Raw genomic sequence first — 72089 nt, forward strand, 5'->3', positions numbered from 1 at the left:
AGTTTATTTGCTTTTGTAATATTTTCCATGCCTTTAATGTTGAATTTTGTATTTAAATTTAAATAACTATGTAATGCGTTGTTTTTTTTATCAAGTATTTACTTTTTATGTTATAGAAAAAGTTTAAATTCTTTTGTAATATTTTTCTATGTCTTGAATGTTGAATTTTGTATTTGAATTAAAATAACTATGTAATGTGTTAAAGTACAAGTAAATTATCCTTTTTTTTAATAAATATGACATTTCCATTTTTTTCCAACCGTGTGTAACACAGGTCATTATCCTAGTATATAATAATATTAAGCAAAACGATAACCGTTGAAACTTGAAAGTTATTAAGAGGCATCTTAACATTAAATAAGTATATATTGTGATAGTTGAAAACAAAAAAGACTTCCGGTTTGTCACTAAACAACAAAGTCATTTTGGGGATCCGATTCCAATAAAACACTATTTTGCAAAATTACTCGAAAAACTTAATTATTTAACTGCATCCCAAGATCAATCATGAAAAGATATATACGCAACATAAACAACCGAATTTAAAATTTTACGAGGTATAAACTAACTCCAAGAAACCCTTTGTTTTCAAAAACCAAGAAATCAATTTCCAAGAAATCCTAAATTTCAAAAACCAGGTCAAAACTGTAAATTTTGACTGTGAAGCATGATCCTTAACGAGAAACTACCTGTGAAGTAAGAGATTTGATGACATCTTTTGCAGCTGCAAATTTTGCGGACTCCTCAGCAGCCAAATCCATTGCTTCCTGAGCTTGTTTTCGTGATTTAAAAAGTTCTGCTTCTTGAATTTCATATTTATTTCTCAAACTGTCAATCTGAAACAAAGATCCACATAAAAACTTAATAGCTTCCCAAAACAAAACAAAACATCACAGCTACATGTAGAGATGCACAAATCGTGTTTTATGCTTAAAGTGGTTCGGGTTCAAACCCGGTCGAGTTGGGTCAAAGAAGGTCAAAGCCAGTTTTTGGTAAACCCGGTTCGGCCAGGCCTGTAAAGGAACATAGCATAGCATTCGGTGAACAGTTCACCAAGATGTTCGTTTATTAAATAAACGGAAATTTATTAAGTAAACGAACAAACATGAAAACAGGTCTCCCGGTTACAGGTTCAAAACCGGGTGACATATTGTTCACATCTATTTAAAAATTATATACAAAACGTGTCAAAAGTCATATAAAGCGTATTTTTAAAGCATACCAATTCGGTAATCAAATGCAAGCAAGTTATTCTTGAAAAGTCAAAATAACTAGACAAAAACTGTTCAGGGTCAACCCGACCCGTTTATGTTTTCCACATCTAAAAGACTTTGAGATTTACCTGCCCACGTAATTTATAAACTTCTTGATTCAACAGATCATTCGTTTTCTTCAAACTATCAGCCACATTTTTGGAGAAAGAAAGCCCGGATGTTGTAGGAATGGGTGTAGCTGAACGTGGCGGGCTCGATCTTCTAGAATAAGGTGAAACTGGTCGGGACCCAGCAACAGACTGAGTCACAATCGGTCTCGGGACCATATAACGAAAATCACCACCAGTAGCCATCGCAATATCTTTAAGCTGCAGTAAAGTATTCGTTTGCGAAGAACGAGTTACAGGAAACACGTCGGCTTTTTTCCCTTGCCGGGCTGCTTTATTATCCAACAGCTTAATTAAATCTTGATTTGATGGTAATCCAGATTTTGCTAATCTAATTTCCATTTTATCTAATCTATCTTTGTTTTCGCCTGAAAGCCGAGGCAAAGCGTTTCGTCTGTTGATAACACCAGTTTCAGCCAATTTGTTTAATTTAACAAAACATGAATCGCACACGCGGTGTGGTTTGTTTGGATTAGGGGCTAAAGCTGCTCTTAATGCTTTTCTTGAACTACAAGAATGACAATGAACGAGCCCGCAGTTATAACAGTTGTGTCGTTTTCTAGTGAACCCAAAAGCTTGTCTACACGATGCACATTGAGATTGTTCGGTTCCCAAAACCCATTTGTGTAGACATATTGCTGATGTGTAGTTTGACCCGCAAGCGATGAATTTCACATGTCGATCTTTTAACGATTCGACTAAAGTTGGTGTTTTTCGGTCTTCGATGTCCCCGTGCCCTAATCGACCGTTAGCACCTTTTCCCCACGTGTAAACATCGTTTCGTGATGTTAAAACCGCCACGTGGTAGTCCCCGCATGCGATTTCTTCAACAGGCTCGTTGGATAATTTGTCTTCTACTAAACATGGTAATTTCCCGTCACATTGCGGGTTTCCGAGTTGACCATAGACCGTACTTCCCATGGTGAAAACGTGTCGTGATGTGGTCAACCCTACAGTCAAACTATGCCCACACGCAACTTTGTGGAAATTGTACTCAATTAACGACGGGACGCATGTCGGTTTGAGCCGCGGCTCGCGGTCTCCATGACCTAAACGGTTTTTATCACCATCACCCCACGTGAATAGCTTTCCAGACGAAACACCCGAACTCGACCGCGTTACGATTACTTCCACTACAGCAGCGGTGTGCCATACCCCACACGCAACCGCATACGTTCTTAATCCTGATAAAGATTCCACTTCTCTTGGAAAGGCGGCGCTTTCCCGGTCACCATGACCTAAAACACCAAACGTCCCATCACCAAACGTAAAAAGCTGCCCGGTCGATGTTATTAAAGCCGTATGCCATGGCCCGCAACTGACCGAAGCGACTTTAAGCCCCTCGAGCTGTTTCGTAATCCGTTTTGGAACCCAGTGACTCACGTTTTTACCATTCCCGAGAAGCCCGGCGTTGTGGGTTCCGTCACCCCACGTGTAAAGCTCCCCTGCCATCGTGACTGCACACGTGTGAAACTCGCCACACGCAACGAAATCCACGTTGCAAGCAGATAATGACTCGACTAGACAAGGAGTAATTACATCCTTTTCAAAACCGTGACCAAGCCGACCGCCCAATTCTTCACCCCATGTGAATACTTCACCTTGCCTGGTCACTAATGCTGTGTGTCGCACGCCGCATGATATGTAATTCACATCCAAAACGATGTTTGTTTCGATTGGTTTTGGTAGAAGTACATCTGTTCTTGTGGTTAAAGTATTAGTGGTTCTATCAGGACCCACTTTGATAATACTATCGGATATTACTTCACCCCATATATACACGTCTCCTAATGCATCATAATCATCTTGGGCTGACCCGTGACTAGATGTACTTGGTTGACTAGAAACACTAACCCTAGAAACATCTGGACCGAACCCTTTGACTTGCATAGTTGTTTGATCAAAAGGTGTATTTGACTTTTCAAAATTGGAAGGGTTTTCTAGACGGTAATTCATCGGGGATGTGTTTGAGTTTGAGCTAACAGATGCGTCTGGTGAACTTAAATCTCGTGATGCAGAAATCGAACCGTCACTTGTGCTGTTTGGTGTTATATCTTTATTGTTATTATCCTGATATTAATTGGTCGCATTAAAAATGAGAACAAAAAACAGATCAAGTTTATTAATTTATGAAAACTTACATCAAAATAGAGGCCACCTTCACTCCATCCATCAATTTTGGAACGACCTCCTTGTTTAGATGAAATTAGTGCTTTGAGGCCTGCAATCCACACTTCAGCCTCAACTTTGTCCTTGCAAATCTAGCAAATGATGAAACGTTTAAAAGAACAAAATTTATAAAAAGTTAAATCTGCTGTATTTTAGGAAAAATGATATAAAAAGCATTTACTTACCAAGTCAAGAGATCGTTTCCCGTTGTTATATATGAGAGAAAATGAAAGATAGTCCTTGTCGGGACGTAAATAACGCCTAAAGACAACCTGGAAACACGTTTAAAAATGAAACATTAAGTGAGATATTTATTAATAAAAGCAGGCACGCATGTGACGCGCGGTTATAGTTACATACAGTTCTTTGTCCAGGAATAATTCTAGAGACGAGGGCTAACTTAATGCTCTTTTCACCACTGCTAGAAATCCAAATTAAAGATGATTCATCCTGTGTATGATATATACTCAGTTAAAAATCATTAGCCATAATCAAATGACACTAAACAACATAAGGTTATATTTTGCAGAAATTAGTATTCGCGTCATATATACATATTGGCAGTGTAGTTGTTTGTTATAACTTATATATAGATACAAAAGAGGAACCTTTATGCAAGATTCAGTTTGATAACTATAACTCACATGAGAGAGTCTAAACGGGCAAAACTTGGGCTTCCCTTTGCGACCGTATTTAAGTAAATGTGTGCCTTTCTTCAGAGCAATTAATGCCTGCAAAATATAAGAAAGTACGTATGAACAACAGATAGAAACGTGCATCAAACTACAACATCCATTTAAATTCTAGGGAAATTTTGACAATACATATAAATTTTTAATGTACCACAGATGCGCGTGACAAATTTTAGTATAGAGTTCCTATGCAACATAGTTGTCAACAACAATAAAGTTGTAGAAATTTTTAGAATCAACAAAAATGCTATTTAGCGATTATAATCAACAAACTATGCAGTTAATGCGGAAAAATATCGGATATCAGTCAAGGACCGAATCCTGAGATATCAGTTATCGCGGTGGGACATCGGTAATTTTAAATTTCATGTAAAATTCATATATATAGCAATTTAACACTAATAATTCAGTATACTCTTCTACCTTTAACAAATTAACCATTTGCAACTTGCAAAACACTAACAATCAAAGCAAGTAGGAACCGATTAAGACCTAAAACACTAACATTGACCCTAAAAATAAATATTTAAGACTTAAAACACTGATACGGGAATATTGGTCAAATATCGGTCAATATGGCTGATATTATCGGTACCGATATTCTGGCCACTATTTTACCAATGGACCGATATGTCGGCGATATCGACTGCATAGTCAACAAAAAACATCTCACCACCAAAATAGCTAAAATACGACATCACTAATCACCTACATAAGAGGGCTTCACTGCATAGTGTGCTATAGCGGTCGCTACAGCCGCTATCGACAACTATGATATGCAAACATTTGTGTGCACACATCATGAAGTGAAAATAAGTATTTGTCCTGAAGAACTGCCCTAATAGGCTAATATAATTTGCACTAGTTCTTGTGTTGCATTCAAACATGTAACCTTTTCGACTAAATAACCAAATCATCAATACATATGTATATGTTAAACGGTAACTACTTATTAATGATATAAAACACAACTCATACGCCAAACATATTAGGTATGCAATCTACTTCATGATCAGCCACTAGCATATTCAATTGATAATCTAATATATCATCCACACATATTCTATTAACTATATTACACAATGAAATCCCCAAATTGTCTGCCCTAATTTGCTAGTACAACAAACAACATACTACAAATTTAATCAATTTCAAACCTAATAAGATCACATCATACTTTCACAGCATATAGTAATAATAATAATAATAATAATAATATACCTTCATTTCATGTATTCGTAAGCAAAAATTTCAACCCAACTTCAATTTTGGTTATTAACCAAAATCAACCGAACTGAAAACCAACAAACTAACCGAATAAACCGAATTAGCCAAAACTGATTGGTTAACAAAATAGATTAACCACTGACTTCGGTTTCAGTTTAGGCTAAATGGCTAATAACCGAACCGACATGAACTGTGCACAATACTAGTATACGTTATATGATAACATTTTAACAATATAGTACCTAACTCCAACGCCAAATATATTAAGTCCTTAATCTACTACATGATCAACTACTGTATCAGAAACTATACTATATATATCCAGTTGATTATTCGCGCTAATTTGCTAGTATTACATATAACATACAACAAATTTAATCCATTCAAACCTAATAAGTACTCATCATATTATCAAACTACAAAATAATAATAATAATAATAATAATAATATATACCTGGTCAGTGACATGGCGTTACCGTAACTAACAAGATCTGCCATTCTATGTGACAGATTCACCGGACCATATGCCAAATAAATTATGTCCATAATCTATATCATGATCAACTACTATCATATTCAACTACTATATCAAAAACTACTCAACTAGAGGCGAACAATAATTGAACCATTAACCTAAAAAACTAACCGAATAAACCGAACCGATTAACCTAAAACCAATTAGTTAACAAAATAGATTAACCGCTCCTGTTTCAGTAAGTCTAATAACCGAACCGAACGAAATAAATTAACCGCTCCTGTTTCGGTTATAATTTGCTAGAATTATAAACAACATACAACAAATTTCATCAATTCAAACCTAATAACATGTCAATAATAATAATAATAATAATAATAATAATAATAATAATAATATACCTGATCAGTGTCACTTACGGCGTTACCGTAACTAACAGGATCTGCCATTCCATGTGACAGATTCACCGGACCACCACCACCACCGCCAGCCGTTGTAATCTCCGGTCATCATCAATCACAAGCATCACATCTAACAACTTCAAACCCTAGAGAACTAATATACTCTTCACAATTAATATACTGTAACTGAAACGAATTGATTGACGGACTCCGTTAGTTAGATCTGTGTAAGTAAGTTGACGGTGACGGAATCGGAGATAATAAGAAGAAGAATGTGGTGTTGCCGGAGTGAGCAGAGTCAAAGTCAAATATATATGGCAGCACAAATGGAATTTTGATAACTGGTTTGGCAGAGTAAATTATTATTATTCATGTTATGTTATTAATACTATGCTAGTTTTATTTTAAACAGACAATAAATATTCAGGAGAGGACGAGGACATGGGTAGCTCAATGAAAGAAGATCGGGATCTTTGTGATCTCCGGTTCGATCCTGATAGCATCCGGTTTTTATCACCAGAGGGTCTTCGGGCGAGTGGATTTTCCTCTGAACTTGACACAACTTGGAGACCCTTTAAGGGCTCCGTACGGCTGGGTTGGACCAGTTGACGGTGACCTTTTGTCATTGGGTCATCCCGTATGGAGTGCCTATGCAATTCTATGTTTGTTGGCCGATAAACGGCCAACAAACACAGAATTGTGCAGGGACTCTGTATCCAATGGTAAAAAGGTCACTGCCAGCTGGCCGGCCTAGTCGTACGGAGCTCTTAAAAGTCTCCAAGTTATCTCCAGTTTAGGGGAAAATCCACCCACCCGAAGACCCTTAAAACCCAGACGTCCTCACGATCGAACCAAAGATCACAAAGATCCCGGTATTTTTTCATTAAATCATCCATGCCATCTCAAAGCGTTATATGTAGGGATTGAACATAAGTCTCAATTAATATTATGCTATTAATAATATTATAATTTAAGTTATGACTTAATTAAAATAGTTTAGTTGTAATTATATTCTTTGACTTGTATTATTGATTCAAGGTCTAAATCTGTGGTGTATTATGCAAATACATTTGATTACAGGTGTGTAAACGTGAAGATGGGTAAATTTAATAAGAATAAAATGTTTATGATATTATAGACATGTTTTAGTTGGTATTTATTTAGAGCGTGTATAACGAGCAACACACTAGATTAGATAGGATTAGAAAGGAGGTCTTTAGGGAAAGGTTAGGAATAGTTAGCATATCAGAGAAAATAAAGGAATGGAGATTGAGATGGTTTGGGCATGTGAAGAGGAGACCGACAACAGCGGCAGTTAGAGTAGTGGAAACCTTCATTGTGGAAGGAAAGAGGAGTAGAGGTAGTCTTAAATTGACTTGGGATGAGAGAATTAGACATGACTTGACAGAATTGCACCTCTCTGAGGACATGGTCCAGGATAGAGATTCGTGGAGACGTAGGATTAAGGTTAGCGAAGGTACCTAGTTAGCTTAGCTTTGTATTTAGGGTCTAGTTGGCTAGCTCGGCTCCCTGTTGTTTATGTATATTTTTTGTTGGATGCTGCTTTTTGATTCTTATACCCTATTCTTAGTAGGTTACATATTCTTGCTTTTTTGGTGGTTTGCTATCTATGTATTGTTAAGTGTCTTTGCTTGCAGGACGTATGTTTACTCTGTTTACCTGTATGTTGCTTTATGAGCCGGGGGTCTCTCTGGAAGTGGTCTCTTTATTCTCACGGATAGAGGAAAGACTTGCCTACATCTCACCCTCCCCTGACCCTACCGATAGCGTGCTATGCGGTGGGATATACAGGGCTTGATTGATATAACGAGCAACACTACACGAGGCCCAAATCTACATGTCGGATGAACTTACAAGGTGTTTGCGGACTTTATAGTTGTGGAGTAAGTTTGTGGCTGCAAACTTGCATTCGGACAAGTTGTGTGGCTCCTCTCTCACATACATGTATATGTATTACATATACACAAATTTAATATTTTTAATAGGGTTTGTGAAGTTTTGTTATAAAAAAAACCCTAAAGTTTTTGAGAAATGTTTGGAGTATGTTGTAAGGGTTTACGAATGTTTGTTGCTGTGGGTGCTCATTATACTTAATTTGGATCGACACAGATTTGACTATCCCTATAACAGTGATGTTATGTTGTTTAAAGTATTGGAGTTTATGTAATGTCTATTTTGATTATTTGTTTCTCTTTTTGTATTGGATTCTTCTTGAAGCACTAAACTAAATTAGACTCGTATTTATAATACATAGAGTTGTTCTTAACTTTGTTTTGACTTCTACATGTATTCTCTTGACATCATAAGTTAAATGTTTATGTCGACATCACATGTATAAAAGGTGATAATTAATGCTGATACGGACATCGCATATACATATTTTATTATGTCGATTATACATAAATCATGTTAGTTTTTCACAATGATGTTACTCGTTATTATCATCGAATACTTTAGTTTAGCAAACCTAAATCACAACACAAGCACTTCAAACATTAAAACAAACGCCTCTACAAAGTACAAACTAAAGGAAATTCTCAAAACTATGTATGTTAGTCCGACTTCAAGTGGTTAATCACAAATTATTAATGTGACCGTGTTTATACACGGTTGATAGGTGCGTGGGGATTAGACGAGTATGATGCGTATACATCAGGGCCCGCTCCGAGAAGACGAGATACTTTTTTGGGCCAAAGGCGAATTTTTTTGGGCCTTAAGTAAAAAAGAAACATTTTGTTGGGTTTAAACAATTTAATCTTAAGTGTGCTTACTTGGTTATGATTTGAGTTATGTAAAAACTTTTGTATAAAAATAAACATAAAAATATCTCAAATAAGACTAGATACCATAACCTCTTTGTTAGATGTCATCCCTCTACGCCACTAGACCAAGCTAGTGATTATATAATTGTGTTAAAACATTGATTATACATATTTTTTTCATAAAAATACATATACTTAAAAAAAAATTCGGGCCTAGCGGGGTGTCGGACATGTGGCCGTCGACTACCCCGTCACACCCTTTGGCCGGCCCTGGTCCACATTCACGTCTAATAACCGAAAAATAGAATAATTAAAGTAAAAATAACATATAGGGATGTCAAACAAACCAATACTTAACCAGTAAACCTAAAACGTTCGAAACATGTATTCAGGTAGTATTATTTACTATGTATCATATAATTTTCTAAAATTTTCAAAGTTATAAAACGTGTATGGTATTCAAATAGTATATTTATTTATTTATTTAATTTGTTATCATCGTGTAATAGATTAATCTACTAATTCACGATATTAATTATAAGTTGGTTGTGGCTCAATGGTAGAGCACTCACTTTACAAGTGAGAGGTAGGGGGATCAAACCTCACTACCACCAACTTATATGGGAAATTTGAGGGATGACCCTGGCTTGCCAGAGTTCGAGTCTTGATCTCACATGGTTTTACCGGCTCCTTGTTGTCGTGCCGTTTGACGGGCGTTCAAGAAAAAATTCACGATATTAATTATGTGTTTAGAATAACGTCACAATCAAGTTAAAAAAAAACATTAACTAATGAAACGAGGATCTTTCATGGATTTTGATGTAGTTTACCTCGAAGCACACGTCACTATAAAGAAAACAAAAGTTGTCTCCTCGTTATCGGTAATACCTCAGAATTTTGGGACATTGAGCTTTGGTGAGTGACCATGGTATGTATGGTGAACCTGCAGGGACCCATTTGTAATTAACCAAACTACATGAACAAGCTCACCAAACACTATTCAATGCATCCTGCCTTGTTTATTATTGTTTTCTTAATAAATAAAAAGTAATGATAAGTGCAATTTTAGGTCATGTTTAATAAAAATTGTACCTCAAAATGTATTATAAGTTTCTAACCACTTTATATTATTATTATTAGGTATGTAGGTTTTTATTAATTTCAACTATTATTTTTTAGTTGTTTTTGGTCCTAATTAATGAATTGGTCTCTGGTGGTTCCAATTTTTAACGTATTTGTTTATAACGAACAGGTTCGTGACTAACAAAATCCTAACACTGTTAGTTGCAGGTCGCTGGAAAAATGTTTTTGATCAGAAAACTCGTATTTTTCCCCATAAAACTCAACATTTTCGTCCCAAACATATTTTGTAACTTTGTATCGGACCTTTAGGAACTCTTTTCTAGTAATAGCCCCAATTATTTAGATCTCCGGAACCCTAGAACCATCGTCGGAATTGGTTGGTGGTGCTAGAGTGGTGGTGGTGGTGGTGGTGGTGGTGGTGTTCATGTGGTGTTTTTCGGGAAAAAAATGTAACTTTTCGGGCTAAAAACGTTTTTCCGGCGACCTGCAACTAACGTCGTTAGGATTCTGTTAGTCGTGGACCGATGAGAACAAATATGTTAAAAGTTGGGACAATCAGAAGCCAATTCATTTGTTGAGACCGATAACGACCAAAAGACGATAGTTAGGATTAATAAAAAAAATATATCTTATTATTATCGGTATTAATTTTGTTATAGTGAATGTTAATAGTTATGCTAATTGTTTTGAGGTTGTCTTATGTTTTATGATAAGAAACGAAATACTCTTTGAGTAGTCAGTTTTAAAAATGAAATATTAAAACGAAATGCTATTTATAATCTAATAGTTAACCCGATTAGTTCATTTGATGATCAAATGTTCGATAGTCGAAATGGTCTTTGAGTGTTGTGTAACTAGTTAGCCTTATGTAAAACAATAAAATAAACGTTGGTATAGGATGTTCGGTTCGGTTAATGTCTATAAGCGAATCATAACTGAATACGCCAGTTATCAAAAAACATAACCGATTAGTTTATGTTAAATCGAGTTAATTTAGTTATCGGTTATTTAGATGTGGGTTGGTTTTGTGGTTTAGTTAATTTGGTTAACTGAATCAATGAAAAAAGACATAATCATTGACGAAAAAAATACAAAACGCAATGATAAACAAAAAGACATAACGACTTTTTTCATTTACCATTGTGTTTTTTTAATGAGAACGAAAAAGACGGTGAAAACATTTTTGTATTTTTACTTTTTCGTTTTTTTATTAAATTTTGAGTTATGATTTTTTTACTTATTTTTTTAAAAAAAAATTATAGATATTTTTGTGTAGCTACGAATTCTTCTCATCTTTTCCATTTTTGTTTTCTTTTATAGAATAACTTTGTATTCTACATTTTTGTGCTTGGCATGAGATATTTCACTAATAAGAGAAAATAATTAGAAACAAAAAACTTAGGTGAAATAAACAATAATTGATTCATGAGAAGTGATTAGATACTTGGTATGTTATGGACTTATGGTAATAATGATTGCATGGGTTCTCTTGCACTCATGACATATGTGATTGATTAGTGGGACTCCATCACATTATACAATAGGGTTTACATTCTAGTCTATTTTATATTTATAGAGGCCAAGGTCTACATAGTTGTCAATTGTCTTCATACACCCATGGTTTACTCGCACTTGCTTTGGTATTCTTGAAACAAGTGTCATCATGATCCGTGTCACACCCCGACTAAAGGCGGCAGAACATGCTGGGGTGCAACGTGATTGGACAAATACACAAGACACTATTAAAGTGACAATATTTAATCAACTCATTAATTTCATTCAATCACCAAAGTAACACATATTGTTCATACAAATAACATCAAAACATAAGAAATAGATATTGTTCATTCTTCTAATAACCTAGCGGTATCAAAATAGAATGACGTCTTCAAACTCCAACTCAAGTAATAATCAAACCTGTAACATGCATAAAATAACATTTGTCAACACGCATGTTGGTGAGCAATTTCATAGTTTTGAGTATATATAATATGAGTGAAATCTACAAACGTATATGAGACTATAAATAAAAGCATCAATCATGGTATATAAAACATATGTAAATGAGGATCCTTTCTAATCGGTAAGAATACCGACATACTTGGATAATGAGGCCCTATTCTACTAGCACTAGGCTAAGTAGTTAGGGGAGCGTATGATCATACTTAATGAGGCTCAACAACAACATAAAAATAAACACTCGCTCACGTAAAGCATATGACACATATCACACAATAGAGCAAGTATTCTAGCATCATATACCCTAAAGTTTGTGGTTTGAGAAATGAGTATAATATAAATCATTTTTGTTTGAAAAAGTATGCATGTTACCCCCAAAAGATAAAAGTGAATACGGGGGATGAAATGTACTCACGTTAACTAAGTAACTTGAAAGATTGATTCGTGAATAATCGGAGATCGGGTTTAACGAGCAAGACCTAGATTAAACGGGTCTTAAGTTAGTAGGTAGTCTTGGAAGGGTTTAAAATAAAATATGACAAGTAAAGTAAATAATTGAAGTTTATGGTTTAAAAATGTAAATACTTGGGAAATTAAAGACATGTTCTAAAAAGTAAGTTTACTTGAACCGGGTCTTGGTATTTTATTCATAATTATTACTCAACCTATGTTAAGTAACTTATGTGGGTTATAATGCACTAATGCAAGACCCTTTGGGTATATGAACACCAAAACAAGGTTTTAATCGAGTGTTCGGATTTGTTAACTTGGGTCTAGATAATTAACTAAACTCAAAGTTAACTTTCCAAAATGTTTTGAGATAACTCAATAAAATCGAAAGACTTAACCAAGTATATAGTTCTATTATGAAGAACCTTAACGTCCGTTAAGTGGGTATTTGGTATCACCGGTCCAAGCTTTTTATAAGATCAAGTTGGATACCGACACACCAAGTAAGTTGATAAAATACTTAAAATTAGTTTAAAATACATTCTTGAAGAAAAGATGAGTTTCGATGGCCAAAAACACACTTGTGTGTCTTAGGCAAGTGAACTCGGTTTAGTTCGGTTTTGGTTCGGTCCTTGACTCGGAATGATACCGAGGATGGTTGCCACATACCCAAATACCATAGAACTATCAAAATGGTTTTAGAAGTTACAAGGTTCAAATCTTTCATAAACATGTTTATTTAACTATTTTAAACAAAACTAGTAAACAAAACTATTTAAAACAAAAGCTAGTAAACAAGAGTTCGGTCTTGGTTCGGTCTTGATTCGGGTCAAATCTCGGGATGAAACCGAGACTAGTGACTTCATACCCAACACCATGGAACTCTTTAAACATGAATTAAAACTAAACTACTTACAATATAAACAAAAGCATTAAAGGGAAATAGTATAAACAAGACTAGTAAACACGAGTTTGGTCTTGATTCGGATCTAATCTCGGGATAAAATCGAGACTAGTGACTTCATAACCAATACCATGAAACTCTTTAAACATGAATTAAAAGCTAAACTACTTACAATATGAACAAGACTAGGAAAGCATTAAAGGAAAATAGTATAAACAAGAACTACAAAGAGTTCTCCATGTAACCTTGCCTTGTAGCATATCACCTCCCGAAGAAGATGAAAGCCGAAGGAAACAGGGGGTGCATATTATATATATATATGTTGTTCCATAAGATATGAATTAATAAGTAACAAACAAGAATTAAAGAAGGTTATTGCTTGATTATTAAGAACCTTAGAGGTTAGAGATATGAACTTTATTTGGGAGAGAAAGAAGATGAATGAGCAAAGAATAATGAAGAGGATGGGGTTGTTTATATAGGGAAGGAGTCAAACTTGTTTTCCTTGTTTTATATCAATACTTGCATGTGTTTTTTTTAAAAAAGGTTTAAATAATACAATCTAGTAACAAAATCCAAAAGGTAAGAGATGATTATGAAACATAAAAATCCAACATTTTATATTAGTGAAAGATTTGGTTTAAAATCGGGTCGGGTTTTGATACAAATACAAATACAAAAAAGATCGAAAATGACGAATGTTACAGTCTTCCCTACTTTAGGAATTTCGTCCCGAAATTAAGAAGAATCCGTAATAAATAAGTGCGGGTACTTTTCCTTCATCTCGTCTTCTCGTTCCCAAGTAAATTCAGCGCCACGCCGTGATTCCCAACGGGCGTTAACTAAACGGATGCGGCTACGTTTGGTTCGTTTCTCATTGCGGTCCACGATTTCAACGGGTTTTTCGATCATTTGCAAGGTTTCATCGATACGTACTTTGTCGAGAGGTATATGGAGGTTACCTTCGGCTAAGCACTTTTTGAGGTTTGAGACATGAAAGGTGGGATGAACACCGGCAAGTTCTTGCGGTAAATCGAGTTTATAAGCCACTTTTCCAATCCTTTCGAGGATTTTGAATGGGTCTACAAAACGGGGTGCTAGTTTTCCTTTCTTTCCAAAACGGACTACCCCCTTCCAAGGGGATACTTTGAGAAGAACAAAGTCGCCAACATTAAACTCGATAGGTTTTCGCCGTTTGTCGGCATAGCTTTTTTGGCGACTTCTAGCAGCAAGGAGATTTTTGCGGATTTGATCGATACGATCAGTAGTGTCTTGAACCATCTCGGGACCGGTGATTTGGGCTTCATCAATCTCGTTCCAACAAATCGGAGAACGACACTTACGACCATAAAGAGCTTGGAAAAGAGCCATCTCAATGCTAGAATGATAGCTATTATTGTATGAGAATTCAATAAGTGGGAGATGAGAATCCCAATTTCCACCAAAATCAAGAACACAAGATCGAAGCATATCCTCGAGAGTTTGGATTGTGTGTTCGGATTGGCCATCGGTTTGAGGATAGTAAGCGTTGCTAAGATCGAGGCGAGTGCCTAAGGCTTCTTGAAGCGATTTCCAAAAACGGGATGTGAAACGAGCGTCACGATCAGAAATGATGGTCAATGGAATACCATGGCGGCATACAATCTCACGAACATAGATTTGAGCGAGTTGTTCAACTGAGTACTTCTCGCGGATCGGGATGAAGTGAGCCGATTTGGTTAATCGATCAAAATGACCCAAATGCTATCATTTTTGCTTTTGAGTGGGAGGCAATTTGGTGATAAAGTCCATAGCGATGCCTTCCCATTTCCAAACGGGGATAGGAGGTTGCTCGAGTAAACCAAAAGGTTTTTGATGTTCGGCTTTAACCTTTGAGAAAGTAAAACATTTCGATACATAAAGTGCTACGTCCTTTTTCATACCCGACCACCAATAAATTGATCGAAGATCGAAGTACATTTTATCCGCACCGGGATGTACGGAATATCGTGACATATGAGCTTCATCGAGAATGAAAGTACGAAGTTCATCACGATCGGGAACCCACAAACGGTTGAGGAAATAAAGCAAGCCATCGGGTTTGGTTTCAAGTTGAAGTTCGGCTCCACATGACATTTCATAATACATATTGCCTTCATCAATGGAGGTGCATTGGGCTCGATATATGCGGTCTTGGAGATCGGTTTGAATGATGATGCTATTAAGCAGAACGGATTTGATATTAACTTTACGACTAAGGGCGTCGGCTACAACATTCGCCTTACCGGGGTGGTAGCGAATTTCGCAATTGTAATCACTAAGTAATTCGGCCCATCGACGTTGTCTCATGTTGAGATCTTTTTGGTCAAAGATGTGTTGTAGACTTTTGTGATCGGTGAATACAACACACTTTGTGCCATAAAGATAATGTCTCCAGATTTTGAGAGCGAAAACGACGGCACCAAGTTCGAGATCATGAGTCGTATAATTCTTTTCGTGATCCTTGAGTTGCCTTGAGGCATATGCGATAACTTGACCTTGTTGCATGAGAACGCAACCGAGACCTTGGTTGGATGCATCGCAAAATACCACAAAGTCGTATCCATCGGGAAGGGTTAGGACGGGAGCGTTGAAAAGCATATGCTTTAGAGTTTGGAAAGCTTCTTCTTGTTTCGGTCCCCATTTGTAAGGTTCTCCTTTATGAGTTAGTGTGGTGAGGGGTAACGCGATTTTAGAGAAGTTTAGAATGAATCGCCGATAATACCCGGCCATACCAAGGAAAGATCGGATTTCCGTGGGTGTGGATGGAGTCTTCCAATCTTTTACGACCTCGATTTTGGCGGGATCAACATGAATACCTTTATCGTCGACGACATGACCCAAAAATTGAACCTCTTTTAACCAAAATTCACATTTGGAGAACTTGGCATAAATTTGTTCTTTTCTTAGGAGATCGAGAATGGAACGTAAATGATGTTCATGTTCGGCTCGGGTTTTGGAGAAGATAAGAATGTCATCGATAAAAACAATCACGAATTTGTCCAAGAATGGTTTGCAAACACGGTTCATGAGGTCCATGAATACCGCGGGTGCATTGGTTAATCCAAAAGGCATAACCAAAAATTCGTAATGTCCATACCGAGTACGAAAAGCGGTTTTTGGAATGTCGTCTTCATGAACACGCAATTGATGATAACCCGATAGAAGATCGATTTTGGAAAAGCAAGTTGCGCCTTGAAGTTGATCGAAGAGGTCGTTGATGCGAGGCAAGGGGTAACGATTTTTAATGGTGAGTTTATTGAGTTCACGGTAATTGATACACATGCGAAACGAGCCATCTTTCTTTTTCACGAAGAGGACGGGAGCACCCCAAGGAGAAGACCTTGGACGGATAAAGCCCTTATCGGAGAGTTCTTGGAGTTGATTCGATAACTCTTGCAATTCCGAAGGGGCTAAGCGGTAAGGAGCCTTGGCTACGGGAGTCGCGCCGGGCACAAGGTCGATTCGAAATTCAACAGGACGAACGGGTGGAAGACCAGAGACGTCTTTGGGAAAAACGCCGGGAAATTCACAAACAACGGGAATGTCTTGAATCTTCTTTTCTTTTGGATCTTTCACCACCGCTTGGTCTAGGAATGGAACGTACTTTTGGCGCAAGTACTTACGAGATTGAGAGCAAGACATAAGGTTGAGTTTCTTGGGGATCGTTTTGCCAAAGACTTTGAGAATTTTGCGATTGACGAGCGGGATACGAATGAATTTGTTATAACAAACGACTTCGGCACGGTGCAAAGCTAACCAATCTATGCCTACTATGATGTCGAAGCTTCCCATTTGCATCGGGATGAGGTCGATCGAGAACTCGTGCTTGCAAAGAGTGAGGATACAATCGCGAATGACCGAATCGATGATGATGGAATTTCCATTGGCGACTTCGACAGAAAAGGGGCGAGAAATTTTAGTGCGAGATACGCCAAGAATAGATTCGAAATTAAAAGAAACAAAACTCCTATCAGCTCCGGTATCAAATAAAATTGAAGCTAAATGCTCATTTACTAAAAACGTACCGTTCACCTCATCGTTGTCAACTTGAGCTTGGTTGGCGTTCATCATAAATGCACGCCCTTGGTTGTCGTGGTTTACTTGTTGAGCTGGAAGAGGTGGGAGAGCTTGCATGGCTTGCAGATGTGGTGGAGGAGGAAGGGCTTGCATGGCTTGGATCGGTTGAGCGGGAGGAGCCAAGAGTTGCGGGATTTGGGGTTGATAAGTTTGAACTTGGTAGGCTTGGGTATGGTAGTAGGGTGTGGGTATGATTTGGGCTTGGTTAACAAGAGCAAGTCGAGGACAAGAATTGCGGAAGTGATTCGGGCCTCCACAATTGAAACAAGCCCTAGGTTGGGATGGAGGGTTTTGAGCAAAACGAGTGGGACGATTTTGGTTGGATGGGGCAAACCTCGGTGGAGCGGGTTACCCACGAGAGGCTTCTCGACACACGTTGTTAGTGTGACCATAGCGGTTACACTTGGTGCAGTGGCGACAAGCAGAGTAGGAGGGATGATGACGTTGACAAGTGTTACATAATGGGTGCGGGCCGGAATACGGTTTTCGGTTTTGGAGTGCGTGGGATTGAGATTGAAGTTGTGATGGGTGGGTGACAGCATAGTTTCGGTAGTTTGGTTTGATTTTCTTTTTGGTGTGGTGGGTGGAATTGGAGTAGTTGATGGCTTGAGGTTGTGGGTCGACTTTAGCTTAAGGGGTTGGTTCGGGCTTACTCTTGTCACTCGTTTTCTTGATGGAGAGGGTACCGTCTTTGACATGGTTTTCAGAAAGAGCACCGGCGAAGGTAATAGCATCATGAAGGGTTTGAGGGTTGCGACTCATCACCGAGTCGCGGATTTGCATAGACAAACCACCGACATACTTGTCAATAGCCCTTTCGAGGGGAGTGACCAAGTGAGGAACCAAGAGACTAAGCTCGTGAAAGCGGTTGGAGTGGGTGGAGTTGTCACCACTCTCTTGCCTGAGTTCCCAAAATTCGGATTCGAGTTTTTGAAGTTCATGTTTTGGGCAAAACTTTTTCATCATGACTTCTTTGAGCTTGGTCCATGAGTAGGCCATAGCTACTTCCGCTCCATGGGTGGAAATCTCGCTATTCCACCAAGTGCGGGCGGTATTCTCAAACATGCTAAAGGCATACGTGGTCTTTTTGAGTTCGGGGCACTCACAAAGAGTAAACACACTTTCCATTTTCTCGAACCATTGTAACAAAGTGGTGGCACAGTTCGTACCAAAGAATTGGGATGGGTTGGCACTAGTGAAGTTTTTCAAAGCGAAAGGTATGGGGTTGGGTATGGTTTGAGTAACGGTGGGTTGGGTGGCTTGGATTTGAGTTATGAGTCCGGGAATCACAACGGCGATTTCTTTTGCTACCATTGCGGCCATCCGACGACCGGAGCTCGGCTTGAGTAGTTGGCGACGGATTGGAGGCATTCTAAAATAATAAAAGAGAAATGGTATAAGTTTGGGGTAATTGATATAAGTATGAGGGAAAAAGAGTAAATGTAGGGTTTAATGATTGTGAATCCTAGAGTTATGAGAATGAGAATGTTAGTAAAAACTATTTTATACTTACATCAAAAGATAAAAATGTATATATATTTATAAGTTTCAAACTTTTGCCATTCAAAAATTGGAGGTTTTGAGATTTTGAAATTTATATATATAGTCGGGAAAATCGTACATGAAATCACCAGGGTTTGATATCTTGACAAATAAAGTTGTATAAAATAATAGGTGGAGTCGAACATGTGCACGTACCACCGCGTCTTAATTATGTTGTTGTGACTCAAATAACGATAATAACATATAATAAAAACGGAGATACAACGAGATGTTAAAAATAACTTGTATTTTTAACACCAAAAAATATAAGGAGGCAACCGGAACGCTTGCATTCGACAACTTAAAGTATTGACATATATAACACGATTTGTAAGCCTAGAAAACGCACACTATAATTCAACCATCCCAGGTAAGTATATCACCTTCGATTCTTGGAATCTTTTTGTCAAATGGTCGTTTCATAGTGTTTCGCTTTCCATGATGGCTACAAACCCGATATAAATGCAACCTTTAAGGAGATCTTAAATAACGGGATCCAAATTAAGTTTGTGATCCATAAAACACATTATGAAAACTAATGTTTTTGCGTTTTAAGGTAAGGATACCTTGGAATATTATGAGAGTGTGTGCATGTGTATATTTTTGAAGATTAAATGAAATAAATATGCAATTAAATGTATAAGTGTAATGAACAATCAAGTAGGGTAACACGTATAAGCAACACGTATAAGGACCCTAAAGCAAAACTATATTAGGCCGTTACGTCTAGCCACCTATCTTATAGTCTTGGCTCTGATACCAATCTGTCACACCCCAACCAAAGGCGGCGGAACATGTCGGGGTGCAACGTGATTGGACAAATACACAAGACACTATTAAAGTGATAATATTTAATCAACTCATTAATTTCATTCAATCACCAAAGTAACACATATTGTTCATACAAATAACATCAAAACATAAGAAATAGATATTGTTCATTCTTCTAATAACATAGCGGTATCAAAATCGAATGACGTCTTCAAACTCCAACTCAAGTAATAATCAAACTTGTAACATGCATAAAATAACATTTGTCAACACGTATGTTGGTGAGCAATTTCATATTTTGAGTATATATAATATGAGTGAAATCCACAAACGTATATGAGACTATAAATAAAAGCATCAATCATGGTATATAAAACATATGTAAATGAGGATCCTTTCTAATCGGTAAGAATACCGACATACTTGGATAATGAGGCCCTATTCTACTAGCACAAGGCTAAGTAGTTAGGGGAGCGTATGATCATACTTAATGAGGCTCAACAACAACATAAAAATAAACACTCGCGCACGTAAAGCATATGAGACATATAACACACAATAGAGCAAGTATTCTAGCATCATATACCCTAAAGTTTGTAGTTTGAGAAATGAGTATAATATAAATCATTTTTGTTTGAATAAGTATGCATGTTACCCCCAAAAGATAAAAGTGAATACGAGGAATGAAATGTACTCACGTTAACTAAGTAACTTGAAAGATTGATTCGTGAATAATCGGAGATCAGGTTTAACGAGCAAGACCTAGATTAAACGGGTCTTAAGTTAGTAGGTAGTCTTGGAAGGGTTTAAAATAAAATATGACAAGTAAAGTAAATAAATGAAGTTTATGGTTTAAAAATGTAAATACTTGGGAAATTAAAGACATGTTCTAAAAAATAAGTTTACTCGAAACCCGGTATTGGTATTTCATTCATAATTATTACTCAACATATGTTAAGTAACTTATGTGGGTTATAATGCACTAATGCAAGACCCTTTGGGTATATGAACACCAAAACAAGGTTTTAATCGAGTGTTCGGATTTGTTAACTTGGCTCTAGATAATTAACTAAACTCAAAGTTAACTTTCCAAAATATTTTGAGATAACTCAATAAAATCGAAAGACTTAACCAAGTATATAGTTCTATTATGAAGAACCTTAACGTCCGTTAAGTGAGTATTTGGTATCACCGGTCCAAGCTTTTTATAAGATCAAGTTGGATACCGACACACCAAGTAAGTTGATAAAATACTTAAAATTAGTTTAAAATACATTCTTGAAGAAAAGATGAGTTTCGATGGCCAAAAACACACTTGTGTGTCTTAGGCAAGTGAACTCGATTTAGTTCGGTTTTGGTTCGGTCCTTTACTCGGAATGATACCGAGGATGGTTGTCACATACCCAAATACCATAGAACTATCAAAATGGTTTTAGAAGTTACAAGGTTCAAATCTTTCATAAACATGTTTATTTAACTATTTTAAACAAAACTAGTAAACAAAACTATTTAAAACAAAAGCTAGTAAACAAGAGTTCGGTATTGGTTCGGTCTTGATTCGGGTCTAATCTCGGGATGAAAACGAGAGTAGTGACTTCATACCCAACATCATGGAACTCTTTAAACATGAATTAAAACTAAACTACTTACAATATAAACAAAAGCATTAAAGGGAAATAGTATAAACAAGACTAGTAAACACAAGTTTGGTCTTGGTTCGGTCTTGATTCGGGTCTAATCTCGGGATAAAACCGAGACTAGTGACTTCATAACAAATACCATGAAACTCTTTAAACATGAATTAAAAGCTAAACTACTTACAATATGAACAAGACTAGGAAAGCATTAAAGGAAAATAGTATAAACAAGAACTACAAAGAGTTCTCCATGTAGCCTTACCTTGTAGCATATCACCTCCCGAAGAAGATGAAAGCCGAAGGAAACAAGGGGTGCATATTATATATATGTTGTGCCACAAGATATGAATTAATAAGTAACAAACAAGAATTAAAGAAGGTTATTGCTTGATTATTAAGAACCTTAGAGGTTAGAGATATGAACTTTATTTGGGAGAGAAAGAAGATGAATGAGCAAAGAATATTGAAGAGGATGTGGTTGTTTATATAGGGAATGAGTCAAACTTGTTTTCCTTGTTTTATATCAATACTTGCATGTGTTTTTTTTTTAAAAAAAAAGGTTTAATAATACAATCTAGTAACAAAATCCAAAAGGTAAGAGATGATTATGAAACATAAAAATCCAACATTTTTTATTAGTGAAAGATTTGGTTTACAAATCGGGTCGGGTTTTGATACAAATACAAATACAAAAAAGATCGAAAATGACGAATGTTACAATCCCTCATGGTCATTTATCGGTTATGACCATGAATACGTTGTTGTAACCTGATTACCTATAAAGTTTTGTATAATTTTGATTATCCAACACATCATGGTGAAGCTGTCACTTTTGTATAATTTTGATATTGTAAAGTGCGAAAACTTAGTCGTTCAAAACGAAAATGATAACTTTTATGTTAAGTATTTCAAAGTCACATAAAGTTACATTTTGTTTAACAAGTTTTTATCCATTTAGTGTTTCATATGGTCAATTTAATCTCTTGTTACGTTGAAAAGGATGCTACCCACATGATGTAACTTACTTTCTCTTGTACAATATGATAACTCTAGTTTTATGGTACTATGGACTGAATCAACTATTTTAAGACAGCATTCACATTATATCCTATTGTGACAATGTCATTTCATAGGGTTGTGCAAAAAACATGACACCTATAAGTCAAGCTAGATGTACCAATACAAATATGTAAACTAGGGTATTTGGTATCAATTACCGAAAAATACGGTTTCCAGTATGCTACCAATACGGTTCGCTTTGAACCATATACCATGTACCATACTTAACGAAGTATGGACTTCATTTTATATAAATATATAGGCTAATGGGTTGTTTGGAGTCTCTAAAGAGGTTACCTCTAAAACAGTTAGAGGTAGAGTGTGTTTGGTTACATTTCTTATGGGTCGTGAAGCCTTTTAATGGTTAAGTTTCAAAGACATGCTGAATGATTCATATGCACGACCTCTTATTGATTCAACACTAGATTGCTAAACAACCCCTAAAACTAGTAGCTCAATATTTGAGCTCAGTCAACGACACCATATCGATGGTGAACTGATATATGCTACTCATTCTCAAATTTTTAATACCACTATAGTAAGAAAAATATCGACACAATCTCATTATACAGACACTTATGCGTGAACAACATCAGAAGAAAGCACTCGATTTCTTTGGCCTGGTACTCCAACAAGTCTCTTGATTTCGTAAGGTACATCTTAAAATACCATTATGGTATGTTTATTCAGTTTTTAATAATTTACGATATCAACTTGATTACAACCCAGTTACAACATATTCGAGGTTTGATTTTCGATAAACTTGTTACACGGGCCTGTTTAGGTTACGCAATTTGAAGTGTTTCCGGGTCAAATACGGGTACTTTCCAAATTTAAAACTTCGATCAACTCGAATTATTAAAGATTTATTTAAAATGGAAATACACACATTATTTTCCATGTTTCCTTCATCCTTCATGTTATTGCACCAATGTTAAATTGGGCTAAGATTGACCCATAGATTTCGACCCATTTATGAGTTCTAAATCTCATAACCACAACCACACACGAAAACTTTGGGCTTTAGTTTAGATTGACCCTTGGGCCCATTTATTTACATGTTCACTTTCTTCTATACTTCCATTTGCATACATTAATTACACACATCAAAAAGGTTTGAATTTTAAAGTGTACAGTACAGCCAATAGGTTGTGTATTATGATATCCGATTGTAAAATCATGTCTTATACAGTTATACTCATTGGGTATCTGTTACTCCATACCTGTCGGGTTTGATGGTTTACCCTTTAAGGTATTTGTTGGTTAAGATTATTTGTTATGGTCCGATCTAGAACTCACTCAAGCACTTAATTGAAATATAAAACATTCGACGACAATTATGAACAATCTCTAAGTATGATAACTTAAACTTGCTAACAACTTCAACGTACAACTTATTATAATTTTAAGAATTAAAGATATACAATATAATAATGTAATGGTATATATCTAGTTTTGATTGGAGTAAATGGGTACGTGTAATGGATGGATATCATATGATAACCCTTAACCACACATGTCTCAAACCTGCATATTTTTAAAACAAATTCAATTCCCAGTCGAATACTCAGATACTCGTACCGTATATTTTGTGAAAATTATGTTCGGCTAATCGGGTGTCGTGCCAATGTTGATGATATTAAAGTCGTTCGCATTTTGTTAGGACGTACTTGTCGTAGCCAATAGTCCCATACGGCCATACCTACTACAAATTGCTTGATAATACTCGTTAATGCATGGTCGGTCAACACCAATCATTTCAATATATTATTTTATTTTCTTTATTTTCCACGTCTCGTTAAGATGATTCATGCATAGCATAGTTAGATCACGAATACCACACTACATACATATAAAGGAAACCTTATTATTTTCTCTCAAGTCACCAGATTGCTTTATTTATAAATGGTGGTTTCTCATGCATTTGAACCGAATTCACGAGTATGGGTCTCACCAACCTAGATAGCCATTAAACGGGTTATAACATCTCATTATATTACAAATTAATCTCACCAAATATTTGATATGAAAATCTTATAAAATAGGATACACAAATAATTAATATAAGATTTTTTCTAATATTAAACCATAATTTAATTTCTTAATATGGATTTAGTTACATTAGCGATTCTTTTTTCTTTTAAGTTTAACTTGAATGAAGAGTTTCACAAAATAATATCTAAATTATAACAAATGAACATAAATGAATAAATACAAAAATTAAGTAGATAATTCATTCAACGTATCATTAAAAAATGAACATAACCCAACATAAATTAATAAAAATAAGTTCAAGTATATATTATTAACTTTTTACAATAAATAAACTAAAATTCAAAAAAAAAACATATTCATAATATTAGAAACGAAAAATTTAAACAACTCCCATAATACCGGGATAAAAACTAGTTAATATATATATAAACAACAACAATAAATGCAATTTTAATGTATACTATATGGATTATATGCGATGAAAAGTCGAATTGATATAATAAATAAGATACTATTTTGCTATTAATAAGAAAACTAGGTTTTATACCCGTGTTACATGTGCGAAGCATGAAAAAACATATAAGTATACAATTCATAAGTCGATTACATATTACATTGCATTTAATAATAACGTAAAATATACTTGACAAAGCAATATGCAAAGATGCAATACTAGTATTGCATATTAGCCTGCTCAAAAAAGTATTGCATATTAATGTATGTTATATGCAAAAACAATGATCTTTTCAAAGTTACAAAACTCGTAGTTGTGAACGTCAATACAGTCACAACATAATTGTCACCCTTGTCTTCTCAGTCGATCGCACAACCTCCCCCCCCCCCTCCCCGATCGAATATTATAATAGGTTAGTGAGATTCCAAAGGGTTCATATATAGGCCTGTAGACGAACTGAATGATTAAAGTAAAGCGCATGTTCGTGTTCGTTCATTTAACTAGAAATGAACACGAACACGATCACGAACACTTTATTGGACAAATATTTGTGTTCGTGTTCGTTTGTTTAAAAAATAAACAGTTCACTAAACGTTCGGTTCATTTACAAATCTATTTTTACACTCATAAATCATGAGAAGTGGGTTACAATATTCAACCATCAAGATTTATTTAACTTTCAAATATAAACCTCACACCGTCTTTATATCTCAATATTTTTTAGTGTTGAAATTTTCAACATTTTATTTTGAAAATCTTCATTAGTTAGGTTTGCTTGAATAATTATGTTGAAACTAGTTTTTGTATATAAAAAAAAGTTAGTTATTTGTTGACTGTTTAGACACTAAAGTCTTATTACGGATTCAAATCTTGATTTTTTATCACGGAAAAATCTTTTTAATTATGAATGAGTTGACACATGTGAATTATTGTGTAATAAGGTTAATGTGTTTGAAAACAAAGCAACTGGAAATTGCATAAAAAATAGTTTTGGGTTAACGGGGGATAATGACTCATGGGATAACTAAGAAGGAGGTACTTTCAATCGACAATCAATATTTTGAACAATAGTTAAATTCTGGCATTTTCAAAAATTTCTTCTTTATTTAAACAACGTGTATAAGAACCCACGATTGTAAGAAACAAATAATAAATAACTAAATAAATATTTCTTGGATTTTCTAATATTGCGCTCAATAAGGACTCATGGATAATTAAGATGGTGAGTCTCTTAATCAAGTTTAATTTGACTCGTCGGGTCTTCATTTCTTCATTTTAGGCTTCCATTTCTTTATTTTAGAAGCGTCGATTTTGTTTACTATATGCGGGGCAAGCAGCAACCGTTAGGCTTTTATTTTCACTTAACGGAGCTATTAACGTCTCATGGGATGACTAAGAAGCATGTACTTTCAATCGATCCTCAATATTTTGAACAATAGTTAAATCTTGGCATTTTCAAAAATTTCTACTTTGTTTGAGCAATGCGTATAAGAACCCACAATTGTGAGAAACAAATAATAAATAAATAAGTATTTCTTGAATTTTTAATATTGCGCCTAGTAAGGACTTGTGGGATAATTAAGATGGTGGCTCTCTTAATTAAGTTGTTTTTGACTCATCGGGTCTTCATTTATTCATTTTAGACTTCCATTTCTTTATTATAAAAGTGTCGATTTTGTTTACTCTATGCGGGGCAAGCAGCTACCAGTAGTTTTTTGTTTTCACTTAACGGGGATATCAATAACTCATGGGATAGCTAAGAAGCAGGTACTTTTGATCGAACCTCAATATTTTGAACAATAGTTAAATCTTGGCATTTTCAAAAATTTCTACTTTATTTGAGCAATGAGTATAATAACCCACGATTGTGAAAACAAATATTAAATAAGTATATCTTGGGTTTTTTTTTAATATTGTGCCTAGTAAGGATTCGTGAGATAATTAAGATGGTGAGTCTCTTAATCAAATTTATTTGACTCGTCGGGTCTTCATTTCTTTATTTTAGGCTTTCATTTCTTCATTTTAAGAGTATCGATTTTGTTTACTCTATGCGGGGCAAGCAACAACCAATAGGCTTTTGTTTTCACTTTACAGGGCTATCAACGACTCATTGGATGACTAAGAAGCAAGTACTGTCGATCGACACTCAATATTTGAACAATAGTTCAACAATAGTTCATTCTTGGCATTATAAAAAATTTTTACTTTATTTGAAAAACGTGTATAAGAACCCACAATTGTGAGAAACAAATAATAAATAAATAAATATTTCTTGGATTTCATAATAATGCGCCCAATAAGGACTTGTGGGATAATTAAGATGGTGGTTCTGTTAATCAAGTTTTATTTGACTCGTCGGGTCTTCATTTTAGGCTTCCATTTCTTCATTTTAAAAGTGTCGATTTTGTTTACTCTATGTGGGGCAAACAACAACCAGTAGGCTTTTGTTTTCACTTAACGAAGTTATTAACCACTCATGGGATGACTAAGAAGCATGTACTTTCAATCGACTCTCAATATTTTGAATAATAGTTAAATCTTGACATTTTCAAAAATTTCCACTTTATTTGAACAATGTGTATAAGAACCCACAATTGTGAGAAACAAATAATAAATAAATAAGTATTTATTGGATTTTTTAATATTGTGTCTAATAAGGACTCGTGGGATAATTAAAATGGTGGCTCTCTTAATCAAATTTTATTTGACTCGTCGGGTCTTCATTTCTTCATTTTAGGCTTCAATTTCTTCATTTTAAAAGTGGCGATTTTGTTTATTCTATGCGGCGCAAACAACAACCAGTAGGCTTTTGTTTTCATTTAACGGAGCTATTAACGACTCATTGGATGACTAAGAAGCATGCACATTCAACCGACCCTCAATATTATGAACAATAGTTAAATCTTGGCATTTTCAAAAAATTCTACTTTATTTGAACAATATGTATAAGAACCCACGATTGGGAGAAAAATAAATAAATAAATAACTATTTATCGGATTTTTTAATATTTCGCTTAGTTGGGACTCGTGGGATGATTAAGATGGTGGTTCTTTTATTCAAGTTTTTTTTGACTTGTCGTTTTTTCATTTCTTCATTTTAGGCTTCCATTTCTTCATTTCAATGGTGTCTATTTTGTTTTCTTTATGCAGGACAAGCAACAACCGGTAGGATTTTGTTTTCACTTAACAAAGTAATCGACGACTCATGAGATGAATAAGAAGTTGGTTATTTCAATCGAACCTCAATATTTTGAACAATTGTTAAATCTTCGAAATCATTAATTCAACTTATTTAACGTAATTAGGGAAAATAAACTTTGTAGGAATTTACCTACTAGTGCCCTAAGTTAGTCACCCGATTAATTTATGTTAAATGCATGCAACAATTCAAATGATATATTAAACATCGATTTAGCAAGTTGCAATCATATTTCGTTGAATGAAATTTATGTTTAAGCATCTAAATGGGTGTTCATCATAGTCATGTGATTTGTATTCGTATAGGTGTGATTAATTTTGCATTACACTCAACATAAGGTTTATAGTATGTCACCCCATCGTGCTCGGTGCAATCTAATTAGTACTTAATGATCAAATGGTTGGTATGTAAGGACATGGATCCTGCTCTAGCTAGGTTAGTTGCAGGATTGATATTATATATGTCTATGTAGTCGATTAAACACTATCATTAACGATCAAGTCTTACATCATAGCACCTAACCCGAAACCAGAATTTATTGTGTGTTCTTATCTTTATAACCACTTAAGTTTATCGTGTCTTTCTTTTCACGTTACATGTTTTTTACTTTGATTTGCCAATTTGTTAGTTAGTTTTTGATCAATTCAAACCTCTTTTTAATTTTCTTTACAAATAAAATTAATATATATATATAACTCATGGATACAGTATGTACCATAGTTACCTACGTTTTTATAAATTTTTGCACGACTTAAACGACGGTCTCCTAAACTTCATAATGAGAGGCCATATATGTGACTAGTGTGTTCTCAATGCGCGTTGCACGAGAACCCATGTTTTTAAATGCGGATATACAAATACAACATAACGATTAACGACTATCAATTTGACACAACAAAATATAGTTTATTAAAAGAACATGGTCGATTGGTATGAATTCTGCTCATTACTGTATCGATGTGGAATTAACACTTGGTATATGGTTTAAAAGTTATAGCACAAAAAATACTCTCTATTATAGTGTTATGAATACATGTATATATTCAAACAAACTTATATACTTTATTGCGACTACACATCCGTTTTAACATCGTGACATAGATTAAAGAAACATGTCATAATGGAATACTAAAAAATGTAAAACTTTGTATGTTAACCATTATGAAAGAATCAATAACTCAAATCTATAAATAATAACAAAAAAAAAACCAATGTTATGAGATAATTTAAAATCATGAAAAACTTGAAGGCTAAATTTCAAAGTAAACAAAGTTTAAAGAAATAAAATAATAGGGATCAAGCTAAAACATTTTAAAACTTTTGAAGCTAACTTTAAACAATTCAAAACTAAAGGGGCCGAACTTGCCAAAGTCTTTACTTTATTGTAGCAATAAAGTTTTCTTTAATATATAGCTAGGTAAAACCCGCCGCGTTGCGGTGACGCAAGTTTGATCAGCATCAGTTAACATGTGTTGGTAAAACCTGTGCATTGCGGTGGTTAGTTGATGTTGGTATCGATTAGGTCCGTTACGGTAGTATAGCTAACCTCAAAAGTTAACAACATAAATCGGTAAAACACCGACATTGTGTGCCTAGTCAACATGAACTTGATTGGCATTGATAAGGTTCGTAATGGTATAAAAACTTAATCCAAAAAATAAATATATAAAAACACATTTTAAAAAAAAATCAAAGAAAGTATTCTAAAAGCTCACTTGCGACACCCTACTTCTGATAATTGTCTATATTATGATTCCGATATCTTAACGTCTTTATTATGACTTGTAGATAATGCTTTGTTTATTGTATATTATTACACAACTAAATTTTTAACAAATTAGCAAGTATTAACAACAAAGGAAATAAATTTTCCTTTCCAAAGCTATTAATAAAAGCAAATACATCGTAAAGCAAAAAAAAGAACTTATCTAACACTGCGGGGACATATCTTTCCTCATTATATGCTTTGGATTTGGAAAGAATAAAAAGTGCATTGCTCAATTCTTAAGGGATGAAAGATGCAAACGTGAAAATGGTACTATAACATCTAGGTTTACTTTAATATATAGATTCTGACCACCAGGCAAAGCCATCTTCAAATACACAAGTCAAACTAGCATTTAACGTGTACATGCATTATGCATATTAAAAATGGCTTAGGATCCTCCCGCACCACCTATGATTCTCATACACCGTTTTTTTCTTATACGGTTCTTATAAAACTATACGGTCGTATAGCACCTGAATCGTGTCAGTTTGTGTCTGATGTTGTCGGCCATCGTTTATAGTGCCTCGTATAGCCCTATACGGGTCGTATGAGCCTATACGACCGCATAGACATTTTTTTTGAATCTTTTTTTGATATATTATCTGACTTGCATCATAATTTTTAGCAATTTTAAATGTTCTTCTTTTCGTCCATTTCATGTGTTGTATAGCACCACTACACGGGTCGTATTTCATCATACGGCTCGTATAGGCTCATATAGTCGTTTCTTGGAAGCGATTAATAGTGGTCAAAAGGCAATCTGGATTTTATGCAAATGTTTTCTATACGGTCGTATAGCCCTATACGACCGTATAGGTTTTATGGTTTGTCAGGGAGCAATACAAACCATTTAATGCCTATACGGCTCGTATAGTTCTATACGGTCGTATAGGCTGCAAAAAACTTTTTTTTTGTCCCTTTGTCAGTCATTCATATCCTATACGGCCGTATAAGCCTATACACACCGTATAAACATGTGATGATGATGTATAAGGATCACATCCTATTAAAAATTAAAGACAACATAACCTCCTTATTTAATTAAATTATTATTCTTTTAGCAAGCCGCCTCATATGCTTAATGAGAAAATTAATTTTCTTTAAATCATACAATGGTACTATTTTGCTATGATTTATTTGTCCTTCTATAGTTCTATTCACCATCTTTGTTTTTTTTTTCCATTTATAATAAAGGGATTACTCCATAAAATAGTAACCAACTTTGCAAATTGTTTCAATTAAGTCACTGATACAAACTTTTGTTCCAATCAGGTCACTGAACTTTCATTTTAGTTCCAATCCTAGATATTTTACCTGAATAGTAGGTAATCTAAGTTTTTTTTTTAATTTTCAATGTTTTTACTATGCATAATAACTTTTAAAGGTTGCGAATCTTAGTAAAAATGCGAAATATAATTTTAAAATTTCGAAAATTTGCAACAAAAGTTCGGAAAATTGAGGTTCGGGTTAGAACGGGTCAAGGTCGGAACAGGTCAAAACGGGTTTCGGGTTAGTTTTTTTTTTGAACCAACGAATCAGCGCGTTTTCAACACGTTACAACTCGTTTTAACAGAAAAAGCTTGTTTAAGCGATTTTTTCAGTTCGTTTCAGCACTTAACAGCTCGTGTAAGTGATTTTTCAGTTCGTTTAAGCACTTAACAGCTCGTTTAAGCGATTTTTAAGTTCGTTTCAGCACTTAACAGCTCGTTTAAGTGATTTTTCAGTTCGTTTCAGCACATAACAGCTCATTTAAGTGATTTTTCAGCACCTAACAGCTCGTTTAAGCGATTTTTCAGTTCATTTCAGCACTTAACAGCTCGTTTAAGCGATTTTTAGTTTCGTTTCAGCACTTAACAGCTCGTTTAAGTGATTTTTCAGTTCGTTTCAGCACATTACAGCTCTTTTAAGTGATTTTTCAGTTTGTTTCAGCACCTAACTGCTCGTTTAAGCGATTTTTCAGTTCGTTTCAGCACTTAACAGCTCGTTTAAGTGATTTTTAGGTTCGTTTCAGCACTTAACATCTCGTTTAAGTGATTTTTCAGTTCGTTTCAGCACTTAACAGCTCGTTTAAGGGATTTTTCTGCTCGTTAAGTGCTGAAACGAACTTAAAAATCGCTTAAATGAGTTGTTAGGTGCTGAAACGAACTCAAAAATCACTTAAACGAGCTGTTAAGTGCTGAAACAAACTGAAAAATCAATTAAACGAGCTGTTAAGTGCTGAAACGAACTTAAAACGCTTAAACGAGTTGTTAAGTGCTGAAACGAACCTAAATATCGCTTAAACGAGCTGTTAAGTGCTGAAACGAACCTAAATATCGCTTAAACGAGCTGTTAAGTGCTGAAACGACCTTAAAAATCGCTTAAACGAGTTGTTAAGTGCTAAAACGAACTGAAAAATCACTTAAACGAGCTGTTAAGTGCTGAAACGAACTTAAAAATCGCTTAAACGAGCTGTTAAGTGCTGAAACGAACCTAAAAATCGCTTAAACGAGCTGTTAAGTGCTGAAACGAACTGAAAAATCGCTTAAACGAGCTGTTAAGTGCTGAAATGAACTTAAAAATCGCTTAAACAAGCTGTTAAGTGCTGAAACGAACTGAAAAAATCGCTTAAACGAGCTTTTTATGTTAAAACGAGTTGTAACGTGTTGAAAACGCGCTGATTCGTTGGTTCAAAAACGAACCTCAGTTTTCCGAACTTGTTTTTAAAATTTTCGGAATTTTAAAATTATATTTCCCATTTTTACTAATTTTCGCAACCTTTAAAAGTTATTATGCAAAGTAAAAACATTGAAAATTAAAAAAAACCTAGCTTACCTGCTATTCAGGTAAAATATCTATGATTGGAACAAAAATAAAAGTTCAGTGACATGATTGAAACAAAAGTTTGTATGGAACAACTTGCAAAGTTGGTTACTATTATATGAAGTAATCCCTATAATAAAATACAAATCTACATCGTTAATAATGAAAAGATAAACCACTAAAACATATACTTTATTTTTGTTAATTTGAGTTTTGTCTTTAATCAATTTTAACTACATCATGCTAAATCACTATATAGTGCATGGTGTATGAATTGTGATAAGTATAGAATAAAACTCTAATCCTATATATTATCAAAATATATTTTGTTAAAAGAGTTCATATTATTTAGCAAATTCAAATTAAGCTTAAGAAGATGAAGTCAACCACTTTCTGAAATGGCCTTTATAAAAAACCAATTGAACTTGGACTTCATTTGGTTCAGATACATTTTAAGTCTTTTAATTTATAAATTAAGTGAACTTGGATTCAACACTCAAGTATGTTAAAATTTATATTAAACATCATCGCTTTTTAATAATCTAGACCATCAGAATAGTTATTTAAGATGTTTTACATCTAGCTGTAGTCAAGAAATATACAATAAATCATGTATTATCTTAACTAATTTGTAACATATGAATAAAGTAGTAAGTAAAAAGTTAGACACCAAGCAAAAATTTCATGTATACATATATATATATATATATATATATATATATATATATTCAAAAGAAGATTTCTTTTTAATATAAACACAAACCGAGCTACATCTGGATAATGGATAAATGAGCAACAAGTTGCACCGTTATTCCCTTTTGAATCGCAAAGTCTATTCTATTAAATATCAATCATTGGTTCCTCGGGCTCTGCGAGTCACTGTGGACCACCTTCTGCACCCGCTCCAAAAAGCGAACCGCCTCGGGAGCTAGGGAGCCAAATGTGTCGAAGGCAAATGGAATGAACACGTGCTGATTAATCTCCAAACGCGCTGCCTCATGCTTAATCAATTCTCTTTATAGGCCCAATTTGTTTCAAAGTGAAATTAACTTTCCTCAATCTTAATTTTAGACCATGCCTACTCGTCCACTTTTTGCAAAATGTTCAAAAACTGACTAGACATCATATGACGTAAAATACCCAGGTGTGTCTAGTTTTGGCCACGCATGATCTTACAAGTTATAAATTTATAATTTTATAATATCTAAGTGAATTTAAAGTAGAAACAAGAAAAAAGAGAGAGATACCACTACATGTTCATAAAACCCAAAACTATAAATATAAATGGAATGTTAGACCAAACTTTATGTAATTGTAAGTGTACATCAAAACTTAATAACCATAACAATGAATCAATACTTTAAAACTAAACTAATACTAATTCTTCAAATATCTCATACTAAATATAATCCATGCTTCATAATTCTAGTGCATTAAATGGGCAACGATATTATTTCTATATTTAGTCTTTAAATTTGAAAATATTATCTTGAAGTAGAAATTTGATTTTCAAGCTAGCCTTGTTTGTCTCCTTTTCACATTATATTTGTCTTGAAATCGATTCCTTGTCAATATTTTCCGGTTTCATATTGACATATTGTCATCTTTAACAAGAGAAAACAACACAAGATAAAGCATTTGTATTGTAGCCTAGTTTTTGTGAAACTTTAACTTATATTGTTTTTATTAATTTGTTTGTATTTGATTTGTCAAAGTTAGTTAATATTATCAAAATTCACATTATTTTTATTTTTCACTATTATTTTTGTTCCTTAGTGATAGTACTTCAATTCCTTGGTTCCTTCTCTTAGGGGTTGTGCAGCAAAACAAGAAAACCAATCCGAAACCGGATAAACTGAACCGAAACAAAAACCAACGGTTTGGTTTTATTATTTTGTAAAAACCGTTGGTTCGGTATTGGTATTGCGTGTAATAAAACCAAAAAAATCAAACCAGACCGAATTTCTAGATTTTTGTTTAATTATTTTTTATTTTAAGTAATTCATAAAGAATTTAATAAAATGTAACTCAAATAATTATGGCCAAATGTATAATAGTTTATTAGTTATCAATTAACAGAATTATATATACATAATTTCATTATTTTCGGCATAACATTTTCAAGCTTAAATTGTACAAACTGAAAGAACCAAAACCAAACCAAAAAGAAAACCGAAAAACCGAAACCAAACGGTTTCAAAAATCAAAAAACTGAAGTTTTGGTTTTTGATTCGGTTTTAACCCAAAACCGCACCAAACAACACCATGCACACCCTTACAATTTAAATCTTTTTCCATTGGTAGAATATTGATTTTAGTTTTTAGCGTTTCTTGTAGTTATGCATTTGACACAATGACAAAGTTACTTTGTGACACCTAGAAATATGTCGAAAATGGGCAATACCTTTAGCAACACTTAAAATAACGTCAGAAGGAATTTTATTAGCATTAGCAACGTCACATACCGTAACATTGACAACCTGTTTTATAGTGTTTTTTAGTGACCGCGGTTATTAGATAAAATAAAGTTTATTAATATTATTTTTGTATTATCAATATTATCTTATGTTTAAAGTTGATTTGAACATTAGTTGGCCTCTCACTTAGGAACAAGTCTTGTATTTAAATTCTGGAAGATAATGAACTTAGAATTATTCTGAGGTTTTGTGAAGACTACTGTACTTAACAATTAATTACTTTTAAAAGTAAAATATTGTGTCTTTAAGTTTGACCTTAACGTATTATGGTTAGGCATGTCGGTGAATAAAATAATATAATTGTGCATGAACGTACGATGCTTTTTAATCACACGTGTACATAGTTTAAAATTTAAATTACTTTTAACTTTTGACTTATGAGTTATGATACACAACTAACCATATATTAAATAATATAGTTTTAAATTTATTTTAATCACCGTGGTGAGATCTTAATAGTTGATAATAGAGTTATCAGAATATTAAAAGATTACTTATCGTTATTAAATACGTATAAAAATAGAATAGAAAATAAGAAGGAAAAACCTATAAATTAAAGGTATTTGTTTAATACTCTACTCTTAATCCATCTAACCATTCTAATGCCGGGGTTAAACCCTTAACCTCCAACAGTGGATGTATCTAGCTAGGGGTGAGCAGACAGGTCTTATATATCCGCAATACCAGACCCGGTTAACGGTATTCTCAGGACCTGAGAACCGGCCCTATTGTAGATAATCGAGTCTGATCGATTTAGGTCACGTGGGTCTTACCCATTTATGCTCACCATCATTACCCATTAAACCGGACCCGATCCAGTTAATAGTATTCATATGACCCGGAAACTGACCATATTGTAATATTACTAGGGTTGACTGGTTCAAGTGTAGCGAGTTTTACCCGGTATATGCCCACTCTTAAAAGTACCTACTACACACTAGGATTCCATTATACCAGTGTTGCAAAAATCCCGACTAATCACCGATTAATCGCTAGTCCCCACTTCACTGATTAATTTCGGGCTAGTCTGCCAATTAATCGGTCAATGGTAAAATCCGGTCAAAATCGGCGGTTTCCAGTCAAATTAGGCCAAATATGGCGCTTCCGGCAAGATTCCGACCAAAAACAACGGTTTCCAGTGTGATTCCGACCCAAAATCAGCCGTTTTCCGCGGGAGATTTCAGCAAAAACCCCTGGTTTCAAGCGAAATTCCAACCAAAATATGTTTGTGTATATATAAAACTGAAAACTACATATAAAAATGTGTGCATGTATATATAAAACTGAAAATTACACATTAAAGTCCGATTCTTTTAATCCTGATTAATCTCGACTAATCCGGATTAATCATTAGTCTCCACTCCACCGCCCAATTAGCGACTAGCGATTTTTACAACACTGCATTAGACAAAATACCCTAGTAATATGTTAACCAATATCATTTAATTATCTAAAACAATATTAAAGGCAAAATAAAAAAAATAACACTTCATATTTTATAAGTAACACCCTCATTATTTACTTTTTCTTTTTTAAGATGAACATATATAGTCTCTACACTTTATTTCTAAAATCATCACACATCCGCTATGTAATTACTATGTACTATTTTGTATTTTCTCATAATTCTAATATTACCATAATCTAATCAAAAGTAAATACTCCATTTTGTCAATAGTACTTCTCAACCAATCGAATTGTACCAAGTAATTAAAAATTTATCCAAATAGTCACACACGCTAACCTTGATTCATGTTGGGTAGAAGTCCACATACTCTTATTATATTCTCATCTTCTAGACATAATAATGTATGCTATCCAAACATTAGTTTAGTATATATTTTAACGGATTGGATTGTCTTATGTTAGAAAATTGATTTCAACTTAAATATATACACCTAGTTATGTACCAATTAAAAATATTCGTATAAGTTTAAATCCTGGGGTATACCTTAACGTTCACTCGTTCAGAGTGTTAAAGCTGAGTTGACAAGAGTTAACGAGTGACATACCACTTCCTTCATAAGTTAAGGGACGTTAAATGCAAGGTGAGTTAAACTGCTAACGAGCTTTAATATCTTTTATACACACACACAATAGTTTAAGAATCTGTTTTTCATTAAATAAAGAGAGGTCAAAGTGAGTTAAACAATTTTCTTAGGATGACGTGGAGTGAAATGAGATAAAAGTAAGTTAAACTTTTTTTTATAGTAGTTGGCATAATTTTTTTCAACTTAAAACACATTTAAATAAATACTTTCACTATTTAAATATAATATAATAATGATTTATTTTGGTTATATAAGGGACAATATGTAACCTCAAAAAACACAACTTAGATCCCATTGCTTCAAGTAGAAATGGAAACCAAAAGAAACATGTCTTCACTAATCACACTCTTAATCACTCTTGTAGTGGTAATTGTGTCGTTAAGCTTGCCGTCGTTAACCACTGCAACCTACCGTTACTCATCACCACCACCTCCTCCACCAAAGAAATCTCCACCGCCACCTAAGGAACATTACGCTTACAAGTCACCACCACCACCTCCACCAGTTTATAAGTCACCACCTCCTCCAGTTTACAAGTCACCACCACCACCTCCACCGGTTTACAATTCACCACCTCCTCCAGGTTACAAATCACCACCTCCACCAGTTTACAAGTCACCACCTCCTCCCGTTTACAAGTCACCACCACCGCCAGTTTACAAGTCACCACCACCCCCAGTTTACAAGTCACCACCACCACCAATTTACAAGTCACCACCTCCTCCGGTTTACAAATCACCACCACTACCAGTTTACAAGTCACCACCTCCTCCTGTTTACAAGTCACCACCTCCCCCTAAATACAAGTCACCGCCACCACCACCAATTTACAAGTCACCACCTCCGCCTGTTTACAAATTCCCACCACCGCCAGTTTACAAGTCACCACCTCCACCAGTTTACAAGTCACCACCGCCACCAACACCAGTTTACAAGTCACCACCGCCACCCGTGAAAAAATACCCACCCCCACACTACACCTACAGTTCACCACCTCCACCACACCACTATTAAGGGGTGTCTGCCGGTGTTCCATAAATTGTTGTTTTTCTAGTATTCAATAAAATGTTGTTTTTCTGTTTGCATTTGATAATTAAAAAAATAAATAAATAGCAAAAATAGAGTTGTTCTTGTAGTACTTCCTTTATATTTTGTTTCATGTTTTACAAATATTAAATAAAATGATATATATTTATACAGTTAATTATAGACTATTAATTATGCTTGCATTTGAACTCACCAGCTTCATTCTTTAAGCTATTAACTATTTACACACACAAAAATTTAAATAAGCAAAAGACTGTATAAAGGCCAAAGAAATCATAGAAGAAATTGGTAATTTAATAGCAAATATATGTAAAAGACCATGCACTTATATTATTTGATAGTTTTTCTTTTTCACATTATATAATAAAAGTGAAATATTATGTACGTATCTACTTCTCAAGTAATCAAATTGTACTATTAAGTTATTAACAACTTACCAACATCCATACGTATCCGAGTCATGTGTTCACACTCATAACTTGTTGTATAGAAATGCATATGCTACAAACCTTGATATAGTTAACATCCTGAACTTACACTCTTAACTCGTTGAATAGTACGTAACACATAAATTACAAACCTTGATATCGTTGACATCATGGACTTACACTCTTAACTCGTTGAATAGAAACGCATATGCTACAAGTCTACAAACCTTGATATCGTTAACATTATGGACTTAACACTCTTAACTCGTTGCATAGAAACACATATTCTACAAAACCTTAGATATCGCTAACATCATGACTTACACTCTTAACTCGTTGAATAAAAATATATGCGTCGATCTCCTAGACATATTTTATCCATATATCTAACCGAATAAATTGTTTTAGGTTAACATTGATTTCAACTTAAACATAAATAAATAAGAAGTTGTCCAAGTTTGTGACAGAAGGGGAAGACACACACATATATATATATAAGGATCCTAAAAGAACCCTTTGCAAATTGAGAACTTTAAAAATCATTTTGGACATTTAAAAAAATATTTAAAAAATCATAAAACAAAAAATAACAAAAATTTTAAAAAAGTAAAAAAACCAAAATTCTTATATTTCTGTCCGGTCATTAAAAAAACAAAAAAAAATGTTGTATTATACACATATTTATAATTTTATTTAATTTTTCGTTACGTAATATACACATATGTACAGTCCATTTATCTGAAATTATACACATGTGTATAAAAATTCATGTAAATGTACATATTTGCTAAACCGAGTTTTTTTTATGAAACCGGGATGTTAAAATAAGAATTTTGGTTTTTTTACTTTTTTCATTTTTGTGTTTTTTTTATTTTTGGGGTTTTTGTGCTCCAAAATGGTTTTCAAAGTACTCAATTTCAAAAAAGTTCTCTCATGATTCTGATCCTATATATATATATATATATATATATGTATATATATATATATATATATTCTTAATTAGCTTAATATATATATATACATATATATATATATATATATATATATATATTCATATTTTACTTGAAATATACTTTCTTCAAAAACTGTGGTATATAAGTTATTGAAAATAATTATTTCACTATTATCAAATTAATGATTGGTATTAGTTAATATGAGTATATGACATAAATAAATAAAAAATATATAGATAGAGATGTTTTATTTTTAAAATCCAGCAAATTCAATCAGCTCTTGAAAAAAAGTTTTTGAAATTGAAACTAATCAATACATAAAACTGCAATAGTTTATTAAATAGTTTATTAACTGATTAAATACAAATTTAATCAGTTGAAAAAAAAAACTAAAATAATGCAAACGTTGAATTATTCCAGGATATGTAATACGACAACTTGGGATACATAAGATAGTCTTTAGTTTACATTTATAAAGCTTATATTCTATTGTAGCTGGTAGAACATTTTTCAACAAGATATTAATTTAAATACCTTCATTATTTAAACCATAATAAAATAATCATAATCTTTTGGCTATATAAAGGATGATATGTAACCTCTAAATCACAACTTAGATCCCATTGCTTTTTAGTAGATATGGGAACTAAAAAGATGTCTTCAATGACAACTCTTTTGATCATTCTCGCGGTGGTCATTGTTTCGTCAAGCTTTCCGTCGTTAACCACTGCCACCTACCATTACTCGTCACCACCTCCACCAAAGAAATCTCCACCACCACCTAAGCAACATTACGTATACAAGTCACCACCACCACCTCCACCAGTTTACAAGTCACCACCACCCCCAGTTTACAAGTCACCACCGCCCCCGGTGTACAAGTCACCACCGCCCCCGGTGTACAAGTCACCACCTCCCCCGGTGTACAAGTCACCACCTCCTCCAGTTTACAAGTCACCACCTCCTCCGGTGTACAAGTCACCACCTCCTCCAGTTTACAAGTCACCACCTCCTCCGGTTTATAAATCACCACCACCACCAGTTTACAAATCACCACCCCCACCAACCCCGGTTTACAAATCACCACCACCACCACCAGTGAAAAAATATCCACCCCCACACTACACCTACAGTTCACCACCTCCTCCTCACCACTATTGAGTGTTATGTTTAAGGTGAGTATATAATATTTTCATGCATGAAATGAAATGTTCATTATGTTTATATTGATTGTTTATATCATTATAATGTATTTGTGTCATACTAATTTATATATTTTGTTATATGGTTATCCATTATTTCAGGAGTAAATAAATACATATATTTGAGATTATAAACTTTGGACCTTCCAGGAGATGAAGAAAATAACTTGGAGGCCAAAGAATGGTTCAAAGTTGTACGGAAAGGGCTTTTTTTCATGTATCCAATAAATAGTTGTTTTCTGTTTGTGTTTGAAAATAAAGAAATAATTTATTTGCAAAAAAATGTTCTTGTAGTTCCTATATATTCTGTTACATGCTTCACAATGAATAAATAAATTACTTTTATTAACAGGTACAAGATATCAATCTTCTATAATGATTTTTATACTCTATGCCTAACTCGGCCAATAACACCATTAAAGAGAAAATCCATCACTGTGAAAAACCCCTCATTAAGTTAGATTTCGAACTTGAGATCTTAAGATCCCAAACCTTAACCATCACCTATGCAATTGGACATGAAGGCCAAGTGCTAATTACATGTAAGTTAAGAACCATATAACCAAGAAAGCACCCGCCACATACACACACATGAAACAGGTAATTTAACACACAAGAAAGCCCATACAATAAACAAACACAAAACGATAAACTCATAAACACACAATTAAAGCTTTAAGTAATGCATGTTCGTTCATGTTACAAAATCAGCCACATAAACCGTGTTCTCAAAAGAATTAATTACAAACACTAAGGGGCTGTTTGGTAGCCTCTTAACAGTCATTAAGAGTCTACCTCTTAATGACTCATAGCCTCTTAATGGTTTAAGAGGTAGCCTTAAGTCTGAATGATTAAATAGGTAACCATTAAGAGGTAGCCTCTTAACCATTAAAAAGTTATGAGCCATTAAGAAACAGTCCCAAAGATAGATAAATACAACCTCAAAACACAGAAACCAAAAATGAGGTGTTACATACACAACCTCAAAACTAAGGGTGGCAAACCCAACCCAAATGGATTGTTTTGGGTCAAGATAAATAAATTTTAAAAGTGAAATGTGTTAGGATGGATCATAAAAATTCTTCAAGTGGGTCAGGATGGGTTGGAAATATACAAGTGAGTTTCAATTATAGGTTAAAATGAGTCAAAACAAAATATCCAAGTTATCCAAAATTTATCTAATTCAAAATGCTCAAACTATCATGTGCAAAACAAAACTCATCCGAAACCCAAAAAACGATCAAAACGAAACAAAAACCCTGAACTGACTAAAACGAAACAAAAACGAAACTGGACCGAAATAGAAAAATGACCAAAACGAAACAAAAAAAACGAAATGAAACCGAAAAACTGACCAAATCGAAACAAAAAAAGCGAAATGCAACCGAAAAGCTAACCAAAACTAAACAAAAACACCGAATCGACCAAACCGAAACAAAACTGAATCGAAATAGAAAAACGACCAAAACGAAACAAAAAAACCGATATGAAACCGAAAAGTTGACCAAAACGAAACAAAAGAAAAGGCGAAATGCAACTGAAAAGCGGACCAAAACCAAAACACCAAATCGACCAAAACAAAACAAAAAAACCAAAACGAAACAGAACCGAAATAGAAGAACGACCAAAACGAAACAAAAAAAAGCGGAATGCAACTGAAACCTGACCAAAATAAAACAAAAACACTAAACCGACCAAAGCGAAACAAAAAACCGAAACGAAACGAAACTAAACCAAAATAGAAAAACGACCAAAACGATACAAAAAAACCGATATGAAACCGAAAAACTGACCAAAACGAAACAAAAAAACTGAAACGTGGCCGACCAAAATAAAACAGATGAATCGAAACGAAACAAAAAAAAAACGAAATGAAACCGAAAAAACTGACTAAAACAAAACAACACTGAAACCGAAAAAACCGAGAAATCAAAACCGAAATTATTGAAACCGAGCAGATACCGAACCGACCGAAATGAAAAAAAAAACCAAACCCCCGGAAAACTCGAACCTGAATCGGTAGAAAACGGTTTTTTTTTTTTATAAACGAGGATGATGGGGGAAACATTTTAGTTATTTTACATTTTGCGTTTTTTATTTATATCTTGAGTTATTATTTTTTTAATAGTTTTTTTGAATATTTTTTTGAGGGGTTTTTAAAACCCTTTGTATGTCAACCTTCACTTGGATCAAAATGGGTTAGTTTACCCATCTTGACCCATATCCATCTTAACCCTCTATTTTAAAAATCCATCCTGACCCCATATCTATCCTGACCCATACCCATCTTGACCCATCACCCAAATCCAACCCAACCCAACCCACTCCCATTACCACCTCTAATCAAAACACATGACATATATGGGTTTTGGTTTGCAACTAGCCCATATTAATTGCCTTGACCCATATTAGTAATAATAACACATATTAATAATGCTAACCCCGTTACTACTAGAGAATAAAACAATTAAGTTTTGAAGGCCCAATCCCATGAATATTTAACCAAAGTGGGCCTTATAGCCCAATATTCTCAACATCTTCATGTGCAAGTTTCTCAACATATTCATCAACTCCAACGTGATCTTCCTTTACCTTCGTTTAATAATTGTACATTATTGGGTCTTGCCGTATGTTGGCGGATTGTATATTGGTATTGGTTACACAAACCTACATTGGTCATAACAAGTTACTTATGGCCAACTGATTCGTGTGATTATTGTATATTGTTAGGCCTTGCGTATGTCAATGGGTTTCGTTGCCTACATAAACCCGAATAAGGTCATAACTACTCATTTTGGCCATTCACCTCGTTGTGCATTGGTGGGTTGTCTTGATTGCACCAAATCACATTGGGTCAAAACATATTTCGGTTCTACTAATCCACTTATTGGACCTCATTGTGTGTTAGCGGGTAGCGGGTTTTCATGGCTACGCAAACCCACATTATGTCATAACAAGTCATGACACTATTGGGCCTTGTTGTGCATTGGTGGGTTGTCTTGGCTACATATATTATATATATACTCACGTTTAGTCAAAACAAGTCATTCTAGGCTAATTGATCCATTTGTGTAATTATCGGACACTATTCGAACTTGATGAGCCTTGTAGTGTGTTGGTGGGCACGTTGTCTTTACTACGAAAGCCTACATTGGTCATAGCAAGTTATTTTGAGTCTAATAATCTACGTGTGAGACTAATGTATGTTATTGATCGTATATGGTTTGCCATGTGTAGGTGGGTTGCCTTGTGTGAAAAAACTCACAATAAATCATAACAAGTCATTTTGGATATCTGATCTAGAGGTGCACAAATCGGTTAACCGGTGAATTTGCTAACTAGTTTTTTTTACAGGAAATAACCGGTTAGACCAGACCGGTTAATAACCGGATTTTTAATAAAATAATAATTTAAAAAATCGGTTAACCGGTTTATAACCAGTTTTGAAATCAATAATACAAACCGGTTACTAACCGGCGGTTAGAATCAGTTAGTAACCGTTTATGATTGAACCGATTATAAAATCGGTTAGAAACCAGTTTATGTATGCACCTCTATTCTGATCCATAAACTATTGTACACTATTGAGCCTTGCCTTATGTTGGGCATAAATTACATTGCATTTCCATACATATTACTCATAGACTACATTACAATTCCACATGTTACAATATAGACTACATTACAACTTTTACATTTTACAAATAAACTACATTTAAAAAGTTATTATATATAACACAAACCAAACTATATCTGGATAATGGGTAAGCGAGCAACAAGCTGCGCCGCTATCCCCTTTTGAATCGCAAAGCCTATTCTACTAAATATAAATCCTTGGTTCCTCGGGCTCTGCGAGTCACTGTGGACCACCTTCTGCACCCGCTTCAAGAAACGAACCGACTCGGGAGCTAAAAAATTAAATCTTACAAATAAACTACATTATATTTTCACATCTTACAAATAAGCTACATTACATTTTTAAATCCTATAAAAATGTGCACCTACGAAACCTAGTGTCTCACCACTAGCACAAAAAATTAAACTATCTGTATATGTGAGTCCTTGAGACCCGATGGCTAGTCATGGACAACACATACAAATATATATACTGACTTGACATCTGCGCACATGAATGACAATGCGTACATGAATTCGAAGTAGCGGCCTATCTCTAATTTTAAGAGTTGGGAAACCAAAAGGCTTATGGCCTCAATTTCGAGCTTTGTTTTTAACATCGTTTAGAGCTAGGGTGATGGGAATACCTGCGAGAGAGTAATTTTGAGAACACAATTCCAACAAGCTTGCGAACAACGATATGTCATATTAACTTTTCCCGCATATACACGCAAACAACAATTTTCAACAGTTTAAATACATAGAGGTTGCCATTTTACGCTTGAAAGTTGAATTGCCTGACATTCACTATCTATAGAAATTTTTATCGATGGATTATTCGTCGCAAATCGCTCCACATTGGCAAACTGATGAAAAGATTGAACATGGTCTCATAAAAATCTTATCCTCGAACATACCCACATATTGTAGTTACAATGTTCCCTCCAAACACGATGGAATAACACAGTTCCCTCTAAATGACGGTTGTCGATAATAATTTATCTATAACTGTCTGTTTCACCATGACAAAGTTTGTGTCAGTGTTATAAAATATAATAATCATATCTATTCTTGTATTTACTATCTTATAAAGTCACATTTTTAATAAGTTTCTAAACCTACATAAACATTTTTACTTTAAGATAACTATTACTAGTATTTATTTTGCCTTGGTTCAAGAATGTTTTAGACATTTTTGCCGCTAAACTAATTAAGTGTGAACATTTATTTTTAAATAGCTAATGTCAATGGTGACCGGCTTATGAATATCGAGCCATAATAATTAATAATAATCACATGTTGTGTAGCAAAGTCGATATTTAAAGATTTTAAAGAGGAAGTATGACTTTTTAGCATGCATTAACATGCATTGTCTACATTTTATGTACTATATTGTTTAACTTCCAACTTAATTTGCCTAATTTTTTTTTAAAAGTATAGAGCAATTAATCAAGATTTATAAGTTTATTATAAAAATCAAATTAAAGTTAAGGAAAATTAACACTCAAAATGATGATGTAAATGTTGACATATAAGTTTTAAATGTGAAAAAAGTAGTTTAACATAATATCGGTCGAGCAACTGGTTTTGATTAGGCCAGCATGACTTATAACGACCTGTTATGATCAAACTAATTTAAATCAAAACTAGTTGAGTTGATAATGTGTGTACATTTTATAAACAGAACAATCTCAAGAAATACATCCTACAATCGATTGATCTTCGGATCAATATGTATTGGGTTCAAGTCACTTTTTGATTAAAGTATTTTGGTGGTACTTTCAAAATCTTTGATCGGATAACAAGAGGAAGACACTCCTAACGTAAGTAGAAACCATCACAAAGTTTTAGAAATCACCGACCAACAAGAATCTAGACGGGCAAAGAAAAGAAAGACTACACTTATCTTTCACACTCAAGAACCAATAAAAAAAATACATAGCATTATCAAACAACCACGAGTTTTTTGAGCGACTCTTCGAGAATACCAAATAATTCCAAAGCTTCCAAATAGTCCGGCCACCAAGATATATAATCGTACCTACAACTTCTTTCTTAGCCACACTTAACGAAGAGTTATCCATCAAATCCATTAAGTCTGAACGAAATCTTAAGATAGATAATTTCACATCGAGCAACCTTTCAACGAAAACCCAAATGTTGTTTACCGCATTACAATCACCAAACACATGAAGAGCAGATTCCATTATGTCATTACACATCGAGGATAGAGTAGACTGAACATCAATACCTTTGACCACTAAATTAGACCAGATTAAAATGTGATTACCGATTACCAAAACTCGTCATTTATGAGACAAGTTGAACCAGCGATAACCGAAAACAACATATTCGATTTCCAATCCGATTTTCAAAACATTATCAAATTAAACTTTACCTAAAGATAAATCATTATAAAAGTTAAATTCTCTTCTAGGGTGACAAACAATATACTCTTACCAAAAAAAGACAATGATCATGTTAACTAATTAATATGTTAACTAACTACATTAACATATATACTCTATATAAAGGATGTGAGACATGCATGCACAAACACAACTTATTAGATCCTACATTAACATTATGTCTCGAATATTATTAACCCATTTGATCACTCTTGTCATAACCATATTATCTTTATGTGTGTCATCATCATCAAGAGCCATTATTTACCCTTCACTTTGCCAGACACCACCACCCGTTAACCCGCCGCCACCATCATCGCCACCGATTCGCGTGCCACCACCTACACCAAGTTGCAAGTCACCTCCCTCTCCACCACCGCCGTCGCCACGGCCGCCACCGCCGCCACGGCCGCCACCGTCACCGCCGCCACGGCTGCCACCGTCACCATCGCCGCTGCCACCGCCTTCATCTCCGCCACCGCAGTCGCCGCCGCCACCGTCACCGTTACCGCCACCGTCCTTCCCGCCGCCATATTACAAATCACCACCGCCGCCACCGTATTTTTATAATTCGCCACCGCCACCACCTTCGCCAATTTGCACGTCACCACCACCACCGCCAACACCCACTTGCAAATCACCACCTCCACTACCATATTACAAGTCACCACCACCGGTTGACACATCACCACCAACTGACACGTCACTGCCACCTCCACTATCTTTCAAGTCACCACCACCTATTGACACGTCACCACCAACTGACATGTCACCACCACCAATTGACACGTCACTACCGCCTTCATTCTCTTTCAAGTCACCACCACCGGCGGACACGAACCCGCCATCACCACCTCCATACCGTTAGTGTGTAACCGCCATATATGGTACGTAAGTTATGCGGACATTCTATAGCTACACCACCCCATCTCATTTCACACCATCAGATGATTATGCATAAAACAAAACATCGTTTTAATTATAAAAGTCAAACTTTAAAAATTACATGACACGTATGTTCTAATAATAAATCATCAAACTTATTATTATTATTAATATTATCAAAATAACCATCTTTTATTCGAATAGCCGTGCTGATTAAAGATAGTCAAAATTACTATATGATCTTTATTTGGACAACCGTTTAATATAATGTGAGATTAGATGTCAAATGATGGTGTGTATAGCTAACTAAATGTAATCCTTTATTATTATTATTATTATTATTATTATTGTACTTTATTAGTTTCTTTTTATTACTCTTTTTTCAGGATTAATCAAATATTAGTTGGTTTAGTGAGAATCTATATAATTTGCTCCTTCAAAGTTCAAGGGGAAGAATAAACATGCACTAAAGAAGGGTTGAACGTTTCAAGTAAAAGCTTGTATAATGATAAATGTATTTGATGAATGGTTGTTTTTATATTTGGTGTTTATAATAAACAAATCAATAATATGTTTCAGGCTGTATTCTGTAGTAATGAAAATAATTAATTTATTAAGCTTTTATATAAATTGCTAAAGGTTGTTTAATCCATCAAATATGATTGCGTACTACTCATAAATCATGTATCTTGGCATAAAAATATAATATCTACTAATTAATATTTATGTGTTTTTATTTCACTTGATATGCAAAAGTATATAGAATTTACATGTTGTCTAGAGACAAAGATTGAACATTTGGGCTGAAGAGGTAGGTCCCAGCAGAGCCCAGTTGGACCCGCAAGACTCACCTTGAACAGGGACGTCTGCGCAGAAACCAACTGGATCCGCAGGACCAACCATGCTCAGAGACGTGACGTCCTTACGCGCAGTACGCAAGCTGGTCCCGCAGGAAATGCCTCCCGATGGTGAAGGACTCCGCCTGTCCCCGCAGCCTCGGATACAAGCCATCAGGGAAGGCCACCCGCGCAGCAAGGCTACACGCACAAGGCACTTAGCTCTCACTCAGTGTCACCTGAAGGAATGAGCGAAGCCGGGAACAATCCCGCATAAGGGCGGGAGGGGGAATACTCCCGCCCAAATAAGCCAGTCCGTACGATACGGGAAGATCTTCTGTACTGTACCTGACGAGGTATGGGAAAAAGATCTGACTAAAGATACGACAGCTTATTGACAACAGTATGGCGAGCAGCATGCTCCTGCACTGTATGTCACTATTAGCCGCTGCCTACTCACCAACTACTGCCATACCACGTGCGTAGCCGTCAGTTGGTGGAAAAGGAATAGTATACAGCAGGCCCGGTCGCTATCAGCCGCTACCTACCCACCAACTACCAGCAGGACACGTGCGTAGGCTACTGTTGGTGGAATAGGAACACTGTTGCAGCCGGCCATACCTCCTTGGAAACCTACCTTCGGCTATAAATACCACAAATGGTATGACCATCTCAATCTTATCTTGTATCATCATATTATACCTGATATCTGCTCTAGCAATCTCTTAATATACTTTTATATTTAAAGAGCAATCTAGTCTGATTCTCACGCCGGAGGGTGGTCACAAGGAGGAACCCCCCCCCCCCCTTCTCAGTGACGAGCTCACGGTGTCTGTTTTGCAGGTTATCAGAAGAACCATCTTCCAAGGGTCTAACCCTTCGTGGGAAACATCTAACCCCCAGGTTACCAGTAATCTGTCCGGGGTCCGGTTAGTGTTTCTTCATTGGCGCCATCCGTGCATAAAGCTAGAACTTCATTTTTCTCCAGTTTTTTCAAACTTCTACAAAGATGGTTAGAGAAATTCCGGTAACCACAACCCCAGCTACTGGGGGGAATACCGGTAACACAGTTTTTACAAACACTACCCCGGTTACCCAAGCCGGGGCAAGTGAAGTAAATTTTACGAACACTACCCCAGTTACTCATGCTGGGGCAAGTGCAGTAAATGATCGCCTACTGGGATCCACTGATACCCAGGTTGAGAAACGAAGACTCCCCCGCCAAACTCTCGATGAAGTCAAGGCATGGGCGGAGACACGACAAAAGGAATTCCAGGCCGAGTTGAACGAACGCTTGCGTTCCGTACAACAGGCCGACGAATTCGAATACTGGGAGGATGACTCGGAGGAATCCGACTCCGACGCGAACCCTCGCCATAGGGCAAAAGGGAAGCGTAAGGAAATGGAATCCCAACCGAAAAGGCATTTTGGACAAGCCTTCAAACCAAAAAGCACAGGTGGAAGTCCACGAGACTTCTCCAAAACGTTCAGACCAAACATTGCAAATGCAGGAACGTCCAAGTTTGCAAGGGACATTGCGGAAGCAATCGCCCCAAAGAGTGCCAAACAAATGCCTAACATAGGCACATATGACGGTATATCTGATCCAGACGATCATTTGAACAGGTTCATAGCGGGGGCAACCGTCAGCAATTGGACGGAACCCACGTGGTGCTACATGTTCCAAATGACGCTTGTTGGGGCTGCTAGAGCTTGGTTTGATCGTCTACCGGTCAACCACATCTACGACTGGGCAGACTTCCAGCAGAAGTTTAGCCAACACTTCAGCCAGCAACGGAAGTATACCGAGGAGCAATGGACAATCCTCAAATGCATACGAGAAGAAGATGAATCTCTGCCAAACTTCATCACTCGCTTCAACTCAAAGAAGCTAAGTTTGGGCAATATCAGCGAAAATCTTGTTCGCGCTGCCTTCATCCAGGGCGCGCATGACCCAGAGCTCATCCGCACCCTAACGGGTAAAGATGGCATGCCATCCACATGGGATGCCATCATGACAGCAGCAAAACGCTATGCGGAAACGGAGAAGCAACTGGGTAGAGATCTCCCCCAGAGCACAAACCTCTACACTCAGAAGACGAGAGAAGACAACGTCCTCACCGCCCGATTAAATAAAAAGCGGAAGCTAGGCATTTGGCAGTCAAGGGTAAACTTTGACACCTCATCCGGCTTGCAACATCGATTGGGCGGAAGGGATAATGTACATCCGCACCGGAACTCCAGATGGACGCCACTCACCAAGAGCGTCACTGAGATATTCGCGACTGAAGAGCTCCCGTGGCCAAAGCCTCCAATAATCCGACATCGTCATGATGCTGATCGGAGCAAATACTGTGACTTTCACAAGACAAAAGTCCACAACACTGAAGAATGCATAGACGTAAAAGACATGGTCGAAGCAGTTGTCAGAGATGGGACGCTCGCGCACCTCGTGGCGCGATAAAGGCTGAGCAGGCGGGTGCGTGTAGAACCTCAGCTGGGGAAAACACGAATAAAAGTTCCAGCTTCAATGTCGAGACTACATGCTGCGTAAAGAACGAGATCCTGAACCAGGTGCGTATCGGCTCGATAGCACTCTCATCCCAACATGGAAGGGAGCTCATTTACACAATTTGCATGTAAATCAATTCCAATTTGTAAAGAAAAGGCCAAGAGCCACTTCTAATGGAAATGATTCTCTTTAGAACATCGAAGCTGATGATTTTACTTTTCTGAACACTAATATGCCGACTTTCACCGCATAATTACGTGAAGTCGTTGCGTGGGAAGGCGGTCCTACCCGCACAAACCCAATAACAGGACAAAACCTACACGCAGGTCAGATAAGGGTAAAGTTTTGCCATCCTACTAAGTGCAAGTGACGGTACTACCCGCACAATCACGAAAGAGGAAGCAAAACTTCACACCTATTATCAACCACGTTCAAAGGTTAACTTATCCTCAAAAGATGAGGAAAGCCTACACGCAGGTCAGATGAAGGTTAAAGTTTTGCCATCCTACTAAGTGCAAGTGACGGTACTACCCGCACAATCACGAAAGAGGAAGCAAAACTTCACACCTATTATCAACCACGTTCAAAGGTTAACTTACCCTCAAAAGATGAGGAAAACCTACACGCAGGTCAGATGAAGGTTAAAGTTTTGCCATCCTACTAAGTGCAAGTGACGGTACTACCCGCACAATCACGAAAGAGGAAGCAAAACTTCACACCTATTATCAACCACGTTCAAAGGTTAACTTATCCTCAAAAGATGAGGAAAACCTACACGCAGGTCAGATGAAGGTTAAAGTTTAGCCATCCTACTAAGTGCAAGTGACGGTTCTACCCGCACAATCACGAAAGAGGAAGCAAAACTTTAACCCATTATCAACCACGTTCAACAGGTTAACTTATTCCACACTTGGAAAATTGCTAATTTAAACTAAGTATGCAAGTCATAAGTTTATAAAGCAAGAAACCCAAAGAAGGAAATAACAATCTTATACGCAAAAAGATTAATATTTCACAAACGAATTATTACAAGAATAGCCGGGTAACTACCCGCCTACGAAAAGAAAATAAATACATCTGTACAAGACTATCCTAGCAATGGGAAGGGATCTTCAGGATCAAGCTTCAGGGCCGCTTCCACTTGGACCCGCTCCATCAGAAGAACGGGGCGGTTCGAGGAAGGCTTTAAGGATAGCTAACCCATCATCAGCAGCAGCTACTTGGTTCACCTTCTCCACCACTGGATGCGGGAAGGCGGCGTATTGATTTACTGCTTGGTCATATATGGCTTCAGTATCAACATTGTACAAAGGGAAGTTGGATGGCGGGATGCCTTTCTCAACAAACCCTAGACCAAGCAGGAAGCCGACCCGTTCCCCATCCTCGTGAGAAGCGTTGAGGGCTGAGCTCATAGCATCGTCGTAGGATGTCTCTGAGAAGACCCGATGCACAACCTACATAAGAAAATATACAAGTGTCAGCACCCTATTTACAAAGAAAAGCGTGAAGACATGAAGATAGACATACCTGAGACAACGCTTCTCGAAGAAGCCATTCCTTGGCAACCAGAGCTTCTTTGAGGGCGGCTTGAGCTTGGGTACAGGCGCGTTCGGCTTCGCTTTTGTTAAGGTTGGCAAGTAGCACTTCCTTTGCGGCAGCCTCTTCGACGCCCTTAAGCTTCCGCTCGGTATGGTCAAGCACGCCCCTCTGGTCCAAGATTTCCTGGAGCTTCTTGGCATCTTCCATCGCCAAGGCATCATGAGCACGTTGGAGAGCCTCTAATTTGGCCTTGAGCTCCTCGTTCTCCACGCGTAAAGGCTCAGCAACGGCTTCAGCCTTGGTGGCCCTCTCGGTTGCGTTCCTCGCAGTCTCCTTAGCCAGCCGAAGCTGTTCGTTAACAGCTTGGGCAGCCTTGGAGCGGGCCTCGAGTCGCGCTTGAACCTCAACCTCGAGGGCCTTGAAGGCCTTCTCCTTCTCCGCAGCAGCTGCGGCCAACTTTTGGTTCTCCTCCCGAAGAGCCCGCGCTTGAGATACTTCCTTGGCGCGAGCTGCTTTTAACTTGTCGTTTTCACGACAAAGCAGCTCGACGCGCGGCTGCATCCGGGCCTGGAGAACCCGAAGCTCATTGGTTAGCCTACCCTCCTGGTAGCTAGCCATGGCTTCCCCCAACGCACCATGGGGAGCAGCGTGGCGAGCCCATTCCACGCACTCCACAGGGGTACGAAGGGTTGTTCCTCGGCGTATGTTCCATCGCGGAACATACACTTCATTGGAATCCGACACTGCAAAAAACAAAAAAGCAGTTAGGAAAAGATGATAAAAAATAAAAGTGAAAAAGGGCCAAAGGAACCCTACGCACCTGTAGGGTCTATAACAGGCCGATAGCCGCCGAACCCATCACCTGAACCCAAAGGAAACCCATCCAAAAGGTCAGGCAGATGGGAAGGTGGCAAAGATTGGAGAATACTCCCATGCGTACCTGATGGGCCGGCCGTCGGTGCCGGTGGCGGGGGCATGGTGGCAGCCGCCGCAGTCGCTGCCGCAGAATCCGCAGCAATCGTAACCGCCGGCTCGGTGAAAGAGGCTGTAAAAATCGCACTTACCACCGGCGGTGACGTCATCTCGACTGGAACAGTCTGCTCAGAATGAGCAACTGAACCAGCGGTAGCAGGCGCAGGCGCCTGGGTCGACGCCTCAGGTAGGCTGACCAAACCTACCGTCATTGGCGGAGAGGTAGTACTCGGCCCCTCACCCTGGAATGCGCCAACATCCACGCCTGCGTAAAGAAGAAAAGTGTTAAAAGACTTGAGGATTAAACTACGAAGATAAAAGCCAAGAGTTGTACTTACGGGTTTTCTTGAGCTTGAACGTACGGACGGGCGGGGACGAACCCGATGGAGCCGGTCTCTTGATGCCGGTCACCGTCGTCGCCATTGGTTCTCCGGAGGTAACAGTCGTAGCCTCCGGAACAGTGGTCTTCCCACCACCGGGGTTCCCCGCCACCTCTTCACTATCTGACTCAGTGTCAGATAGGAGCACTGGATCGGCTGTGGAGGCCGCCTTCTCCTTCCCTTTCCCGCCGGCAGCCCTCTTCTTCCGCACTAACGGAGGACCATCTGCGGATTCCTCAGAAGAAGACAGGATGTCAGGAATTCCAGCAGCGGGTACAGCACTGAGGGGTGGAGGAGAGAATAACGCCTTACCTGGCCGCCGGTGGCTCAGGATCTCGTGGCCCAGCGGATAGACCTCCACAAACCGATCCGCTGTTTGCTCCAGGATGGGCAACTCGTTCTCGTCAAGAGCACGAGTACCCACCCGCACAGGATCGTCAGCTTCCCGCGGGTACAGGAGCGACTCCAAATTGTTCCCCTCTGAAAGAAAAGAAACAGTTAGAAGACAAACTCATATCAGCAAGAAAGACAAGACATACCATAAGGAGTAGAGTTCAAACCGTATTCGAGAAGGATGGGAACCTGAGACGCCTCCTTCCATACCTGGCTCATCCCCAGCATCACCATCCCGGACTCCGCAAACCGGTAAACCGGAGATTGGACCCGGGATATCTTCGCAAACCATTCCGCCTCCTGGTAGTTGGTGGCGTGGTGGCTCGGAATGGCTTGTCCATTTTTAAACTTCATGGCAATGGGGACGGTGCGGGCAGAAATGTAGAAGAACTCCCGCTTCCACGATCGAAGACTACGCTCGGTCGCGCAAATCTTCAAACCCTTGATCCGGGTTGTCAGGGTGTACCACCCCTGGATGCACCTCCAAGTATAGAAGGTCATCAGGCGGTCCACATAGGGCTCAACACCCAAAATCCGGCACACCCACTCGAAGTGGCGAATCTTCGCGATCGCCATTGGGTGCAGCTCGGTCAGATGAACACCGTGCCTTTCGAGGACACGGTAAACAAACTTTGTCAATGGGAACCTAAGGTTCCCATAAACAAAGAATGCAGCATATACCCCGATCTTGCCACTGGGGGCATCGTACACGGTCTGATGGGGTTCAGGAAACTCAGGCTCGAGAGGATCGAGCATGAACTTCCTAACAACATACCGGTACTGATCGCCGGGCAGAGCACACTGGCACTCGCCAGCAGTACTCTTATCATCGACTACAGCTTCAGTATCATGTGAAGACATATTGCAGAGGAAGAAGAAACGATTTCGGAGGAATGCTCAACTGAATAAGAGAGTATTCACCAGAAATCGCCTTAGAGATGAAAGAGAAGAAGTGAAGATGTGAATTACAAATGACCCTCTTCCCCTTTATATAGTGATCGCAATTAATGCGGTGAATTTAATGCGAAGGAGAGAGAAATCGAAGGTGCAATGAAACTATGACACGTGGCAAAGAGCAGGCTGGTAACAGTTGTTGACAGGACGCGTACCATTAATTTCGCGGCCACGCGCCTGAAAAATCGCGCCCACGCGCCTGAAAAAGCGTCTGGAATGACCATGTACTGTCACGTCACCATAACTTCCTGCACGATCTGACACAGTCAGAAGAAACCGTCGCACGACGTTTCAGAGTTTTGGACTGTTCTTATCTTTCCACCAACTCTTCGAATTTCAAAATTCAAAATTCAAAAAGATCATAAAGTAGGCGGGAAAATACCCCCCTTACCTTGGCAAACAAGTAACAGTAAGACGGATGCGGGTACAGTGTAAAGGCAAAACCCTTCACATACCTAGCACCCGCATGGAATTAAAGCCAAGAAAACCTTGGCGAACAAGTAACCGTAAGAGAAGAACATTGGACTGGGGGGACTTGAAGAGGTAGGTCCCAGCAGAGCCCAGTTGGACCCGCAAGACTCACCTTGAACAGGGACGTCTGCGCAGAAACCAACTGGATCCGCAGGACCAACCATGCTCAGAGACGTGACGTCCTTACGCGCAGTACGCAAGCTGGTCCCGCAGGAAATGCCTCCCGATGGTGAAGGACTCCGCCTGTCCCCGCAGCCTCGGATACAAGCCATCAGGGAAGGCCACCCGCGCAGCAAGGCTACACGCACAAGGCACTTAGCTCTCACTCAGTGTCACCTGAAGGAATGAGCGAAGCCGGGAACAATCCCGCACAAGGGCGGGAGGGGGAATACTCCCGCCCAAATAAGCCAGTCCGTACGATACGGGAAGATCTTCTGTACTGTACCTGACGAGGTATGGGAAAAAGATCTGACTAAAGATACGACAGCTTATTGACAACAGTATGGCGAGCAGCATGCTCCTGCACTGTATGTCACTATTAGCCGCTGCCTACTCACCAACTACTGCCATACCACGTGCGTAGCCGTCAGTTGGTGGAAAAGGAATAGTATACAGCAGGCCTGGTCGCTATCAGCCGCTACCTACCCACCAACTACCAGCAGGACACGTGCGTAGGCTACTGTTGGTGGAACAGGAACACTGTTGCAGCCGGTCATACCTCCTTGGAAACCTACCTTCGGCTATAAATACCACAAATGGTATGACCATCTCAATCTTATCTTGTATCATCATATTATACCTGATATCTGTTCTAGCAATCTCTTAATATACTTTTATATTTAAAGAGCAATCTAGTCTGATTCTCACGCCGGAGGGTGGTCACAAGGAGGAACCCCCCCCCCCCCTTCTCAGTGACGAGCTCACGGTGTCTGTTTTGCAGGTTATCAGAAGAACCATCTTCCAAGGGTCTAACCCTTCGTGGGAAACATCTAACCCCCAGGTTACCAGTAATCTGTCCGGGGTCCGGTTAGTGTTTCTTCATGGGCTTATTTTAATTTTGATCTTATTGAATTGGAGGAGTAGTTTGGGCTTATAATTCTTAATAAAAATGGGTTCCTTAATACTATTTTTTTGGTCTACATGTCACGAATTTTTTTCATGATTTTTCATTTGAAAAACTAATTAACAATAATATTAGACAATTGGTTAGTCTTTTCTCATATACCATGAAATACTCTTCATGTTCATTATATCTTTACACATGGACAAAACCATACAACCCTAGTCATGTAGATTTAATCATGAGTAATAAATTAGACATCAAATTAATCGCATTTACTTGCAAGGAACGGTTATCTATGAAGATGATGATGAAGTCATGCTTCCCATTATGGTACCTTGTGTTGATGGATCGCCAAGAGAATAGCCTAGTGAATGGTGTTCTTGAGTAGTTTGTAACTCTTATGATCAATCAATACTAGTAATAATATGATAATTTGTTATAAAGCTCTATATATTCTCTATTATATATACCTAAAGGGAAATCTTAATTGCCCCAATATACTAATCAATATTCACAATTACTATCATCAAGTAATCGTCGGGGACCAGTTATGTCATATTGGTAATGTTACTCAAATGTTCCGTAAGACTACATTAAATTGTTATTTCCAACACTTCGTTGTGGCCATATGATGTAGATTTAGAAGTGTGTTTATGAATAAATTTAGCGGGTGTGAGTTTGTAAACTTCAAAAACAAACGTAATAATAACATGTAATTTTGCATACATTTTACTTGTCGGTTATTAAGTCTCCTTAAAAAATTTATCCTATTATATATTGATCATGGAAAGAAAAGTAGTGAATGTACTTTATTAAACTATATATTTTTCAACAATTTACACAATTAATATGCATTTTCTGAAACAAAAATCTTTGATGTTATGGAAATGTGTACATCATATTCGCAAAACTTTATGATTTACCCAATCAAAAATGGAAAAGTGGTTGGTGAAAACTTTATTTAAAGTTGAAAAGTAAACGATACTAACAAATAAAATAACAAAATAGGGTAACTATACTTTATACTTGTATCATAGTTTGCAAATGAGCTTTAACACAACTTATATTAATGGAAGGGAAGTTAATATTTAGGTTGGAAACTGCAAGTTTTTAAGTTTAAAAATGATTTCAATCGGGTTTTACTGTAGCAATCGAAAAACAACTTTGTTTGTTGTAAGATACTTAAATTCTAAGAATCCATAATGTTCATATTTATGACTTTAGATATTTGTTGATTTATTAGATCATTGAATATGGTTTATGTTTTGGATAATTGGACGGTGGTCATTTTATGTTTGTTTAGTAACTTTAGTTTAAATATTTTGTGAATTTATGGCATTTATTGAATTTTGGATACATCTTTCGGTAATATACTAATACTAATATTATGAAATAATGGTTACTATCTAGGGCTGACATATCGTGTATAAAGACACGAACACAAAATGTGTATATCTGTACACGAGACGAAAATTTATCGTGTACCTGTATCCCAAACACGAACACGAACCTGTTACTATCTGGTATACATGATAAACACGATAATACACGATAAGAGCTGTTTAGAAACACATATTTGACAACCTTTTTAGTGAAACAAAAGCCGGAGAGGGAATGTTCGTGAGTGGTGAGTGGTGACGGCCGAGAGACAGAGAGTGAGAATGTTTTAGGAATTTAGGGTTTAGGATGACTTATAATAATACATATATATTATAAAAATCTAATCAGGTACTTAACATGTATTTTACCTGTATAAACACGAAAATTAACAGGTAAATTCGTGTCTACCTATATAGTACACGAAACCTGTTAATGCCTTACCTATTACCTGCTAAAGTCATGTAGATACGTGTCATGTATTCGTGTCTCATGTAGAAATTATCAGCCCTATTACTATTCTTAGATTGAAAAATGTAAAAAGAAAAAAGAATAAAGTGGTCTCAATAATATGTCGTAATAGGAGACCTCAAGTCAGTCGTAAAGGGCCACTTGCATGATTTGAGACCGCAACTGTGGGTTCGTCAAAACCATTTTTCATACTACGATTTCAGACAAGGCTATTTACGTTCGCCACAACCAATATACACGATTACATTACTCGGTTATCTAGCGGAGATATATGTTTTTTTCAAATGATTATTTATGCTTTTAAATGATTATTTGCAAGAAAATAAAGTGGAGGAAGTCAGCAACTCAAGTTTAACAAGTGATTATTTATAATGATTCAATGAAGACATAATTTTTGCATACCGTGTTTATTTTGAATATGACAACAATGATTTATACATAACGAGACAAAATAAAACACATTTATTGTAACTAAAGTAGAAGTTGACATGATTTAGGGAATCTATCTATCTATCTATCTATCTTTTAAAGTCGTTTCTCCCCTTGACCCGGTAAAGTAGGAGTGACATAGTGAGGGATAGGCGGAGCCGACACGCGTATTGGTACGGAGCAAAAAACACCCGGAGCAGGTTGTAGAAGATGAACATCTCGATCTATTAACGGTTTGTATTACCGTTTTTTTAACAACTATTTTTTTTCATTTTATTTTATCTCTATGTCTCAATTAATACTAAAACTCACAATCATTTGCTTAAATGTCATATGCTTTTGTAACTAGATCAACGTAGTGATTGTAGTATTACTGTTACAATAATCAGTTTCTTTTAGAAAAAACATAATTAAATTTCTACACTATAACTTAATCAAACAAACATTAAAAATTTTACACTTACACCATATTTATACCAGTCTCTCATACACCATTACGATGTATCTTTTTATAATTTCATCTTTTAGTTCGTCTTCATTATCTAGTTCCGAGAACTCATCATCCGATAGTACAGAATGAGTATTTTGGATGGAAAGAGGACAAATCCATATAGGTTTTTCATTTTTGGCCTTGTACTACGTACATCATTTCCTAGGGCAATGGTTAAGATTTAAAATAGTTGTAAACATCGAATAATCTTATACTCAAGATTTAACGTATCATTGAGTTAAAGACTATATCATAGGAAGACATTTCAAATTATATAGCTAGATCGTTTAACATATGTTTTCTCCATAATATAATAATTTGTAATTATATTGTAAAGCTTGTTACAATAATCAATATGATATCATCAAATTCATTTGATGATCACTTATATGATTATTCATTTCAGTTTGTTATCTGTGTCTGACTTCATAAATACTTAACAGTCAACATGTTAATATTTCATAGAAAATACTAGCTAGGCCTATATAAAAACAAACACTAATGCATGGTATGGACTATGAACAAGAAAAAATAATCATAGAAATTAGGTAATTGGATATATATATATAGAAGGAAAACTAATTAACAAACTTAGTTTTTAAAATTATTCCTTCAGATTTTTTTTAACAAATTTAAGTTCTTTTCTCAATGCATCTATTTGAACTCATACACAAATTTCTAATGTCAAAAACTAAAGAATAACTCTCAAGTATGTATAGTTATTTTCTTCTTCTTTTTTTGTTCATTTCTGCATCTATAAATTATATTCTGTTATAAGATGTTAAGAATTTTTCTTCATCGTCCAATCGTTAAGGTCAAAGGCAGTACTACTACTTTTCAATTTATTTAAATAAACAAATAAATAACATGTGGTTATAAAAAAAAGTGCACACATATTGAAAAATAGTAATTTTTTCTATCAATAACTATCAGCTAAATATATAAAGAAAAAGTAAAGAAAGGTTTATATCATGTTATTTATTAAAGTAAAAACTGCGTAGTAAACATATTAATATATTATTTCAATAAAAAACCAAAAAACTAATATATTATATCTTAAAAGAATTATGACATTTTATACTTTAAAATTAATCACAAATAATAGACTTTCTTACATAAATATTTAAGCAATCCTTATTTTTTTTATCTTTAAGTACTTATTTTATTTGTTCTCAACTTTCAAAATTATAAAAATAAGTTACTACTCAGTTACACATACATAAATAACATATGATAGTACAATCCCTACACTGCTACACACATATATAATATAAATATATCGATACATACGTATAAACAAATACAATTCATATACTTTGAGACCATACAACATATAACTAAATTCAATAAACGTTCTTATAATTATCTACATACCTAAATAGATATAGAATTGTAACATTTTTAAAAAATGTGACGCTACAAAATTTAGCTCACATTCAACACTTAATAATCTGGATAACTAGGTCACTATATCTTTATTATTATTAATTATTTTTTGGTTCAAATCTTCATAAATTAATGAATTTATCCTTTTTAATTATGAAATGATAAATTGTTAGACATCATGTAAATTTACTTAATTTCTTATGTTTTTTAGTGTCGACTTTATTAATATCTAAATTTATTTATATACATGCATACATGTCCACAATCCATAAGTATTGAGTATTATTTTTCTTCTCCTTTTAACCTTTAAAATTTCGAAATATCTTTAGAGACATGTAAATATGTAATACTACACGAACTTACAATTTTTTTGTTCATTACAATTTTAAGGGAAACACAGAAAAGTTTATTTGATTATATTATAAGAACCAACTGATCATATGAAGAAGCATGAAAGAAACGATTTATCAATTGTATATAAGTACAATAATAGCACTTTTTGTACAATTGTAAACCCTTATTTAATCATTCACGTGGCTGCAATATTCATCCTCTAGAAGGTGATCCAAGGGTATAATCCCGTTATATCAATTTGTTTGTTTCTTAAAACCTGTAACAATTAATAAATAAATGAAAATTGGTATTAATAATATCAGGATTAATAAAAAAAACGGTATATACTTATACATGGTTTAGTTCATGATATTAATTACCTTAGACATGACGGTAGTTCACTAATGGTAAGGTGGAGGAGGTGAACTGTATTTGTAATGTTCCTTTGGCGGAGGTGGTGGTGGTGACTTGTACTTGTAATGTTCCTTTGGTGGAGGTGGCGGTGACTTGTATTTATAGTGTTCTTTTGGCGGAGGTGGTGGTGGTGACTTGTATTTGTAATGTTCCTTTGGAGGAGGAGGAGGTGGTGGTGGTGACTTGTACTTGTAGTGTTCCTTTGATGGAGGTGGCGGTGGAGACTTGTACTTGTAGTGTTCTTTTGGCGGAGGAGGTGGTGGTGACTTGTATTTATAATGCTCCTTTGGGGGTGGTGGTGGAGATTTGTATTTATAATGCTTCTTTGGGGGTGGTGGTGGTGGAGACTTGTATTTATAATGTTCTTTTGGGGGTGGTGGTGGCGGTGACTTGTATTTGTAGTGTTCCTTTGGCGGAGGTGGTGGTGGAGACTTGTACTTATAATGTTCCTTTGGTGGAGGTGGTGGTGGTGAATTGTACTTATAATGTTCCTTTGGTGGAGGTGGTGGTGGAGACTTGTACTTGTAATGTTCCTTTGGCGGTGGAGGTGGTGGTGACTTGTGCTCATAATGCTTCTTTGGTGGTGGAGGAGGTGGTGGTGACTTGTAATAGTAATGCTTCTTTGGTGGAGGAGGTGGTGGTGACTTGTATACATAATGTTTCTTTGGTGGTGGAGGTGGTGGTGACTTGTGTTCATAATGTTTCTTTGGTGGTGGAGGTGGTGGTGACTTGTATACATAATGTTTCTTTGGTGGTGGTGACTTGTGTTCATAATGTTTCTTTGGTGGTGGAGGTGGTGGTGACTTGTATACATAATGTTTCTTTGGTGGTGGAGGTGGTGGTGACTTGTGTTCATAATGTTTCTTTGGTGGTGGAGGTGGTGGTGACTTGTATACATAATGTTTCTTTGGTGGTGGAGGTGGTGGTGACTTGTGTTCATAATGTTTCTTTGGTGGTGGAGGTGGTGGTGACTTGTATACATAATGTTTCTTTGGTGGTGGAGGTGGTGGTGACTTGTGTTCATAATGTTTCTTTGGTGGTGGAGGTGGTGGTGACTTGTATACATAATGTTTCTTTGGTGGTGGAGGTGGTGGTGACTTGTGTTCATAATGTTTCTTTGGTGGTGGAGGTGGTGGTGACTTGTATACATAATGTTTCTTTGGTGGTGGAGGTGGTGGTGACTTGTGTTCATAATGTTTCTTTGGTGGTGGAGGTGGTGGTGACTTGTATATATAGTGCTCCTTTGGAGGTGGTGGTGGTGGAGACTTGCAATCTGGTGGAGGTGGTGGTGGTGGAGGCTTGCAATCCGGAGGAGGTGGTGGTGACTTGTAAACTGGTGGTGGTGGTTTGTGGACAGGAGGTGGTGGTTTGTGAACAGGAGGTGGTGGTGGTGGTGACTTGTAAACGGGTGGGGGTTTGTGGATAGGTGGAGGTGGTGGTGATGACTTGTACACATAATGTTCTTTTGGTGGTGGTGGTGGTGGAGATGAATAGGAGTAGCCGGCGGTGGTCAATGGTGGCAAGCTCAAAGAAACCACAACCACCACAAAGGTGATTATAAGGGTTCCCATTGTTCCCATCTCTACTAGCTAAGTTATGATTTTAAGTGCACCTCACCACCCTTTATATAGGTGAATTTATACCATATTTACAATAATAATAATAATAATAATAATAATAATAATAATAATAATAATAATAATAAAATTAAATTAAATCAAAGCCATGAAGTAATATAACTTAGATACCGTACAACTTTTGAAGGGTCAAAATCTTTAGGGGTTGCATTGCATGGTTGATAAAAGTTGCTAAATACTGTGTCATTTGGTCATAAAAGACTAGTCTTAATCTTTATAATTGTATATCTTAATTGGTTTGGAAATAAAAAGTCTATTTAACTTTTAAAGATGAAATCTTATCAATATAGCTCTACCGACAATTTTTGTTGTAGAGCTGTTAATTCAACAATTTGCTTAGTAAAAATAACAGTTAAAAGTTACATGTGTTTAAGTGACTAGAAAAAAAATGTAGAATCCACATTCAGAATTGCGTTAGTTTTTTTAACAATAAATTTTTCTACTCCTACACTACACCAATATTACATATATTTGCCCAGGTTAAAAAATAGAACATTCACGCTAAAAGACATATATATCTACCAAGTGGGCTAGTCCCACATTGACAAAACAAAAATGTGTTTAAGTGACTTGAAAAAGCGTTACATAAGAAAAAAAATTGTTCTAGTTTAGTGTTTAAGCTCATTTACTAACCTAATAATAATAATCAACATTTGAGAACAAACTTTCATACTTTAAATTAAACGTTAACTTTTTATTTTAGAAACGAAGGGGCAGACGAAGGTAAGTCTTCCTTCAAATCCTCTATTCAAAGAAATAAAGAGACCTCTTCCAGTGTCACCTCTAACTTTAAAAAGATTTTTAAGTATATTCATCTAAATAAAAAGGTAATAAAGTGTAGCAAAGTGAGTTATAATTACAACAAAAAACTTAAATACTAAAATAAAAGTGGCGCCATATTAGTAACATAAAGGTGACGTGAAAATTATAATCGCTCTAGCTAAGCGAGCAAAGCACAAGAAAACTATAATAGTAACAGCTAAGCGAACACAAGACAAGAAAACTAGTAAAACAATGTATAAATTCCTAAAGATTCATAATGTTAATCATATGACTTCATGAACTCCTATCCATGATCAAATAAAAAACCATCTTAATCTCCCCTCATATCCCTTATCAAACACCAAACCATCTCAAATTTTGCATAATCCTCTCATCGTACGCCAATTTAGGTCTGCCTCTGTTCCTCCCTTCCATTGTGAGGGTTTTCACAATACAGATTGTGATCGTCACTTGTCTCTTCTTCAAATGCCCAAACCATATCAAACATCTCCTCCATTATCTTATCCGAAATACATGCCACCCCAATTTCTCCAAAACATCATTTCTTATTTGGACCATCATTGTGTGCTCACTCAACCACCTCGGCATCCTTATCTTTAGTACTCCATCTTTCGCGCTTGTGCTTTCATGGCCAAATAATCGGTTCCATATAACATAACTTGTCGAGCTGCAACCCTAGAGAATTTCTTGTTCAATCTCGTAGGAAGCCTTTTGTCACACAATACCCATGTGGCTAATCTCTGTTTGCACCAACCTATCTAAGCATAGTGAGTTGCATCACTAAATATATCCCAGTCACTCTATGCAAACGACACAACATAGTTAAACTTGGTTGTTTGAGGGACCACACGACCTTCAATACTAACTGGAGCATCATCCTCATTAATTTGCACCACTAAAGTAAGGTACTCGGATTTAGAGTGACATCTTTAAACATTTCACTCTAAGGCTGAAACCACTCCTCTAACCTCTCATTTGAACTTGTTTTAATCTTTACTAACACAATGTTATTATGCTTGCAAAAATCATGCATCATAGGACTTCCTCCTAAATCGACTTTGAAAACTCATTCAAGATATTTAGAACACTAAACATACTGAATGCAGAACCTTAATGAAGGGCCACCTCCATAGTAAAAATGTTTGACCCCCCCCCCCACCCCACCCCCAAAAAAAAATAATAAATAAATAAATAAAAACACCCACTAGCTTAATAACACTTGTTTTAGCCTTCTTATACACTCCCTAACTACTTCTACATTATCTCCCTCAAATACTTCCATATCTCAATAGGTAAGTTTGTTCGGGCCAAACCCTTCCCATCTTCCTAAGGGCTCTTCTCACCTTGTGCTTAGTGATATTACGGCAACAACTATTATTCAATTGTCGATGTTGAGTACTTGAGTCTTTGCTGTCTTCGCGCTTGAAACTCCTGGCTTTATTAAGATCGTGAAGATATGTTTATCATTCCAACATGATATCAAAAGTATAAAATTAAACTATTAGTTAGGTGAAATATTTTATTTTTCATTTCCTATTGATTTTTAATTTGTGTATCTATAAGAATAAATTTAAATCACTATTTAAATGATTGTAAGTTTTGAACAGTGTTTCTACGGTGTGATTCAAATTTAGTCATTTATGTATCTACATAAATAATGGTAAAATCACAATTAATGTTGCGTGACCTACACAATTGATTTATTACAACCATCCCATTTGGAAGGAAAGGGTATTTAGTTGTCTCTTTGACTTGTTAAATGGTGTCATCTCTACTAGAGATCAAGGGGTTCAAATCTTGCTATTGATCATAAAGTAAAATTAAGAGTAAATTAGATATGTTCATTGTTGTTATATAAAAGTAATAAATAAACAAAAACTTCAAAGTCGCTATTACCTTAACTTCACTACCGAACTTTACTAACCAAGTTGCTACTTAGCAGTAGCAAGTTACTACTTTTTTTTCCAGTATTTTTTTAAAATATTTTCTATTTAACTTTTCAGTTTTCATCATCCATATCAAAATGATGTATTTCCAATGAATCACCTTTAAGCCCAAACCAAAAATTTTCACGTTGACCCCACAACGAGCTAGCCTCTTGACCCTGACCTGCTAATGGTTGGTGCCCGCTTGAATGAGCGTGTACTCTACGTTTGTTAACTCATATCATTATTTATAATTACTTATCATTTAGCTATTAAATCCTAATTAGTCGAATAGACTTATGGCATTAAAATCACCCAACTAATTAAAATGATCACTCTCTACAAGTTACCTTTATATCTTGTATCATTTCAATAGGTACTTCTTATCTACCGATAATTCTATGGAAAAAAACTTGAAGGATACGATATTCTTTATTTGGAAACAATAAAAGCAAAATCTAATAATAACACATAAACAAGTTATCTAGTATTAATATTAGAGAAAAAAAAAACTTAATAGATCCAAAAGAAAGAAAGTGGAGTGATTTGACCAACTCATGGGACTTGTAATACCAACCAAATCATGATGAATGAACATGGTGATGATCTATCAAGTACTTTGGCTAGTATGAAACAAAAGTTTATCATTATGTCTTTATAAAAATGTGCAATTTCTTTTTGTCACGTCTCAAAGTAAGCTATAGTTTCCTTTTATAACTTCTAAATATATGAATTGATAACTTACTTTCATTAATATAATATTTAGATTATATTAAATACTAATACTAATTTTAATACTAATTTTAACATTTGTATCATTTAAGTATTGAATGATAACTTTGATATTCTAATAACACCAATTTTTTTTTTTAAATTTCAATTACACCACTTGGAAGAAGGCATGCATCGAACTCGTAACCAAACGAGTAGTCCTAGGTTGAGCGAGTACTTTTAAGTGGGTGTCGTGCTAGGTGAGAAATCGAGCTCTACTACTCCGAGCTAGGTTGGAAGATGTAAGGGTGGAAAGGAGTATTTGGTTGAATTGGATAGTGGGTTGAGTTATGGAATGTCTTGCCTAAAATATCACCAATGTTTTACAGACATAATATTTGTAGATGAGATAAGAACTCCACAATTGGACGTATCTGAATAAGGATAGTATTAGAATGGATGACATCCTAGTCTCTAAAGAAAACAGATATGTGACCTACTAGTGGTCAAAGCGTACAGTAATAACTGGTATGACACGTTCGTTGTTACAACATGTATGGTATTGATCTTTCAAAGAATATGGTGTTCCACTCTAGGCCAAAAAAATATTCAAATGAGATATCATTTCATATGGAACCAATGAATGATTGTATATATGTTCTACTTGAAAATAATCCTTCATACAAAAATCTCACAAATACTTTACATTTACACCAAGGGAAGTCGTAGAGATCATGTACACATATTATTATATGCAAACCATGTAAATCAACTAAATCTTAAGGATACGAAATATCAATCCGTCATATATACTTAAGCTCAACGATGAGTGTTGAGGTATTCTTGTTCTTGTTCGGTGTCATGAATAATATTTGCCATAATCACGTCATTTTAGATTGCTTCTTTGAAGTTGAAGGAATTTTAAATGTTCGTTAATAATATCATGAGATTGAAGTTCATCATTATGTCTTGGGTTAGCTCTTGGACATTCTAATCATATACTAAAATATTGATTAAATTCAATTATATGTTATACTATAAACCAGTGTTCCAAAAATCCAGACTAGGCATCGATTAATCCTCGATTAATCGCTAATCTCCACTTCACTAATTAATTTTGGGCTAGTCGGCCAATTAATCGGTCAACGGTCAAATCCGGCCAAAATCAGTGCTTTCATGCGTGATTCTGACCAAAATCAACGGTTTCCGTCGAGATTCCAGCAAAAACCAACGATTTTTAGCGAGATTTCAGACAATTTCCGGCCAAAATATGTTTGTGTATGTATAAAACTGAAAATCACATATAAAAATGTGTGTGTATATATAAAACTGAAAAATATACATTAAAGTTTATTCGATTAATCCCGATTAATCGTTAGTCCCTACTCTACCTTCCGACTAGCTACTAGAGAGTTTTACAACACTGCGTTAAACTAAATAATTGATAAAAGGTGATTACCAAGATTAGGCAGCATGAAAAAGTAAAGGTAGCATCCACAAGTCGCATTTTGCTATCAATTTAAGACGGGTTGGTAAACTTAAAAGATGGACACCGGAGACTATGACTTTTTAAGAATGCAAACGGAATATGACCATATGAAAAAAGACAATATTTTAGCTGTATTTCATCAGTCAAATTGGTGAAAATGTTGGTTACAAATTAATATATTGTACATTTGTATATGTATACATCTAACTTATTGTACGTTTTAATCCATACATGCATCAAAAGTCCTCTTTGTTAGTTTCAAACTTGTACGTTTTTAACTATTTATTCAAATAATTAAAATGGTGTTAAGACTATAATCATACTTTTAAAATAATATTATGAAGAAACACTAAGTGACCCCGGCAGATTACGGATAATCTTAGGGTCAAGTAGATGTTTCCCACGAGGGTTAGGTCCGGCAAAGATGGTTATTCTTCTGATGACCTGCAAAACAGACACCGTGAGCTCGTCACTGAGAAGGGGGGTACCTCCTTGTGACCACCCTCCGGCGTGAGAATCAGACTAGATTGCTCTGAATATAAATGTATATTAAGAGAAATAGCTAGAGCAGATAAGATATGTGATGGTATAAGATAGTATATGATACCGTTCCAAGGTGTTGGAGTATTTATAGCCGAAGGTAGGTTTCCAAGCAGGTACAGCCAGCTGTATAATATTCCTTTTCTACCAACTGTGGGCTACGCACGTGCCATGCTGGTGGTTGGTGGGTAGGCAGCGGCTGATAGTGACATGGCCGGCTGTGTACTATTCCTTTTCCACCAACTGCAGGCTATGTACGTGCCACGACAAGGGTTGGTGAGTAGGCAGCGGCTGATAGTGACATTTTGTACTAGAGCGTGCTCCTCGTCGTACTGTTGTCAGTGAGCTGTCACCCTGTGATTGGTTCATGGGCTGCTTTGGTCAGATCTTGTCTATTTTGTCCATACCTTGGCAGGTATAGTACAAAAGATCCTCCAGAAGCGTACGGACTGGCTCATTTGGGCGGGAGTATTCCCGCCTTGCTCATTCCTTTTTCAGGTGACATTACTGAATTATTGAGTTAGTGCCTTGTGCGTGTAGCCTTGCTATTAGTGCGGGTAGCCTTCCCTGATGGCTTGTATCCGCAGCTGCGGGAACAGGCGGGGTACTTCACCATTGGGGGGCTTTTCCTGCGGGAACAGCTGGCGTAGTGCGCGTAAGGTCTTCATCTCTCTGAGCATGGTGGGTCCTGCGGAACCAGTTGGTCTTTGCGCAGACGTCCCTCTTCAAGGTGAGTTTTGCGGGTCCAACTGGGCCCTGCTGGGACCTACCTCTTCAAGTCCCCCCCATCCGTTGGACCCGCAAGACTCACCTTGAAGAGGGACGTCTGCGCAAAGACCAACTGGTTCCGCAGGACCCACCATGCTCAGAGAGATGAAGACCTTATGCGCAGTACGCCAGCTTTTTCCGCAGGAAAAGCCTCCCAATGGTGAAGTACCCCTCCTGTTCCCGCAGCTGCGGATACAAGCCATCACGGAAGGCTACCCGCACTAATAGCAAGTCTACACGCACAAGGCACTAACTAAATAATTCAATAATGTCACCTGAAGAATGAATGAGCAAGGCGGGAATACTCCCGCCCAAATGAGCCAGTCCGTACGCTTCTGGAGGATCTATTGTACTATACCTGCCAAGGTATGGACAAAATAGACAAGATCTGACCAAAGCAGCCCATGAACCAATCACAGGGTGACAGCTCACTGAAAACAGTACGACGAGGAGCACGCTCTAGTACAAAATGTCACTATCAGCCGCTGCCTACTCACCAACCCTTGTCGTGGCACGTACATAGCCTGCAGTTGGTGGAAAAGGAATAGTACACAGCCGGCCATGTCACTATCAGCCGCTGCCTACCCACCAACCACCAGCATGGCACGTGCGTAGCCCACAGTTGGTAGAAAAGGAATATTATACAGCTGGCTGTACCTGCTTGGAAACCTACCTTCGGCTATAAATACTCCAACACCTTGGAACGGTATCATATACTATCTTATACCATCACATATCTTATCTGCTCTAGCTATTTATCTTAATATACATTTATATTCAGAGCAATCTAGTCTGATTCTCACGCCGGAGGGTGGTCACAAGGAGGTACCCCCCTTCTCAGTGACGAGCTCACAGTGTCTGTTTTGCAGGTCATCAGAAGAATAACCATCTTTGCCGGACCTAACCCTCGTGGGAAACATCTACTTGACCCTAAGATTATCCGTAATCTGCCGGGGTCAGTTAGTGTTTCTTCATTGGCGCCATCCGTGCATAAAAGCTAGAACTAATTCTTTTTCAGTTTTTTCAAAACCTCTGGAAAGATGGTTAAGGTTACTCCGGTGCCAAGGCCAGCGAGTGACCAAAAAACTCCGGTAACCACAACCACAGCTACTGGGGGGAACACCGGCGAGTACACAATATTTACGAACACTACCCCGGTTACCCAACCCGGGGCAAGTGCAGTAAATAATCCTCCCCTAGGATTCACCGATACCCAGTTGGAGAGACAACAGACGAGGCTCCCCCGCCAAACACTTGATCAAGTTAAAGCGTGGGCGAAAGCACGTCAGAAGGAATTCCAAGCTGAGTTGGATGAACGCTTACGTTCACTCCAACAGGCTGACGAAATCGGAAGCACTCGACAACAGCTCAACATGAGTAATGAGTGCGAGTATGATAAAGATTGGGAAGAATCTGACAGTGACGCAAACCCGCGCCATAGGGCAAAAGGGAAGCGTAAACAAGCAGATTTCCACAGAAGAAATTTTGGAGAAACTTTTAAACCAAAAAACGCGGGTGGAAACCCACGTGACTTCTCTAAAACCTTCAGACCAACTGTTGCAAATGCGGGAACGTCCAAATTTGCAAGGGACATTGCGGAAGCAATTGCCCCGAAAAGTGCCAAACAAATGTCCAACATAGGCACATATGATAGTATATCTGACCCAGACGATCATTTGAACAGATTCATAGCGGGGGCAACCGTCAGCAATTGGACGGAACCCACGTGGTGTTACATGTTCCAAATGACGCTTGTTGGGGCAGTCAGAGCGTGGTTCGACCGTCTACCGGTCCATCACATCTACGATTGGGCAGACTTCCAGCAGAAGTTCAGCCAACACTTCAGTCAACAAAGAAAGTATACTGAAGAGTAATGGACGATCCTCAACTGCATCCGAGAGGAAGATGAGTCTTTACTAAACTTCATCACGCGCTTCAATTCAAAGAAGCTAAGTCTGGGCACTATTAGCGAAGATCTTGTTCGCGCTGCTTTCATCCAGGGCGCGGAAGACCCAGAGCTCATCCGCACCTTAACGGGTAAAGATGGCATGCCATCCACGTGGGATGCCATCATGACAGCAGCTAAACGCTTCGCGGAAACGGAAAAGCAACTGGGTAGAGATCTTCCCCAGAGCACAAACCTCTACACTCAAAAAACAAGAGAAAACAACGTCCTTACCGCCCGACAAAACAAAAAGAGGAAGCTTGGTATTTGGCAGTCAAGGGTAAACTTTGACACCTCATCCGGCTCGCACCCTCGGTTAGGCGGAAGGGATAACATGCAGTCGTCGAACCGGAAC

The 72089-nt window shown here is 36.6% G+C and overlaps 3 protein-coding genes across 3 annotated transcripts in view; 1 reads left to right on the forward strand and 2 right to left on the reverse strand.

Annotated features, from left to right (window-relative positions):
• The window catches only part of LOC143598557 (PH, RCC1 and FYVE domains-containing protein 1-like), a 9266-nt gene extending 2584 nt beyond the window's left edge, over window positions 1–6682 (reverse strand). Inside the window, exons 1-7 of the mRNA XM_077076749.1 lie at window positions 6347–6682; window positions 4195–4281; window positions 3911–4000; window positions 3736–3822; window positions 3523–3642; window positions 1343–3451; window positions 690–836 (exon numbers count right to left, since the gene is read on the reverse strand). Of these exons, the coding sequence (XP_076932864.1) occupies window positions 690–836; window positions 1343–3451; window positions 3523–3642; window positions 3736–3822; window positions 3911–4000; window positions 4195–4281; window positions 6347–6394 (2688 nt within the window). The 5' untranslated portion in view covers window positions 6395–6682. The remainder of the gene's footprint in view (window positions 1–689; window positions 837–1342; window positions 3452–3522; window positions 3643–3735; window positions 3823–3910; window positions 4001–4194; window positions 4282–6346) is intronic.
• A 30981-nt stretch (window positions 6683–37663) lies between these two features.
• LOC143598558 (uncharacterized) lies at window positions 37664–41350 on the forward strand. Its single transcript, XM_077076750.1, has 4 exons — window positions 37664–38389; window positions 40554–40981; window positions 41111–41255; window positions 41303–41350. The coding sequence occupies exons 1-2, from the start codon at window positions 37688–37690 to the stop codon at window positions 40965–40967; spliced, it is 1116 nt and encodes a 371-aa protein (XP_076932865.1). The 5' UTR covers window positions 37664–37687; the 3' UTR covers window positions 40968–40981; window positions 41111–41255; window positions 41303–41350.
• Window positions 41351–61539: 20189 nt separating this feature from the next.
• LOC143598559 (uncharacterized) lies at window positions 61540–63535 on the reverse strand. The gene is made up of 2 exons (XM_077076751.1): window positions 61903–63535; window positions 61540–61799 (listed from the first exon to the last, which is right to left on the reverse strand). The coding sequence occupies exon 1, from the start codon at window positions 63514–63516 to the stop codon at window positions 61924–61926; it is 1593 nt and encodes a 530-aa protein (XP_076932866.1). The 5' UTR covers window positions 63517–63535; the 3' UTR covers window positions 61540–61799; window positions 61903–61923.
• Window positions 63536–72089: the final 8554 nt, after the last annotated feature.

The sequence above is a fragment of the Bidens hawaiensis genome, unplaced genomic scaffold (genome assembly GCF_021521415.1).
Source record: "Bidens hawaiensis isolate Kalapana, Puna unplaced genomic scaffold, B.hawaiensis_p1.1 tig00050496_1, whole genome shotgun sequence".
In the NCBI taxonomy this organism is placed as follows: Eukaryota; Viridiplantae; Streptophyta; class Magnoliopsida; order Asterales; family Asteraceae; genus Bidens; species Bidens hawaiensis.

Bases quoted from the DNA above. Each gene is read 5' to 3' on its own strand.
- LOC143598558 (XM_077076750.1), top strand. From the start codon at position 37,688: ATGGAAACCAAAAGAAACATGTCTTCACTAATCACACTCTTAATCACT. The intron at 38,390-40,553 runs TAAGGGGTGTCT...TACCATTACTCG, and splicing joins CACCTCCACCACACCACTAT to TCACCACCTCCACCAAAGAA.
- LOC143598559 (XM_077076751.1), bottom strand. From the start codon at position 63,516: ATGGGAACAATGGGAACCCTTATAATCACCTTTGTGGTGGTTGTGGTT.